This window comes from Caretta caretta, chromosome 8 (genome assembly GCF_965140235.1).
Source record: "Caretta caretta isolate rCarCar2 chromosome 8, rCarCar1.hap1, whole genome shotgun sequence".
Classification (NCBI taxonomy): Eukaryota; Metazoa; Chordata; order Testudines; family Cheloniidae; genus Caretta; species Caretta caretta.
The window spans coordinates 34,107,393-34,179,180 of record NC_134213.1 but is presented as its reverse complement, the minus strand read 5'-3'; the positions used below and the strand labels follow the sequence as shown (position 1 = coordinate 34,179,180).

The 71,788-nt window shown below is 45.2% G+C and overlaps 1 protein-coding gene, 1 long non-coding RNA gene and 1 other non-coding gene across 3 annotated transcripts; 2 read left to right on the top strand and 1 right to left on the bottom strand.

Moving 5' to 3' along the window:
• The first annotated feature begins 15,071 nt into the window (after positions 1 to 15,071).
• On the top strand, positions 15,072 to 49,627 carry HSPA9 (heat shock protein family A (Hsp70) member 9). Its single transcript, XM_048860479.2, has 17 exons — positions 15,072 to 15,446; positions 17,533 to 17,591; positions 21,235 to 21,322; positions 21,428 to 21,609; positions 23,908 to 24,032; positions 25,924 to 25,997; positions 26,083 to 26,189; positions 27,525 to 27,687; positions 28,488 to 28,580; positions 30,875 to 31,084; positions 34,174 to 34,401; positions 35,677 to 35,781; positions 36,900 to 37,017; positions 41,258 to 41,352; positions 46,206 to 46,298; positions 47,942 to 48,082; positions 48,916 to 49,627. The coding sequence occupies exons 1-17, from the start codon at positions 15,366 to 15,368 to the stop codon at positions 48,976 to 48,978; spliced, it is 2,025 nt and encodes a 674-aa protein (XP_048716436.1). The 5' UTR covers positions 15,072 to 15,365; the 3' UTR covers positions 48,979 to 49,627.
• LOC125642033 (small nucleolar RNA SNORD63) lies at positions 35,246 to 35,316 on the top strand. The gene has a single exon (XR_007358241.1). It is a non-coding gene; the product is annotated as a small nucleolar RNA SNORD63 (small nucleolar RNA).
• A 14,266-nt stretch (positions 49,628 to 63,893) lies between the features above and the next one.
• On the bottom strand, positions 63,894 to 69,824 carry LOC125641407 (uncharacterized). The gene is made up of 3 exons (XR_007358042.2): positions 68,569 to 69,824; positions 67,715 to 67,913; positions 63,894 to 64,380 (listed from the first exon to the last, which is right to left on the bottom strand). It is a non-coding gene; the product is annotated as an uncharacterized LOC125641407 (long non-coding RNA).
• Between the last annotated feature and the right edge of the window lie 1,964 nt (positions 69,825 to 71,788).

Below are 71,788 nucleotides of genomic sequence, written 5' to 3'. Positions count from 1 at the left end.
AGATGACCATCTGGTTGGTCATACTCCGTCTCAAACAGTATCCATGCAGTGCCCATGCATTGGGGGGGTGAGCGCTGCCTAATCAGAGTGCTATGACCTGCAACTAGAGATGACTTGGCCACATTTGGTTGGTCACACTCCACCTTGGGCAGTGTCCATGCATTGGGTATGTGAGTGCTGCCTAATTAGAGTCGTAGACACCTTGTCTACCTGGGAGCTCTTCTGATCTTCCAGCTGTTCAACCAGCCCATTCATCCCACAAGCATTCCAGGAGGGAGGGAGAGGGGGAAAGCCTCTTCACAGGTATTCAAAGAGGGAGAGGAGACAAAAGGAGAGGTGGGGGAAAGTGTAACAGACCTTTTGAGCATACAGATTTTACATAGCATAGTCATAGAGAGCATGCAGATCACTGCTGCTCCTACAACATTGGAGAAGACCATCCTAACTGGTTCTAAGATGGAGCCTAATACGTTTATGACTGGGCTGATATTATGGGGTTGCCTGTGCTAGCAGGGGGCTGGACAAGATGACCCACGAGGGCCCTTCCAATCCTATGTCCTATAAACACTATAAAGCTGATTCCCCATGGCATTTCCACCTGCATTTTGCAAATCCAGTAGATCCTGATAACCCCGAACAAGCATGTGGATGCTTATGCAAACCAAACGTTCAGCGCTATGTTCATTGTGCCCTACAGCTGCTTTACCTGTTTCTCTGAACACAGCAGTTGCAGTCCAAGCAGAGATCAAAAGCCTGTGGGGATCAGTACACCTTTAATTAATGTCAATTTCATGGAAAATACAGTGTAACAAAAAAAACCCTGCTAAGAGTTGAGGATCTCTTCTTTTAATCACATGCATCAAGATTTATTGAGACATCCGAGTTGAATTACTGGAGCACTGAGAGACTATCACACATCTACAGATTTTTATGTATTGGGTAATGTATTTCTGATGGAATTTTGAGACTAAAAAGAACAATGTCATTAGCCATGGATTCTTCAGAACACAACTGCTTTCACCTAAAGAGGAAAAAATGGAGGTATATTTAAAAAATAATGAAAATAGATATTTGTATCAACAATCAACGAGGATCACGTTTGTGTGTTAAACAACCACCTTGAAATTGGCCTGCCTCAAAGGACTAAGCAATTGCAAGCTACCTTAGCATGAATGATTTATGACATTCATGAACTTGGCAACTACATCAGATTTCCTAAACCTGGCAGCAAACACTGCCTGCATATTAAGTGAAGATTTATGATTTATAAAACTCACCTCATTATGCGGAGGTACATGAATTGTCTTATGTGCACAGTCTATAACTCCCTGGACAGATGAAAAGGCAGCTATGTCACACAATTTATGCATTCTTGCTGCTGAAGTTTGGGAGGAAAAAAACAGACAAAAATCACCAGTTCTCAGAAGAATATCTTAAAACTACCTATTTCAACACAAAATGATTAAATGGCTAAAATTGAACAGTATCTCAGAGGAGGGGGGAAAACCACAGAGGTTAATGGCTAAGGTCACTTGAACCACTGTACTAAACTATGGCCACATGTTGAAAGGCACAGTAATAGACAGCATCCTAAATGACTCCCTGGAAATAACAAGAGCTTTGTCAGTCTAATTCTCTTTATTTTCTGCCCACTTTTGTGTGCCTTGTGCTATTTTTCATCAGCAAACTCAGCCGGATTCCAGACTTGGTGACATGATCTTCTAAGAAGACTGCATACAGGGAACCTTTCATGCCATTAATTCAAAGTGGCTATAAAAGAGAATATTGTACTTAAAGCAACATGTAATTAACCCATGGAACTCACTTCCACAGGTTGTTGTTGAAGCAAATAACTCCAGCTTGCTTTAAAAATGGATTTTGCTCATCTTGAGCAAGACTAGAGTAGTGACGTTAACGAGGTTGAAAATTCGAAGGGTTACCAAGGAAGCAGTAAGGGCCAGTGGGGAGAACCCTGGAGTAGAAGTCAGGACAATATATTTTATGCCACTGATTTGCTGGGAGACCCTTGATGAGTCAGAGTCTCGTGCCTTGGTTTCTCATCTGTAAAGATGGAGATAATGCTACTAACCCATTAGCAATGTGAGTGCTAAGAATTGCTATTTAAGAATTCTCTGGGTGTAAGTCGATTGCTGGCTGGGCTCAAAAATAAATCTATCAACCTCCTCCTAGCTGCACAAGTAGCCAAGTGTAGATGGATTTTCACCTCCCTCTGAAGCACCTGCTATAGGCCACTGCCCAAAGCAGAACAGCTGACTAGCTGAACAGTTGGGGTATTCAGGTCTGGCAACTCCCATGTTTGCCCCTAGGCTAGTGTCCATTGGTCTAAAGCAGGCCAAGGGGGTTACACAGACTGCAGCACCGCATGAGGTGAAGGAAAACTATTGGAAGGAGAAAAGTTCTGCTGCCTGCCCCAAGTTAGATGGCCACACAACCAGAGGCAGATGCACTTGAACAGCTGCCACCTCTGTCCACACTGTGCGTTTTCTGTACCTCAGACACAGCTGGTCTTGCCTACATTGGAGGTGACTATTCTGGATGCTTGAGGCATCTGACTCAGAAACAGCAGCAAGGTGTTAATGACAGGAGGAGCTGAGGGGAAGAATGTGAACTCCTTCCCCTCCCTTTTGTCCTTGCTGGAGCCATTCTCTTGATTTAAGCAATTCGATCTGAGACGCAGTTCAGTGCACAATCTTGGTGCAGGACTCCAATGCCGCTGAAGCCAGTAGTGAATGTTAACTACACCCAGGGATTTCAGTTACTCCGAACCTACCGAAAAGAGGTGAACTTGCACAGATACACCCACAGAGAACTGGGGGGGAGTTGGCGGTCTGAACAGGCTGAATCCTTAGCTCATCCTCAGCAGAACACGGAGACTCTGAGTTAGTGTCCCAACTTACCCACTCCGCAGGTGCTGGCTTTATTGGTAACTGAAAAGCAATCACACAACCTACACAGCAGCTTGGCAGCTCTTTGGGTTTCCCTCTAGTGCCTCCTCTGTCACCATCCTAAGAGCCATACTGAGACTTCTGCCTCCTGGGTGAGCTGTTTGGACCCCCACTGCCAGCATCACTCAGCCGTAGTTACCCTGAATCTCAGTGCAGGAGTTAGCATGAGCCTGGGGTGACTCTAGCACGGGGCCATGCTAGCCTGTTACAGGGAAGTTTTTCTATTTGTGTTTCGGTGAAGCAGCAGCCCCTGTGCATGCAGGGCTGTGGTGGGGAGTGAGGGCATGGCTGACTTTCTCCCTCTTCGCTACATGATGTCACAAATGGGGCTCATTAAACTCCACAAGCTGCCTGTTTGTGCCTTAGGCCCTGCCCAATGTTCCCTCTAATTTTTGATAGGCCAGGTGCACAAAAAATTTCTTCTCTGCAAATTGTTGTGATTCTATGCAAATTTTTGTGTGTGCGCGGGGTTTAGGATCTGTGTGCGCATGCACATGCACACAGCTTAGAGGGAACAGTGGGGCCCCTGCCCTCCCACGCTGGGAGATCCAGGCACTTCAGGGAGATCCAGAGACTTGCTGTGCTCCCTTGAGTTGTTGCAGCTATTTCCATCCCCTCTCAAGGGGTGCAGCACTCACTCCCCTCTGAGGGGCAGCTAGATTTCCTGGCACACACTGGCGAGGCAGGGCCAGGATTCCTGCTGCACTGAGATGGCCAGCACCACTCGCCTCCCTCAGCCATGGCACTTGGGTGAGACTATGCTTGTAATCAGCTCTGCGAAGCGATGCAAGACGTGGACATCATTTTGTTTGCTCCCCCTCATCCCGGGTACCCACATAGGCACAGGGCACCATATAGCCCATAGCAGGTGCCCATGGAGCATGATCAGTTGCAATTTTTCAAACCCTTTTAACTTCTTTAATAGCTTTCCTCCACCTAAAAAAAAAAAAAGTAGGGCCCTGTGAGGTGCTGAGTTGGAGGTGTTCAGCATGTCAGAGGATCAGGCTGTGAGTGTCCTCAGCTTCCCCTGAAATCGGTGGGAGTTGAGGGTTCTCACTGACTTGGCAGGACTGGCAGCACTGGCTCATATCTGTGATCTAGAATCATGCCACAAATTCCCGCCAGCCTCAGTGGGAGTTTTGCGTGAGTAAGGCGTGGAGAACACTGCTCTTAGCTGGGCATGACAGCTCCGCAGGTAGGAGGTGCCATGTAGCACGTCTGAATATTGTGGTGGTCTGGTGTTTATGAAAAAACACTTCACTATTGATTTTTCTGGGACACAAAATTCAATAGAAGAGGATCTGAAATTCTGATCTCTTTTTCTTCCCCACCCTCTCAGCACCAGAGTGGCTGAAAATGCGTGTTTGTTCTTTTTATGCCTACACCAGTTTTTTTCCCCCATTCTAAATTTAAACCTTCCCTTTCAATGTGCATGCATCTGTCACAAGGCTGAGCTCACTATAAACTGCCATAATCATCTGCATCAATTGCAAAAACAAGCAGTTCAATACCAGGACTAGGTGTGTCATTCGCAGGCTGACTCACTATGTCACTCAGTGTGTCCAGGCAGCAATCATCCTGGCTTGACACACTCAAGTGGATCATTCCAGCCAGTTTGAAGTATAAATTCAAATTGGCTGGGGTAAAACTGTTCAGATACCATGGTAATGGGCACAGTGTAAGAACCTGAACAGAATAATAAATAATAATAGCAATATAGCATTTTTCACCAGCAGATCTCAAAGTACTTTACAAAAGAGCTCAGAATCATTATTCCCCTTTTACATGCGGGGAAACTGGGGCATGGTGGCAAAGGGACTGGCCCACTAGTGCTGCCAGATGGACAGAAAACTGGACAAAGGTGCAAACAAAGAGTACTGATCAAGGGCACAGACTTGAGAGGGTGGGGGAAGTGCCCCATGGATTACTGCAGGGGTTGGTGTTCGGTCAGGATTCATTTGGAACAAAGAGTAAACAGCCCACTGTGTTCATGATGGGACACTGGGGCATGTTTCAAACACTGGTGAGAACAACAAAGCCAGACAGGTTAGAAGTATGGGCAGAAAATAAGAGAATGAGATGCAGCACAGAGAAATAAATGCAGGCTAGAAATAAATGCCTCACATCTGGAAGAGAACCATTCAAACCACATTTAATCCCAGGGCAAACTGTGGAGAGCAGCAAGGCCGAGTTAGAGCCAGGCATGATCCAGGACAGCAATTAGATCTGAGCTAGGAATGGCATATGGCAGTGGTTCTCAAACTTTTTTTTTCACGGACCACTTGAAAATTGCTGAGGGTCTCGGCAGACCACTTAATGATCTTTCCAAATGTTGTTTGTACCATTAGCTAACTGTTGTAAAGCGCTTTGGATAAAAGCGCTATATAAAAAAAACTTAATTAATAAACATTTTTTGTCCTACAAATAAAAGCACACAACTCATATTTTAATATCAGTAGTCTTACCTTTCTAAAGTAATGGATGTGCCCTCTCTCCCCTGCTGCAGCAGCCCCTGAGCTGGACCTGGGAAGAAGGGGGGTCACTCCCTCTCTCCTCCACCTCAGCAGCCCCCGAGCTTGGTTTGGGAAGGAGCGGGGTCTTTCCCCCACCACAGCAGCCACAGAGCTGAGGCTGGGAAGGAGGGCTGTCTCTCTCAGGCAGCTGCAGCCCTGGAGCTCGGAAAAGTCGCCTCTTTCTCTGGCTGCCGCAGCCCTGCACGTCCCAAATTCCCCCCACCCCCTCCCACCTACCCTCTATTCCCCCAAGGCCTCCACCTCCCCTTATATGTGCATCTTCTCCAGGGTCCAGGCACCTAATTAGTGGAGCCACGTCTGCATGGCTCCACTAATTAGGTGGGTGGCCCTTCATTTTCTCATGTGCGGCCGCCCACGCACGCACCTTAGAGGGAACTATCCGTGAACCACCTGAATGGAGCTCGCAGACCACTGGTGGTCCATGAACCACAGTTTGAGAACCTCTGGCATATGGCAATTGGAAACGCTAATGCGATTTTTGGGCATACACGGAAGCCTCAAGTTACAGAGCAGGGAGCTGATATTGCTGCTCCGTGAGGGCTCTGTCTGACAAGGTGCAGAGCCCTGTGCAGCCTTTGGTTTCCTGGCAGTAGATGAATTTTACAGGGTTTTTATGGGGCCTTAATATTGATTTATCAGCATCATCTTCCTTGGCTACTGTCAGCTTTTTACACGGCAGAACATGCCATGTACAGTAGCACAAACCTTCTGACAAACGTATATTCATTCTGAGCAGCACACACTGGAGGTGTCAGCGAGATGGCCATGTGGGCCTGTACTATAGCAATGCCAGCAGCAATACTTGTGCCAGTGGGGGAACATGGGCCCAATCCTAACCCCACTGAAGTCAGTGGCAGAACTCCTCTGGGTTCCAGTGCACTGGGGTTCAGAGCTGTTGTCTTACTCATCTGCTTCAAAACATGAGCTCGTGTTTCCATAACAGTGACAGTGCTCTCGGGGAGCCAGCCAAGTCCCAGGCTATTTAGGGCTTTATGGATGCTAACTGAATGGCATCCAGAAGCAGACTGAGCCAATGAAGAGCACCTGTGTTTTGTGCTCATGTACTCGTGCCAGCCTCCCCACCTTAAAAAGGCACATGGCTGAAGTTTCCACATATGCGCCAATCATAGGCCATTGCAGGAATCCAGCCGTGGATCTGGGGAATGCAGGAGCAACAATCTATCCACTTTGGGTATTTATCTGGCCCCCATTACTGTAAAAATTGTGAAGTGCTCAGAAACTAATGTACTTCTCTTCACACCACGCCATGAAACAGAGCAGTGCTGGTATCCCCATTGTACAGATGGGGAACTGAGGCACAGAGAGGCTAAGTGACTTGCCCGAGGTCACCCAGGAGGTTTGTGGCAGAGCAGATAACTGAACCCAGATTAATATACAGCAGAGTAGTGCTCCAACCTCTGCATCATCCCTCCGCTGATTTGTAAAGCCCCAAGACTACAAATCATTGACAAAGGGATTGATGTGCCTTCTCATTGGAGGGAGACCTCATAGGCTACATGGATTTCTGCAGTTACACTTGTAACAAAAACTATCCACTTACAGGATCTAGATGGGCTCGTACTTCTATTTTATTTCTACCTCCACTGTAGCTCATGTTCTATGCGTTAGTTTTAGTTGTAGTAGTTTATGACTCTCACAGGATATTGATTCTTTATTATGCCAGGTAAATATTTCCTGAATTAAATTAAATTCCTCATTCTCAGAATCCCTGATAATATTTGCTGAGCGTTTTGTAAGACCAATAATAATATTGGACCTCGCCACTGTGTAGGTATCAACTCACCCAAGTGCTCACTACTGGGTCAAGAAGGACATGTCTCCAGAAGAAGTCATCTTTGTTGCTTAAAAGAGGTAAAGCAATTCCATGGATGTACCCTTGCCTTGCCAGGGTCAGTTCCTTAGTGGAGAGCGGAGAACACTTCTAGTCCAGGCCTAGGTCTTTCCTTTCCTGGAGCTGTCTGGTTGGTTTCTCCCACTCCAAGAGGATCTGATTCCACTACCTTTATTCACTGAGCCGTGCCATACTTCTCAGGTGACCCCACTGATTTTGATAGAACCCCTTGCAGAGTACAGCGGTACACAGCAAGAGTAAAGGTAGCAGGGTTTTGGCTCAGAGCAGACAGATTGGTTTTGGGGGAAAATACAGACCTAAGTATAGTCTGTCTTTTGCATAGGGAGACCTAGTCAGGCTCTCCCACTCGGGAGGTTTGTTGATTGAGCCTTGTCCTCCCTCCTCAGGGAAATCACCCATCTCACAAGCACCTGTATTTCCTTGAAGGATGACCCACCCACCATCTCTGATGCCTGACTTCTCTTTTGTGTCCTATCCAGATATTAACTCCGGCTGGACTGTCCTCTTTCCACGCTTGACCCTTCAGGATGCCTTGCATGATGGATTTAGGTACTTGGGCCAGATCCTTAGTCATTGTAAATCGGTGTAATTCCCTTGAAGTCAAGGGAGCTATGCTGCTTTAGACCAGCTGAAGATTTGGTCTTCGTCTCCAGCACAGAGACACTAACCTCTTTGTGCCTTGGCTTTGCATGGGCTTTGAACCAGCCACAAATATTTACTTTCGATTAAATGTGCTGTTGCATGGACTTCATGTTCCACTTTAAATGTAAAACAAATTGTGGCTTAATTGTAAATCTTACCCATTCAGAGCTCTCACCTGTGGACTGATGGACTCAGGCTAGGTTGGCCCCATCCTTTACCTGTGTCTTCTTTAACCTGATCATGTAAACAGCTAGCCTTCTTTGAACATGGCTCTTTGTACAGAGACCAACCTTCAGAAAGCTAGGCTTTCTGGAACCTCCCTCTGTCAGTGGTTTTCTTTTTTTATCTGTGAAAAGCTTCAGATCAGGGAAACAATCGACAGAATGTATAATGGGGAGGCTCTCATTTGTAACATGCTAATTGCCTTCATTATTCTGATGCCTGGGGGTGCCTCACATACCTATCACAACAGCTGTGATTGTGCAAGGGTGAAATGCAGTTTGCTGCTTCCCACTGTGGCCTGCATCTTTAGCACCAGTGACAAGTCACTGACACTTAAACAGTAGGAAGGATTTTTCTGTGAGCTGCTAACAGACTCTAAAGCAGCTGTGGATTTTTGTCTACTTGTTCTGTTGTTTCCATATGACTTTCTAGTCTCCCTTTAGGCCATGATCAAGTAATAAAATTCACATCCACACACCCTGGTGATTGTCGATGAGGACCCAAGCTGCACCAGATTCTAGTATCAGTAGTGCTGGTATAAATGTGGAGAAACTCTTGAAGTCAATGGGGTTACCTAAGTGATGAGCATGGTACAATTGTCTCCCTTCTATGTGCTGAACACCTATCCCCAATCAATTTATACAGCCACTCCTGTTGTCCACCAAATAACTTCTGAAGACTCCCATCCCCTGTGATGCCCATGGTAAAGTGCCTAATGATAATGGCTAGGCAAGTGTTCTGTCAGTGATTCCTTAACCTTTCTTACTCCCTTAATAATGATTAACATACTACCTGTGAAACCCCCACTTATATGTCACCTGGATCTTCTCAACTCTTCTCCCTGCCACCTCTTGGTCGTTTTCTACACACACCTGTTGTGCCTTGTCTCTGTTCAGGCCCTGATCCAGCAAACTACTCAAGCACATTGCAGTGGGGTGTGACTCACCACTGCAGTGCCTCCTGCTGGACATCCTGGTAATTAGCTCTCATTTCACCAGAGCACTTTCATCTAGTGGTGTCTCACCCGTCATCACTCTTGCCTCTACCTCTAGGACCCACGTTGCTCCCCAGACCACAGTGTCCTCTTCTGGACTCAGCCCTCACCCCCCTTCCAGGGGACTCAACAGTCCTAGTCCAGCCACTTGCCTTGGTGGCTGTGACACTCTGTATCTCAGGGGAACATGCTGCACCCCCATGTTCATCCTTATAATATGATTGTATGGTATCCAATGCAAAGTTTGTCATGTCGGGTGTCTTTGGAAGGCTCATGATGCACTGAGCATTGATGTTATAGTAATGTTATAGGTTGTAATTTCATGTATTTAGTTATGAGGTTTAAAATGTGTCCTCGTGGCTTAAAACAAGCCCAGGCAAAACTCTCCAGGAACAGAGGGGCAGTTCACACCTCATCAGGTCATATATGGGACAAACCCAGCCCAGCCTCACAGGAACAAAGGACACTGGCCTTGGCAGCAACAAAGTGAGTCACCCCCCTTCCCTTGGTCAGTCAGGGACTACAATGAGGTAATGCCCACCTGACCCTGAAGGGTCGGGGGTGGACAAAGCCAAGAGAGAAGAAAGAACATGATAAAAGGGAGAGACATTTGCCATGCTCTTCCTCTCTCCTCCACCTCCATCTATAGACATCATCACCAAGCAACTGAAGCACTGATTAAAGGAGAGAGCCTGGCTGAAGGGCAACCAGCCAGCCTGTGGTGAGAAGCATGTAAGTTTGTAAAGGCAATCAAAGCTTAGAATGCCCATTGCTTTTATTTCATTTGACCAAATCCAACTTCTTGTGCTTTGACTTAAAATCTATCTTTGTAGTTAATAAATTTATTTATTTGTTCTACCTGGAGCACTGTGTTTGGTTTGAAGCATGTCAGAGACTCCCCTTGGGATAACAAGCCTGGTGCCTACCAATTTCTTTGTTAAATTGACAAACCCCTATAAGCTTGCAGTGTCCAGCAGGCAAAACTGGACACTGCAAGACAGAGATTCTGAGGGTTTTCTGGGACTGGAGATATTGGCTAGCGTCATTCAGTTGAACAATCCAAGCAGCTTACATGCCAGAGGCTATACATGAACAGCCCAGGAGTGGGGTTTCTCACAGCAGAGCAGGGTAAGGCTGGCTCCTAGAGTCAAGGATTGGATGACCTCGCGATCACCGGTCCAGATAACACCAGGGGAATGTCACAGTGGCAAACTGCAATCCATGTATTGGCTACTCACCTCCATGAGAAGGGGGGAGGGGGGGCAGAAAAAGCAGGGGGAGACTGAGGCCCATCTGCTACTCCAGGTCATGGCCCAGGGACCCTATAGCCAGCAGCCACATACAGCCCCTTCTCCTACTCCACTGCCTGTTTCCCTGGGCCACTTCCCCACAGCCCTAGCACTTTCTCCTCCCTTGTATCAGGACCTCAGGCTGGAGCTCCCTCTTGCTCCCCTGGCCCTGGCCACCACTGCTCTGTCCATGCTGCTAGCTCTCTCAATTCTCCTACAGGGCAGCTAGTCATCCTCATTCCCCCTTACCCTCCAGAAAGAGACTGCCTTTGATTGAGCTGCTCAGCAGCCCCTCTTATATGGGCCAGCCTGGCCCTGATTGGCCGCTCCACTAAGCGTTCTCCCTATTGGCTGGCTCAGTAAGCCCTCTTCCAATTGGTTGGGTTCTGCACAGCCTCCCCAAGGCTGTTTTAACCCTTCTTCTGCCTGTGTGGGGCAGTCACCCCACATAGGGTGACCAGATGTCCCGATTTTTGGGCCTTTTTCTTATATAGGCACCTATTACCCCTTACCCCTGTCCCAAGTTTTCACACTTGCTATCTGGTCACCCTAGCGCCACCACACATGCTTAACTTTAAGCACAAGAATATTCCCATTGACTTGAATATCTGTTGCTTATTATGGGCCTGTACACTGTAACAATAACACAGAGCAGAATTTGGCTCCTAATATTCTCCATTTGGGCCCTTGAATCCTAGATATAGCTTGGCTCCTTGTTATGTTTGATCAGGCAGTGCCTTTTCTGTTGGACCTCATTTCAGGGTGTAGGAAAGCAGTTGGGCTGCAGCTGACTCCAAAGGCTGCTCTTCAAGACCCTTTCGTAGTAGGACACATCAGCGGTGCATATACAACATACACCTAGGAGCCAGAGAGCAGCAACTGCCTTAGAGTCACTGCAGACAGGAACTAATTACTGTGGAGAAGCTAATGCACAGCTCCCTGCAGAACTTGTCACATTTGTCTACAGATTTAAGTTGCCTTGGCAATGACAGATGTTTTATAACATATTCATTTAACTGAAGATTGCATGTAACCTTCTTGCACGCTGCCAGTTACAGAGAAATCTGCTTAAGACAACTGTGGGTTGAACTAACAAGACGTTTTCCCAAACAAATTGAAACTGACTTAAACAGTATAAAAAATCAGTTAGGACCCAATGCTGTCCCCACTGAAGTCAATAAAAGTTTTGCTATTAACTTCCATAGGAGCAGGACACAACCCTGTGGCAGAATATTTTTGTAGAGTCTCTCCCTTCTTTGCACTAGCCGACTGGATCATTTCAAGGCTAGAACGCTGAGTGGCTCTGGAATAATTTGGTCCTGAAATGTTGTGAAGTGTCTTCACTAACCATGCCAACTAACATAAAATGGGTTAATTATATCTGCACACACTACTCCCTCTGACCATTTCAATTGCACTGCATTGCGGGTAACCATCCCACAGTTCCCTGCACAGCTCCTTTAAGAGGGGTTTGTGAGAGAACCTAATGTGGGTCCAGAAAGGTATTCTGGGAGACTGAGTCAATGTCACAGAATCCTCAGGGAGTCACATCAATGTATATGATGATGAAACGCACCCTACTGGCCCTCTTCTCTTCCTCATAGCCCCTCCTCACACCAGCACCCTTCCCTAGAAAGGCTCAGATCCAGGAAACTGCAAATATAGGACCCAATCCTGCAAGGCTCTGAGCATCCTCCATACCCTAAGAACTCAATGGGATTTGAGAGCACTGGGCATCTTTCAAGAGTTGCTCGGCATCTTGCAGGATGGGGTCAGAGTGACTGAGTGGTGAGGAGAATGCCACATTGTCTGTCAGGAAGTGACTGTTTCATCTATTTTGCTACCTTGTGGGGAGGACAAAAGTTAATAGGCGTCACAGCACAAGAGTGTTTTAAGGAGGTACTTGGTGAAGGAGAGATGGATAGGATCCATGGCAGACAAGGTCAGGGAAGGAATTGCATAGACAAAGATTCGGCAGGAGAATGGACCAGGTCTGAGAAGGAAGTGCATGGAAGGAGGGTTGGAAATAAGAACAGGGCAAGGAAAGAAAAGAGGCATTTAGAGGCGCATCAGTAGTGCAAAGGGGGGTGTAAAAAGACGGGGGAAAGAGGTGGGGAACCAAGTAAATTAATTCAGGGCATATTGAATTAACACAAAAGATCTTGCACTTAGTGTGGTGAAAGGTGGACGTGTGACATTTCAACAATGGTTCTTTAGATCATCCACTGGGCCTTGAGTCCAGCAGCATCTCAGGGCCCACGCAAGGCCACATCTGGAAATTGTAAATAGGGGCACTGACTTTTCAGGAGTATGCTCCCTGGCTAAAATCAACTAAAGATTCTGAAATATTAAACCACCAACATTCCAAGGGCACTGTACGCAGAGCTGCTGCAGGACACTTCAGTCTCTTACCCCTGCAGTGACATGGAGGAAATGTTTAGGCTCTGAGTTCAGCTACTCAAGAGAGCTGCTTTCTTCATTTGTTATTACAACATCCTTGTTGAGTACTGAATTGAACTGGCTGCTGCTTTGTTGATAGCAGCCTGTACAGTTAGTGCAACTGAGCCAAGAATTAGAGGCTCATTTTTGGCAGGATTGGATAGACAGTCTTTCTATCACTGACTCTGTAAATGAAAAGAAAACGAGGGATTGTTGCAGACAATGCTTCAGGACAGTTCCCACTGAGAACACTTTTGCTTTAACTGCAACCTTGCCAATACTTGCAAGTTCTTTGTCAATAATTTGAATTAAGTAGACTTTCTCATACTGCTCATCATTCACAAGAAGAGTCTGAAAGAGATGTTTCAGAGTAGCAGCTGTGTTAGTCTGTATCCGTAAAAAGAAAAGGAGTACTTGTGGCATCTTAGAGACTAACAAATTTATTAGAGTATAAGCTTTCATGAGCTACAGCTCCCTTCATCGGATGCATACAGTGGAAAATATAGTGGAGAGATTTTATATACACAGAGAACATGAAACAATGGGGGGTAACATACAGACTGTAACAAGAGTGATCAGGAAAGGTGAGCTATTACCAGCAGGAGAGCTGGGGGGGGGGGGACCTTTTGTAGTGATAATCAAGGTGGGCCATAAAGTGAGCTGTAGCTCACGAAAGCTTATGCTCTAATAAATGTGTTAGTCTCTAAGGTGCCACAAAACCTCCTTTTCTTTTTTCTGAAAGCAATGTAACTTTAGCATGGCAGTCTGCTGCCCCTGTCTGGTAATGTGAGAGAGCAGCACCAACAGACACACTTACATGGGTATATTGTTTGTACTCCCAGCTCATTTATCTATTTATCTGAACCCCTCCCCCTGATAGATTCAGATCCAACAGAATAGGGTTTCAATAGCTGAAAATTGTTCCCTGCCTTTCTGGCTGTGATGATCAGCTTCCAAACGTGACCGAAGATAGTGTTTGTTTCCTTAGAGAGACTAAAACAAAAGCTTTTAGCGTCGTGTGAACTGCACTTGTTCATATCTACTATGTGCTAATGGGAAAGCCTGTGCAAAAATACGGGGTAACAAAATTGGGGTAACAAAATGCACAAGTGGCAGAATTGGAAGTGGAAATAAACGGTTAAGAGCAGAACTGGGAGTCAGAACCTCTGGGTCCCATGGTGGGTTCCAACACTGACTCGCTACTTGACCCAGGGCAATCAGATGAGCCAAAATTTTGAAAAGTAGACAGTGATTTTGTGTCTCTCACTTTTGGGTGCCCAGCCTGAGACATCTTGGGCCCGATTTTCAGAACACTGAGCTACTAGAATCTCCATTGACTCAAGTTGGGCTCAGCAGCTCAGAAAAGCAGGCCCCAAGTGGCTGAGGTTGGGCAAGGGTCACTTTTGAAAACGCTGATGTGAAACACAGAGCGCGCTGCACCCGTGTGCAGCGGCAGGGCAGGTTAACAGGATAGCCATGCCATAACTGCTGCAGCACGAGGAGAGACCCCTCTTATGGGCAGTGTGGCCCAGGGAGCAGCCTTAGGGGCTCCATAGGCCATGCTGCCCATGGGCATGCCACGCTGGGCCAGGCAGGCCAGTGGCCCATAAGGCCAGTGTCCTGCATGGAGCAAAAGGGGTGGGGGGCAGGCAAGAGGAACCCACCCTGCTGTGGGGGCAGGCGTGACGTGTGTCACACCCCGGTACTGCCAGCAGCGAGTGGGGAGCCGAGCCGCCTATGCCTGCGCGGGAAGGCTGTGCCCGCGGAACTACATCTCCTCCCCCCGGGCTTTCCCCCGCAAGACCCTTGTCCCCCGGGGCTGGTTTCACACACCACTGGCAGCTCAAGTAGCAGAACCCCACCAGCCCCCGCTGGCAGCAGAGGACACGTGGTCCCTCGGCAGCCTTCCGACTGCGCATGCTCAGTAAGGTCGTCGGAAACAGCCACCTTCCGGCTCATCTGCGCATGGGCTGTACCGACCTCCCTGAGCAGACAGCGCATGCGCTCTTGAAGCGTAGTGTGCAGTCGCCCTGACGCAAGGCCGCTGCAATTTCCCAGTGTTTCATCTCGTCCGACCTTGAGTACGCCGTGCCTGTCAGGACCCCAGCTGTCCGGCACAGTGCCTGTGTGGAACTCCCCCAGGGTGCCAGCGCTTCACAGGAGGCTTGTCGGCCGCAGCGCGGGATCGGGTAGCGCGCGCGGGAAGGTGCCGCGCGGGGTTGCCGCGTAGTCTCCACTGCGGCGCGTGGCGCTAAGGCGTTGGTGCGGGGTCAGGCCTTTGTAGTCGCCAGCCCCGTCCGGGTGAGCTGACCCCGGCCCACGTGGGTGGAGGTTTCCAGAAGAGCCGCTGCGCAGGCCGCACTCTCCTCTCCGCGTGAGAGTCTCCGGCCCCACCGCACCCGGACCATGCTGAGCGCCAGCCGCACCGCCGCCCGCCTCCACCTGCTGCCCCGCCGGGGCACCGCTCCTAGCCCCGGCCTCGCTCAGGTGCGGGGCCGGGCCCCGTGGGGGGGCTGGTGCGCGGGGGCCCCGCGCGTTACCTGGGGGAAGTGGGAAGCGAGGGGGGCGGCGCCCTCCTCGTGGTGCGGGGTGCCCGAGGGTGGGGGCGGGGTGTAAGGCTCCCTCCGGGGGCCATGGCTGGGCTCTGCCGGCGACTTGCGCGGTGGGGCCCCGAGACAGAGGGAGGGGATGCCTAGGCTGGTGGAGGCCCTGGTGCTGGTAGCCCCGTGCTGAGCTCCGGGGCGAGTCCAGGGCCCGTATCCTGCGGGGTTGTGTAACTCTCCAGCTTGGATCGCTGCCTGTCCCGAGGCCACCTGGAGCAAGTCCTGTAATCTCGGCCTCGTTCCCTGTCCGTCCTGGCGGCCTTGTACTGCTGGGGGATGAGTTCATGGGTCCCTTAGGTGCTGAGATGCTCGTGATGAGGGAGCACCGGAGGAGTGGGGCGGCTGGAGATGGGAAGGGCTCTTCTGGAATCTGGGCGTTTAAAATGGATTTAACTGTAAGAGCAGGAGAGTTCTGATTTTAACACCCAGACTGATGAATGGGAGTACCTAATAAAGGTGGTTCAGCACAGAGTCATTGGCGTTTAGGGGGCGGGGGCTCTTCCTTTGACCTTCATTGTCGGCATGTGTTGACAGAGTTTAGTGCCAGAGTTCAGCTCTACTACTGTGTAGTTTTCAGCTAATCTCTTACTAAGCACATGTTTTAGGAACTGTTTTTAAAAGTAAAAAGCTTTGTATCTTTTTTGTCCCTCAAAAATTAAAAAAAAGTAGAGAATCTTTAGTTAAGGAGCATTTGTCAGTTGATATTGCTGACAGGCAAGAGATTTTCAAGGTAACTCGGTGGATTTGAAACTGAAAGACCCCCTTTGGTTTTAGTGGGAGTTGTATCTGGCCCTATAATGAGAATCTTAAATGGCTAAGAATTTCTACTTTTTTCTGGTAAATAAATATTATGCCCATTTTACAGACGAGGCAACTGAAGGGCAAATGGTTAAGCAGTTCAAGGATAATGGGGATCATATTGAGGTGGATATTCAAGGATAATGGGGATCAATGCTGAACAGCAGCCTAGTTTCTGAGCTCCTTGATCTGTGTACAGAGAGATACTCTGTCAAGATCTCAGGATGATTTACAGTGGCACAGCTATGGTGCAGCAGCTGTACTGCAGTAGCACCATAGTGTAGATACTTGCCTCATTGATGAAAGTGGTTTTTCTGCCAATATAGTTAATTCCCCTCTCCAAGAGGTGATCGGTAGGCCAACAGAAGTTGACCTAGCCATGTCTACATCAGGTATTAGGTCACTCTAACAGCAGTGCTCAGGGTGTGACATTAGTTACATAATGTAGCTGGATTCAGCCTCCGGCCTCTCCTCTTTTTGCTTCCTGCCTCTCCTCTTCTCACTCATCCCCAGGTCAAAGTGTATGCTAAGCAGGAGGGGCTTGTATTCTCTGAAGTATTAACAAAGCAGTATTCTCTTCTTATGATGGGGTTCTGTTTGTACTAAGATGTTACATGAGGTTACACACACACAAACACTGAAGTTTTTGTTCAGCATCTCTTAAACCTACTCGAAAGAATGAAACTCTGAAGCAATGTGGTCTAGTCTACCCTTTGAGGAAATTTCAAGAAACTTGGTTAATGTTTGTTTGCTGCTGGTTGCTAAAGAGGCTAAAAAATTCAGTTTTACTTGTTGCAGCGTTTGCAACAAGTTTAACTTGTGCATGTTCATAACAAGAATCTTCTATACCAGCAACTTGCTCAGCTTGGATAATATGGGTCTTAGTGTTCACATTTCATATAAACAACAAATAATAAAACTTAAGGTAAATGTTCTGTGGCTGTATAATATAACGAAATATTTTCTTGAGTCCTTGGTTAGTTTTCAGTTAAGTAAAAGGAATTTTGAAGATTAAACACACAGCTAATGTGGTGGTAGAGGTGTATCACATTTTATTATTTTTAAGGTAGCACAGCTACAGATCCTTTTAAATACTGGATGTGAGGTAATCTTACCCAAAATAAGATGCAAGAAACCTCTGATTGCTGTAATATCCTGACTTTATTTTATAGGCAGTCTGGAATACTCTCAGTCAAGATGTTCTCAGAACAGTATCAAGTAGGAAGTATGCGTAAGTATGTCTCCTCTTCCCTCCTCCCCGCCCCCCTTTTTTTGAGAGCGAGGAAAAGATTGAACTGTAAGAAAAACAAATAACTGTGTAATAGTCTTGATACTTAAATTGACTCCAGCTTCATAATCTGAAATCCTTGGTCAGATGTGTGTATGGTTAATTAAGGAGAAACAAAAAGTCCTCTACTGGCGCAGCATTTCATAGATAATCAGATACTAAGTATGGTAACAAATTTCCTGCTACACACACAGTTTTTAGACCTAATAAAATTCCAAACAAACCTATTTATTGGAATGCAAAGAAGATACTTAATAAAACCTTTTTAACATCATCTAATCCATCAATTAGTTCCATAGATCCCAATTAAACTTCTTTTGAAGCAAAAACATTTGTTTTGTGGGCATAATCAATACACACACCACTTCTCTCCCATCCAATATAAAGTAATAGAGGAAAATTGTGTATTAAAATTTGCAAAACTTGGTGCTTTCTCAAGACTGACTCTGTCTCCTTATTTGTTTCCCTCGCTTTTTCAGGAAACAGTTAGAACTCTGTATCCCTGAAAAGTTTATTCTATTTAGGAATCCCCCTTACTTATGAAATCAGAACATTACATGGGTGTGACAGATTACTATCTGCTAATCCTGATGTATCATCAGCATTATCTTCTGTTATTGTGTTGGAGAGGGTTCCACAGCTCTGCAAATCAGTTTACTTTCATTTTTTTTCTTTGAAGTGGTTTGTGCTCCCTCACAATATATTCTGCAGATTTTCTTAATTTATTAATCCAAGGTAAAAAATAAACCCAAAGATTCTGGTCTGTTATCTTTTTTTCATCAAGTTATATAGTTGATGTAACTCCTTTAGTACTGGAACCAAAAAGTTATGGAAGTGAGGTACCTCGGGTGGGAGGGGTTTGAGGTGAAACCCTAGAGGAAAAGCTCACACCTGGGGCTATCTCCTATCTTTGCTCACTGCATGTCTAATAAATTGGTGTAATTGCAACTGAAGGCAAGTTTTCTCAAGTAAACTAAGGAAAAAGGATATTCAACCTCTCCCAAAAGCAGAGCCTCCCTGTAAATCATTTCAGTCAGAAATATCACCCATCATGTTACCCCACAGTCAAGGCTTAAAAATGTTAGCATGTCTTTTTTCAGAAAGAAAGTTAGCTGTAGCTCTAAATACCCCAGGATCAGAGGACCTCAACAGGGCCTTAGTTCATCCTCTTTATCTATAGATTTTCACTTTTCCATTCTGAAAATTGCCTTTTAAACTAATCTGAGCACTTTTTATAGTCTCTCTCCTCCAGGCAGCTGCTTTCAAGCAGGTGTGACTATTAATGTCTGAATTATTAGATACAAATGAGAGGCTCTGACTACAAAAATCCTGGATTTCTGTATTAACTCTTCATAAATGTACTATAGCTTTTATGCTTGCTATATGAATGAATAAATCTGTTACAGATTTTCCAGGTTAGCATGCAGGGAATAGGCTTTTCATGGGAATTTGTAATCAAAACTGTGTGTAGGGGAACTATTGCAAGTGTCAGATAAAAAGCTACTGCCGGTAATTCTGATCAGTTTAACTTTTTTTTTTAGGGTTGTCGATTAATCGCAGTTAACTCATACTATTAACTCAAAAATTAATCACGATTAATCACAGTTTTAATTGCACTGTTTAATAAATTTCAATTGATATGCTGTTTAATATTTTGGATGTTTTTCTACATTTTCATATATATTCTGTGTTGTAATTGAAGTCAATGTGTATATTATATTTAATTACAAATATTTGCACTGTAAAAATGATAAACAAAAGAAATAGTATTTCAGACTGCACTACAAAATGGTATGAGGTGAACTTTCTCCTGAATGTAGATGTAGATTTTTGTTTTTTTGTTACATGACTGCATTCAAAAATAAAACAATATAAAACTTCAGAGCCTACAAGTCTACTCAGTCCTACTTCTTGTTCAGCCAATCTCGAAAATAAGCAAGTTTGTTTACATTTAAGGGAGATAACGCTGCCCACTTCTTATTTACAATGTCACCTGAAAGTGAGAACAGCCGTTTGCATGGCACTTTTGTAGCCGGCATCGCAAGGTATTTACGTGCCAGATGTGCTTCGGCCACCCTTCCAGAGGATGTGCTTCCATGCTGATGATGCTTGTTAAAAAAATAAGCGTTAATTAAATTTCTGACTGAACTCCTTGGGGCAGAATTGTATGTCCCCTGCTCTGTTTTACTTGCATTCTGCCATATATTTCCTGTTATAGCATTCTTGGATAATGACCCAGCACATGTTCTTCATTTTAAGAACACGTTCACTGCAGATTTGACAAAACACAAAGAAGGTACGAATGTGAGATTTCTAAAGATAGCTACAGCAGTTGACTCAAGGTTTAAGAATCAGAAATGCATTCCAAAATCTAAGAGACGAGGTGTGGAGCTTGCTTTCAGAAGTCTTAAAAGAGCAACAGTCCGATATGGAAACTACAGAACCTGAACCACCAAAAAAGAAAATCAACTTTCTGCTGGTGACACCTGACTCAGATAATAATGAACATGCACTGCGTTGGATTGTTATCGAGCAGAACCCGTCATCAGCATGGACGCATTTTCTTTTGGAATGGTGGTTGAAGCATGAAGGGATGACGTATGAATCTTTAGTGCATCTGGCACGTAAATATCTTGGGATGCCAGCTACAACAGTGCCATGAGAACGCCTGTTGTTACTTTCAGGTAACATAAACAAGAAGCTGGCAGCATTATCTCCTGCAAATGTAAACAAATGTATGTCTGAGCGACTGGCTGAATGGGCTTGCGGGCTTTAAAATTTTACATTGTTTTATTTTTGAATGCAGGTTTTTTGTACGTAATTCTACATTTGTAAATTCAACTTTCATGATAAAGAGATTGCATTACAGTACTTAGGTGAATTGAAAAATGCTATTTTGTTTATAGTGCAAATACTGGTAATAAAAATAAAGTGAGCACTGTACACTTCGTATTCTGTGTTGTAATTGAAGTTAATATATTTGAAAATGTAGAAAACATCCAAAAATATTTAAATATTCAATATATTCAGCAATATTCTATTGTTTAACAGTGTGATGAATCACGATGAATTTTTTTTAATTGCTTGACAGCCTTGCTTATTTTAGATTTACTCCCTCTCCCCAAGTGGAATTAGGCCTTTCATATGAAAGACTTGATGTTTAGGGATGTTAGAACTGATTTGACATCAGTATTTGAAGGACCACATTCACAAATAGCATACAGACTCTTAAGTATTTAAAGCGTGATGCTAGCCAATAAAAAGTCCAGGGGATTTCACAGTGGAACATCGAAAACGAGTAAGAATTTAGACACAACATATGCCTGGAATGACCAAATCTAATACAGAACCACAATTTGCTGATACTAAGTTGATTTCCAACATAGGCTCGGTTGTTCTCCAATTTCCTCTATTACTCTAGAGTGGAAAATGGATTTGCTTCCCCAACTGCAGGTAGAATCTGGTTGAAAGGTAATTCCTCCGCTCCCCACATCATCTTGCCGGGAGAGAAAGCTTTTTGGTTGTTTCACTGGTTGCATCCTCCTTTAGCGGTAACCCTAACATTTGTTTTAAATATATTTTGCAGCTCAGAAGCAGTCAAAGGTGCTGTTATTGGTATTGATTTGGGCACAACTAACTCCTGTGTGGCAGTTATGGAAGGAAAACAAGCAAAGGTGAGTAACTACTAGTGTATAACAATTTATCTAAGGGAGGGAATCAGTGCTGCCGCTTTTGCAGGTGGTTTTCCTGCGTTATAGACTCTCACCATTTTTACGTAGGTGCTGGAAAATGCCGAAGGTGCCAGAACTACCCCATCTGTTGTAGCATTTACAGCTGATGGTGAACGATTGGTTGGGATGCCAGCTAAACGACAGGCTGTAACTAACCCACAGAATACATTCTATGCTACCAAACGTCTCATTGGACGGCGCTATGATGATTCTGAAGTACAGAAAGATATGTGAGTAAAACTAATTAACGTTATTCCCCAGTTCTGGAAAGAGAATTTGCAGAGTGCAGCATGCCCATGCATGGCCTAAAACAAAGTGCTGTTTCTACATGGTGGGACATGGTACTCGGTGCATAGTATCCCATGTTTGCTCATATTCCTCAAAAGTTTAGCCTGTGTTTCACTGCATTTATTAATGATGCTTTTTAAGCTTTTTAGGGGCGGACTTGTAATTGGTTCTTGACAATGCAGTATAGCTGGTGCTGTCTGCATTGGCAAGAGGAATGGATCAAATGACAAAGTGCTGACTGTACTTTGTACTGTACAGAACCCTGAGAGCCCCTGCCCTGAGGGTTTCCTGCATCTTACTTCTGATTGAGTCCGCGTTGTATAGAACACTGCACACGTAATATTCACTGAATTACAAGGAAGGTTATAGTTTCTACATAATGTCTGTCATATAAAAGTTCTGAGCAGATGCCTTGTGATTGGAATACTGAATAGCTGTTACCTTTCATGAGAGGGAGAAGAACAGTAATTTAATGGCCACTTCTCTCTGGATTGCAATTCAGTTCTAGTGGCTTGTCCTACTTGAAAGCTATTTTCCTCACTTTAGTAAACTCTCATAATACAAAAACATTTAATGAAAAGGAAAGCAGCATGCCTGCAATTTATTAAGGAAATACTTTCTATCTAGTGCATAAAGTAACCTGTGGAATTTATTGTCACAGGATATTGGAGGCCAAGAGTTATGGGATTCAAAATATGGTTAGATATTGAAGTGGATGAGAAATATAAGCCAACCACTAGCTAATGGGGGGGGGGTGGGCTTAACCTACACCTCTGGAAAAGATTTCTATTATCTCTTAATTTTCCACCATTGGGTTTCTTGCATCTACCTCTGAATCAGCTGATGATGGCCACTGTCAGAGGATGGCTTCTGGACTAGGTGGACCACTTGTTTGATCTTGTTTAACATCAATTAAAGTTTGCATAATTGCATTCATGGCACAGTTTACACTGGGATTCTTAAATGAAACTGTTCAGGTTCAGTGCTCATTGCTTTTATTGTGTGCCCAGAAATTCTTATGTGTTTATAACTTAATGTAGATCCTTAATCTCAGCACTTTCTGCAAAATACTGCAGAAAGTTGGGTGTACCTGAGTCTATAAACTGAATCTTCTGCAGGTGTTTTATGCAAAATTACTCTGTCCAACACAGATTAGTGTGAAAGTTTTTAAACATTCTGGTTTTTTGAAGGTATAGGCCTTACGTTATTTTGGACTTAAGCAAGTGAGAGGTTCTGATAGTTATTTTTACAGCACTCCGAAAACACTGTCTTTGCCCCAGAGAGCTTACAAGTCTACTGTGTAACAAAAAAACCAAACAAACGAGTTGACATGCATATAAGAAAAAACAAAGGAGCTGGGGGATGTGAAAGGACAGGTTACAGTGAGACTGTGTTGCTGGATTAGAGTAATGTGCACACAGATTGGGTTCTAATCATGACTTCTGTAGCAACGGCACATTTTAGGTCTTGTGTAAGTGATAAAAACTGAGTGTTCTGGTAGGTACTCAGAGAAGAGCAATGGCGGAAGAGTGGCTGAAAGGAAAAGTGGGGAGGACAGCAGTAAGGAACTTAATGGGCAGCGAGATTGGGCTGCGTAGCTGAACGGTTGCAATGCTAGAAGGGTAGAGTGAAAGGGCCACCAACTGCAGTGCAGCAAATGAGGGCTCCAGAGTCCATATTTCAGAGTTGAGTGAAGAGTGGTGTCAGGAGGCTGACAGCCTGTATAGGGCCCTTCGGGAGGGAGCAAATTGGACGACCCTGAGCTTACTCAGGGTTCTTGCCTGTAACTGATGCCAGGATACATCAGAGCTGAATCAAACTCATTGGTATTGACCTTTTCCAAGAAATGCAAAGATCCTGGATGGAAACCATTGCAAATAGTATTGTCAGATGCCTCCCTTACATCTGAGGCTGTTAGGGGAAGGTTTACTGTAGGATCTCTCCCTTTAAAACCAAGGTGTCACTATGTTTTGCCAATTTCAGATTAACCAGCAATACCAGCTGTGTATTCACCGTAGGGCTTAGACTCATGGTCCCTTCTGGCCTTTTAGTCTATCATGATCATCTAGTCTGACCTTCTGTATGTTGCAGGCCACAGACCATCGGCCACCCACTCCCTGTAATAGACCCCAGCCTCTGGCTGAGTTACTGAAGTCTTCAAATCATGATTTAAAGTCTTGTTTGATGCATTCAGTGTTATCTAGACAAACTTTACACAATGTGAAATTCTTGTGTTTCAGTAAAAATGTTCCTTTTAAAATTGTCCGTGCCTCTAATGGTGATGCCTGGGTAGAAGCGCATGGGAAGCTGTATTCTCCAAGCCAAATTGGTGCCTTTGTATTAATGAAGATGAAGGAGACTGCAGGTTGGTACAGCAAGGTGTTTACCTTGTTTAACTTGTTTGAGCACAAGTTTAACCATGGTATTGGTACTAGGTGTCTGATAAATATATTGAGCATACTACAGCCCTAATAAAAACTTCCTTCTAGAACCCTTCTAAACCATGGCCTGAGTTACATCAGATTTTGTAGGGATAAGGTAGTAGGCTATGTTTTACCCTCAGGGAGAGTGAAGGACCCTTAATTTTGTTCTGACCAAGTCAGGGTATTTGACAGAGTTACAGCTTCAGGCAAAGCTTTATCTTGATTGCTCTTATTCGAAGTCTCAATTTGCAGAGTCTTGAAATACGTGTTTCAAACAAAATGTCAGTCATGTCTGCAGGCTGTGAAGTAGTGCACACTCCTTCCTCCTCCCAGGATCCTGTACATGCTTATTCATCTCTTCCAGATAACCGTGCATATTGTGAAATTTGCCATTTACAAACTCCTAATACTTGCCTCCTTTGGCATAGCGGCTGCTGTCACAAATACCTACTAGCCTTTGGTCTATACAGCAACTATTTGACTTCCTATTCAGACAGGGTTCGGTCCTCTGCCTAGCTAGCTGTAACATGTCAGCTTCCTAAATCTGCTGCTTTTCTACACGTGGAGTTAAGCTCTGCCCAGTTGCATTATGTGGCTAGTAGACTGATGGGAATGATGATGGGTGGGTTGGTTCTTACATGGCTAGTTGATATCAGTCATCAAGAGAAGAAATGTTAAAGGGACCTCATGTTGTGAAGTACTTCTCCCTAGCTAGTGGTGGCTGTGGAGCTCTGCCAGGCCGATGGCCCACAGAGCTGGAGATTCTTTCCCCTTCCATGCCTACTGTGACCTCAAGGAAATCCCCCAACTACAATAGGGTGGGGTAGTTTGACATTTAGTTTTGGAGCTCTCACTGCTCCTCACCTGCTGTCTGGGTTGGAGAGTACTTGTGCACCCCAATATCAAGTGATGACAAGTAAGACTGCACGTGGGTGTTGACTATACATAGATTATTCAGCCTTGCAGTAGCTACCAAGGCCTAGCAGGGATGGAAGGACAGGCCTAGAAGACTGAGTTGCAGTGTACAGCAGGGTAGAGACTGCCTACAGATTCTGGAAATGGCAGTCTTTAGTGTTGTGCAGCAGGCCAACCGATATCCCAGATAGGCCAGTCACCGCAAAAGCTGTAAACTAGATTGGCTAGAAATGCTGTAAGGATATTAAAGCAAATAAAGTACTGTGACGTCTCTGGGATGGGTAGTGTGCATCCAAATATTTGAACAGGTTTGTTGTGTTTAGTGATGACTTTCTACTTCCAATACTAATTGAAAGAGAACAGCAAGTTGTGATATTGAATAGGGATGTGCCAGAAAACTAGGAGCTTTTCTGATTAACCATAAATTACATTTTTATTTGCCAACGTTAATCTGCAGTATATCCTTCTGCTGTGGAAAATACTTATACTGGACAAACAAATCATACAAATGATAGCCAATGGGTAAGCAGTCTGTTGACCAAATATAAGACATTCCAAAGTAAAGGAATAGCCTCAGGATTGTTTTTTACTCCCTATAAAAGCAAAGTCTGCAAATGTTATATGTGAATTCACACTAACCAGTTTTGTCTGATCACTAGTGGAAAGCATAGAAATGTCTTGAGGTGACTGCTATTCTAAGAGGTCACGAGCTCTTCTATACTGTGACCCCCATGTTAAAAATGGAAAAAAGCTTTGGGACCCTCTCCCATCTCTCCATAAAAGGAGGGAAGTCACAAAGCCCAGATTGAGGACCCCTATTCTGTTTATAGCTAAGGGAGTATAAACAATGTACCAACGATTTAGAGTGGGTCTGAAGTTGTTGTTAACTACAATAACTTGCTGTTTTTTCTTTTCCAGAAAACTACCTGGGACACTCAGCAAAGAACGCTGTCATCACTGTCCCTGCTTACTTCAATGATTCTCAGAGGCAGGTAGGGTCACAAGCTCCTGTGTTTCCTGTGTGTGTAAGCAGAGATTTTAACTTCTCTCACTGGTCAACTTTCTTCTCTTTTCCAGGCTACTAAAGATGCTGGGCAGATTTCTGGACTCAACGTCCTGAGGGTGATTAATGAACCAACTGCTGCTGCCCTGGCTTATGGTCTAGACAAGTCTGAAGACAAAGTGTAAATGTCTGCTAGTAATCCCCATCCCTCTTAGCCAGAGCACTTTAGGGTTCTGTTTTGTAAATAATTTAAGACTTTGTGTTTCTTAAAATCCTAGTTCAGACTTAATTGCTCAACTAATCACACAGTAATCTGTTTTATGCAGTTGCTCTCAGAGCTTTATTCCATTCTTAGCAGTTTTAAAAAAAAAAAACCCCGAATCTTAGATGTTCGTTCCAAAACTGCATCTTAAATTAGTTAGCAGTAGTTCCACAGCAGCACAACTGCACACCTCTAAATTAAGCACACTGAACCGTGGTTAGTAATAACAGTTTCTTAGTGTGGTTCTTCAAGATGATTGAGTTGAGAGGTTTGTTATATTTAAGCTTAAATGTGGCATAAAAATCTCTATCCAGGTTCTGGTTTACTGTCATGTAGGCGACAAGATCTCTTCCCTGGAAAGCATTTGTTTCCTGATGTACCTGTTAAGAAATTTATTTTTATTATCCTCTGCATGTCAGTATTACCATAACAATTTTGCTGTGATAGATCTTACAAACTGTAAATTCATGTTGAAGAGAATTTTTCTTAGTTTATAGTGCTGTGTAAGCATTCTCTGCTTCCCCCAGCCTTTCCCAAAAGCTGTCTGATAACTCTGAAATGCTGGGGCTTTAGCGCCATACCTTAATTTGCCTTATGACTTTATGGGAGGCAAACCACAAATGTTCTCTCTTTTTAATACAAATGTTAAGGCTGGTTGAACTGCAATATCCAGTTCCAAACTTTCTAGTTTGGTCAGTGGTAGGCACAGAGTATTGGTAAATAAGAAGTTCCCCTGGAGAAGCCTTCCCTAGTAAGGCAGGTAGTAGAAATGACCAAGGTTACATAATGGCAAAATCATATAGTCCATGTGCACCCAGAACTCTCATTTGAAGTCAGAAATTCCAGATGTGCATGGAATGGGCTGATTATGTCAGCTTGGTGACTCCCTCTTTAGAGAAGGCTTCTTTAGGGGAAACTTACTATTCATCAGTACTCCAGGAGATGAAATAATTGAATAGTACAGTAAACCAGGTGCTGAAATTACATAGTGGGCATGATCCTGCATTCCTTGTGCACCACAAGCTCTCAGTTTAAATAGGAGCCAGATGTCTTCAAATGGGGACTTTTGGTGTGTAAGGAATGCAGGATCAGGCCCACTATCAGCCTTCATCTTTGTAGACAATAGCCTATGCATGCAATGTAAAGGTTCACATGACTGTCCGCACCTCCGTCTCATGAGTTTGAAAGTGTTCAAGCCAAAAGACTTTGTCTTTAAAGGGTATTGACATATAGTCTCTCTGTTTTCTGTCTTAGTATTGCAGTGTATGACTTGGGTGGTGGCACTTTCGATATTTCTATTTTGGAAATTCAGAAGGGAGTCTTTGAGGTGAAATCTACCAATGGTGACACTTTCTTGGGTGGTGAAGATTTTGACCAGGCCTTGCTGCAGCATATTGTCAAGGAATTCAAGAGAGAGGTAAATGAGATCTGTTTGCACAGATAACATGCCATGTGTAATTTTGATTGTGTTACTAAGAATGCTTTGAAAACCAATTCTCAAAGCTAGGGAATCTCAAATTACTTCAGAAGGATGAGGATCCTCTTCTGTATTGGTATGTTTTGAGTTTTAGTTGACTATTAACCTAAATGCTAAAAGAGTAGGGTATTAAAATTACTTGGATTGCTCTTTAGTATTCTGCCTCATATTTGTCAAAAAATAAATACGAATTAAAGAGTGGACATCTCACAGGAGTCTAGGTCAAACAGAATAGCAAGACTTCTGCTCTTCTGTTCCTTTGACACTGTCTCTATGGGGTTGTCCTACAGATAATTCACCCCCCTTTCATATTACAAGGGAATTGGCCACATAAATCCATCAGTGCTGCATGATGCTACTGCCTAATAGATGGAGCACAAGGGTGGCAGCTGGAAAATTTGTGCAGTTTAATTATAACTCAGTCATTGATCCAGTGTTACCTTCAGCAAGGTACGGTGTCTGCTCCAATACTTCTAATCGTTAATGGATATATCACTACAAAACTACTTCACTTGGTGGTTAGGGCTAATGTATGTAAAATGTGAAATACACGTATTTATCATTATGGTTACAAGTGTGGGGGATAAGCAGACAAAGCACTAGGACTCAAATTCTAATTTTTGCAGATGTCTTTCTAGTACAGTGGGGCAGGGGTGACCTACAGCAAATATCAGCTGCAGGCTTCTGGGTTTTTGGAGACTGACAGGTTTTTTTGTTAACACACATTTCTTATTGGTTAGACGGGCATTGACCTGACTAAAGACAACATGGCTCTTCAGAGAGTGAGAGAAGCGTCAGAAAAAGCCAAATGTGAGCTCTCTTCATCTGTGCAGGTGAGATGACTGTACAATAAAGTGCATTAGTTGGCCACTTTGATATGTCACTTCGCACATTTTATTTAACAGGTAAAAGACCAGCCAAATGCGAAGGCAGTAATAAAACAAACTTGAGTATGTGCAAAGGACATCATGAGGGAAATGCTTTGATAAGCTAGTATTGGTATTAACAATCTGAGAGAAAACTGAACATCTGTTAGGTGATGCAAGGTAATTGCTTGAGGCTTAGGACAACAGCGGCAGTTTCTGCCTCCGGGATAGGAATATTAATCCTGTAAGCTTTGACCCCAAAATATGTCCTCTCTCTCCTGTAGGAATATCTGACCTTGTTCTCATGTCTGCATGCTACTTATTCCAGAACTCTGGAGGGCATCAAGGAATTGAATTGCTGATAATCCTGCTTCTGATACATTCTGGCTTTACTTCTAGCTATTCAAAATCTTACAGTTTTAAATGTAACCACTGACTGAACCATTTATTTGCATAATGAAGAAAATCTGTTTTTTAAAAAAACTACTCTTTTAAAAGCTGCACACAAGGGAGTTAGTCATGAGACTGAGAGCAGATTCCAAGGATCGCTTCCCCCACGCTCTGCTTCACCTATCAGATGCTTCCAGACCCCTCTCTTTATCCGTTGCTAATGATTAATTATTTTTCATTGAAGGGAGCAGTCTCATTTAAATGTTGTTGAAGTCAACTAGACAGTGTCTGAGTTCGAGTCTTTGTTTCCAATTTCCAGGATTTGAATAGTGTTAAGAACTGTTATTTCTGAGTGGGAGTTTTCTTTGGCAAAGTGGGGAGATCACAGGAAGCATGGTCCTTAGGTCAGTCACAATGGATACATAGTTCTGACAAGGGCATAACAGATTCTGGTTTGCCAGCTCACCGGAGAAAGAAAATACACTACATTAGAAAATACACTCCATTCTGCCAGAAAATGCTTCTGTACTGCACCAGTAAGAGTTAAATAAGGAAGAGCCTTCAGGAAAGTCTTCTGATATGACTTTATTGACTTTGCTATTTAAGAGGAGAGAGCTTGGCTTTAGTCTATAACAAGGGACCCGTTCTGATTTTGCAAACTTTCTCCATCAAGTTCGTGTGTGTGTGTGTGTTGAGGCATTAATGTTTTGCAGTGATTTGTAGTGTCAGCATGACTCAGCACTTTTGCTGCTGTTTTGCTGTGCCTCACTTCAAATTAGTGCAATGGACTTATAAGCAGGGACACTGGATTTTAAACCTCTTGCATAAATAGTCAGAGAAAATGAGCATTTTAAATTGTAATGCCTGGTGCTTAACTTTAAATGGAAATCATTGTTTTAAAATGTTCAATTGGCTTTGTTCTCAAGCATAAATGTTATAAAATAGAGATTGTTTGGTTTGTGAGGAAACAGTTTGTTGTTGCTGAATGTTTAACCCCAGTGGAGTAGGCTGTCTTGTATTTAAAAAAAAAAACACATTAGAAATGGTATTTGGTGAATTTTTCTATACTCTCTTAACAGAAAATATGCATGTGCTCTATCTTGCAGGGTTTTGTCACTTTCTTCTACTTCGATTTTTTTTAACCTCTGTGATGTGAAATGTGAAGCTCTTGATAAAAAACATTGCATGTAATAAGGTGCTAGTGGGTTTTTGTTTCTAGACTCCCATTCCTGTGTGTTTACACATGTTGGTTACAGCAAACAATTCACAGCTCTGCAAAGTTACTGTGAACAGGGCCTGACTCAGCTTTATAAAATTTAAAAAGGTAAATGTACAGTAAAGTTCCACCACTGAAGAAACTGGGTAGAATACATGAGATTTGTCTTAACCATAGAGATTCTGTGGTTGCACTTAATGTTAAGTTTCTGTTTAGATGTAGTTTATAATAAGTTAACTGATTACCCATTTATTAAAATGTCAATCGTTAGATTTTTAAAGTCTAATGGGTCAATGGATTGCTTATAGCCATGGTTATAAACATCTAACATAAGCAGATCATGTCTGTAACCTGCTTATAATATTAATAATTTATCCTTTATAAGCCATTTGTAACTGGAACCTTAATATAAAAGGTGACCAGCCTCCTTAAACTGAGGCAATAGGGGATGGGGTAAAGATATACAGAAATCTTAAAATATGTGTAAAAACTCAGTATGTTTTTCAAAAGAGTCCTAAAGGTATTCTTACAGAAACCTGTTGGCTTCATCTGTAAGTGATCAGTTATCTGTTGAACTGTGACAACACTGAAAGCCACATATAGTTGCTTGTCTTGATTCCCTGCTTCTAATAACCAGTGAATTCTTGTTTTGCAGACGGACATTAACTTGCCCTACCTTACTATGGATGCTTCTGGACCAAAGCACTTGAACATGAAGCTGAGTCGTTCCCAGTTTGAGGGGATTGTAGCAGATCTGATCAGGAGGACAGTAGCACCTTGCCAAAAAGCCATGCAGGATGCTGAAGTCAGCAAGAGCGACATTGGTGAAGTCATTCTGGTTGGTGGCATGAGCAGAATGCCTAAGGTATGGCATGTTCCTGTGTGACACAAACCACTTAACACCTTTGTCCAAGGATTGAGTCACTTTTATTTGTGTTGCACAAAAGCATTTTAAAGGGAACCTAAGTCCTAATTCCAGAAACTTTGGCGATGCTGTAGGTGAAGGGCTGTCTATATAGTCAGCAGGATGAGTGGGTAGGGGGGACATGATCAGGCATGCCGCTCATGTGACTAGAATTTCTACTCCCTCCTTGGGTTGGTGTTTGATCCATGGGTCTGTCTGGAAGATACTGCTGATGGAGTTAACCTTCCCAAGACCAGTGAGAGTTGGCAGGAGTTACAAATTTCTGTTCCTGGCTCCTGCTGCCTGATGTGGACTGAACACAAGCAGTGCTGTTGAGATTTAAGAATTTAAGGCTTTCTCTCTAGCCTGCGAGAACAGCTGTGTGGTCAGTATGCTGCTGCCAGACTTGTGACTTTTGTGGAATTCACCCCCTCTTGTCAACTTAGCTTTGCCATCTAGAGATCTTGTAGGTTCACTGTTCTGGCTGTCAGCAAAGTCATTCTGTCACCTGCTGTTAATGCATAATTGGGTATGTGTTTGCTCCCTGGCATAAGCGATGACATGTTTCACTGGCCTTGTGCTCTTAGCACTGGCTACCTAGATATACTTGACTCTTGTATACTGTGGTGATAAGCACCAGCAGGTGACTTAGACTTGCTTTGCTGACATGCAAAGTCTTGAACATTTAGGACCCACCTGCTGTTAATTTAGTGTTCTCAGATTCCAAGCTCCAAAAAGAACTGTTCAGTTCCCCTGAAGTCAGTGGGGAACATGCTTGTGCAAGGGTGTCCTCAAGAATGTGGACTATGCAGCTGCTGGAGGTCTCTTAGGGTGCATCTACACAGCCAAAAAAAAAAAAGACCCATGGCAGTGAGTCTCAGAGCCCGGATCAACTGACATGGGCTTGTGCTGCAGGGCTAAAAATAGCAGTGTAGAGACGCAGTGTGGAGCCCAGGCCCCGAAATCCAGTGGGTGGCGGGGAGATCTCAGAGACCAGGCTCCAACCCAAGGCCAAATGTCTATACTGCGATTTTTAGCCTTGCAGCACCAGCCCAAGTCAGTTTACCTTCGCTCTGAGACTCACTGCCATGGGTTTGTTTGTTGTGTAGATGTACCGTCAGTTATTCACTCCCAGTCTGTGGAGAACAGTAAAGACTGCTTTACTCTGTAGGTGCTGTGGTACTCTTCAGATGTTATCACCATCTTACTGTGACTGACAGCCATCCAGGATTCAGAGTAATTTGGTGGGAAGAGTCTGCCTGGGAGTGATTACTTCAAAGCGCTGGCTACACAGCTGCTTTCAGAGCACTAGCAGGAGCCCCACTAACCCAAGTCTGTTGATGAGGGCTGGGAGGCTGCTCCTGCAGGTGCTCAAATGCTGTGTAGACATACTCTGAGGTTTCAATGACTGTAAGGTTTGCAGGACAGAAGTCACTAAAAGCTACTGTCCTGGCCAAAGTCCAGTGATTGCATCCTCCCTTATTAAGGTCCCTGCAGTTTAAACTGGGCATAATATTTTCCTAGCCTTCTGTCTGAGTCTCTTATGTAGTGTTATACACTGTGGCTTTATTTCCATGGTGGGGGAAGCCCTTCCTGAAATACTGAGAATCCTTTGGGAGTGGAAGACACTACTTAAATGTCAGTATCCTATTTATACCTTTCTAGCACCATGTGGCCTTGCAAGGTTACATAACGCTTCCCTGACTACTCTCACTCAAAGCTTTAACTGCAGGCTGAGTTGAGCACAGCCATACCGAAATCTGCACCTGTGTATTGCACACAGTAATGTAGCTTTCTCCCTCTTGTACTGCATCTTGCCCAGTTCACACCACTGCTGGGTGGTTCACACCATCCCATTCACACCACTGCTGGGGTGGAATTTGACATTACTTGAAACTGCTCTCACACAGCCAGTGCTCCAGGAAACGTCAGGTCTGTGATCAGAAGTAATACTTCCCCTTGTACTGTAAAACATGCCCCCTAGGGGGAAGATTTTCAGTTAATTATATGGTCTTCCTGTGTGTTTCACTGTATCAAGGGAGTGTTCATGGGCAGATGAGCTGGAGCAGTGCTCACAGCTCCCCAGGAGCTCAGTGCTCGCTTGTCCAGAAAATGGCTGCTCCACAAACGCAGCTTGGGATGCAGAGGAGCTGTGAGCATCAGCTAAAATCTCAGTGGTGAAGGTGGGCCCCTTGGAGTGGAATTGAGAGCCGTGTAGGGTGTTTCAAACACCCAGCTGAGTTTCTGTCCTGATACTTCAGCCATGGATCTGATAAATTCATCAGCATATTGTTCTGAAAAGGTGGAGCGCAAAGTATCTTCTGAAACACCACATTAAGTAAGGGGCTGGAGACATTGTTGCCCTTCATATGGCTTCATTTATTCTTTAATACACTAAACAAGATTAGGTGTGTCCTCTCCTTTCTGTGGATTTTCTAGCCTGCCCCATGGTTCTGTGCTTGCTATTGCATTTCAGTCCCCGGAGCTGGTCCCGGCACTGGGGAGAATAAGCCTGGAATATGCTGACTTGTGCCCAGCTGGGATAAGTGATCCCTGTTTTGCTCGAGCAGAATGTTGCTGCGTTATTGCTGTATGGTGAGCTAGGGGTCAGTGTAGGTGGGAGTATTGAACTCGCAGGGGGCTAGTGTTCTCCATTCCCCTCCTTGGGTCACTCACTGCTGGCTATCTGGGTTGGAAACAGTATTCCAGGGGAGGGGGCTGTCTGTCTTTTGGCCTCCTAGGTGATGTAGGTGTAGGGCAAATATGGGTGCACCTGAATCCACTCAGCTGGGTGCTAGGAGGAGCAAATTGAGGGCTGGGGGGAGTAGGAGCCAGTCATGGGCCTGAAGCTTAGTCTCATACGTCACTGGATGGCAGAAGTAGTAGGGGTAGGGGGAAGGGAACGGCAAAAGTGTCAGCTGGTTGGAGGGCAGATAATGAGGGGTTCCTTCCTCAAATACATTTTTTATTATGCCATGGGGTGGGCTGTGGCAGCAAGGCTGTGATAACAGGAGTTCCCTACACGTCGGCTGTGTTCTGTACTCATTCAGGTGCAGCAGACTGTGCAGGATCTGTTTGGCCGTTCTCCTAGCAAAGCAGTTAATCCCGATGAAGCTGTTGCTATTGGTGCCGCTATTCAAGGTGGCGTGTTAGCTGGTGATGTCACCGATGTGCTGCTGCTGGATGTGACTCCTTTGTCCTTGGGAATTGAGACGCTGGGAGGTGTCTTCACTAAGCTCATCAACAGGAACACGACAATTCCAACCAAGAAGAGCCAGGTGAGGTTAAACATCGTGGCAACTGTCTGCTTCTAATGGAGTTCCTGGGCTGTTGTCTTAGGGACAGCACAATAGCAGGCATTGGGTGCCCATGTTCTATTTCTGCCCCTTCCCTGTATTTAAGTCCCATGGGGACACTGTGATCAGTGTGCTTTTTCTCCCTATCCATGTTTCCCAGGAGGGTCAAAGTCATGCCACTCAGTGCTTTCCTCATAGCCCAGCTGACGAAACTGAACAGCTTAACAGTTTCACTCTGCTGCCTGTGATAGCATGACTGGAGGAGCACTATGTGCAGAGGTAGCAGCATGGGCATGATCCTACAGTTGGGGAGGGAGAAGGTGGGACACCCAATATGGGGAATAGGTAAAGGGCGTTTGGAATTGAACACACCTTGAAGGTCCAGCTGGCTTAATAGTGGTAGCATTTCTGGGCTCAGGGCTAAGATGAGTTCTCACTACAGCAAGGCTGGGAGCCCTGTTAAGGCAGCCCTCTGCCCCAGAGAGAGAGGATATGCCTTGTGTTGCTCTCTGACAACCATCTGAGGCTGAAGGCTTCTTCAGCTAGCTAATGAGGGTCACTGCAATATGCAGCTATTGGGGAAGAGAGCAGGGAATCCCAGACGAGTCTCTTCTCCTTTCCACACCCAAAAACCTAGACAGAATTCAAGTGGAAGGAGAGGCTGAAATCCAACACAAAATGAGGCCAATTAGTGAGTAACTCTTCTTTGTCGGGGTGGAAGTAGCTTTCAACCCAGTAAACTCAACTTCCCTCCCCCCTCTTTAGAAGCATGAGGTGAGAAATCTCTTGAGCTTTTTGTCTTGGGACAGAACCAGGCCATTTGTCTGTGCTATGATGTTACTGTCAGCACATCATTCTGAAGAGAACTAGTGCAGAGAATTAATATAACTGAGCACAATGCATGGCCAAAACTGCCCTTGCTGGTCTGGACTCATAGAGAATGCTCTCCCCATCTTGCAGGGATACTGAAAAGATTGGGCTCCAGTGCTCATTTTCTTGTTTCTCTCTGACTCCCAGACAAACACTTTGACTGCCTTTGTTGAAATCTCGCCTGCTAATCGTTATCTTTTTGCCTTAGAATCTTTACTGTATTAAAAAGCTTGTGAGGCAAAATACACATTTAAAGTATTTCTTTATCCCTCCAGCCTAACTTCCAAGTTTTCATGCTGTTCCCTGTCCTTTAGTCCTTGTATAGTAAGTAGTTCAATTCAGGGGTTGTAAGCTGTCAAATATTCTGTTTCTCTCACCCTTCTACAGGTGTTTTCTACAGCAGCTGATGGGCAAACTCAAGTGGAGATTAAAGTATGCCAGGGTGAGAGAGAGATGGCTTCTGACAACAAGCTTCTTGGCCAGTTCACTTTGGTATGTTTGCACAAAATGTTCATAACCTTTAAACTACCTTTATGCAGTAAGTTCCAAGCCTCCCATTTTGTTTGGAACCTCCCCCCTTCCCTCCCCGCTTCTCTTGAAAGTGGGAACTTTAACAGAAGCCATTTGATTTTTACCTGCCCCACAAATGTAAAGCACAAAGTGATCCAGGCTCGTAAATCAGTAGGCCTTACTGACCGCCTGCCTTCAGTAGCCATACCCTCTTAGAGGCATTGATTTTTTTTTTTTTTTGGTACCCATGGAACTAGGATGTTAGATCCTGTTGCCAAATATAACTCAGTACTTAGATCCCATGTTGCTTCACAGTTGTCCCTGAGGCAGCCGGTAGCTGGCCCATCACCCACTCCCTTCAAGTCCCTTTGGAGCAGTCTAGATTGTGTTAGACAGCAGTTACCGTGCTTCAAGGGGTGATTGTGTATAGGACATAGCTGCTGCAGTTCAGTGTGGCTGAGTAGTTCACTCTCTTCATACATAATCAGCCTGTACAGGTATTTGTCCTCCTGATCCGTATGGATGCTTCTGATTTAATTTCAAGAGTGGTCATGTTGAATAGGGCTGTACTGTATCAGGACCGCCTGAAGCTAATACAGGTTCTTAAGAGGCTTCTTCTTGCTTGACATCTCTAATATTAAATCCAGTTGCCGGAAGGAGCCTTCCGGTAAGGCAAGGGTTTGTATCTCCTGAAGCATGGTGAATCTCTCACCATTTAAACATGGTAGCCTCAAGCAGGGCCTGGCTCTCCCCAGAATAGACCCAAGTAATTAACTAAAGAAAATTGAACTTGTTACCGTGCATGGGACGGGGAAAGTGACTTACTGGCATTAAGTTGTAAAACAGCATTTGCTCTTCTTATGACATTTATGGCAGCTTCCGGGTAGAAGTCTGCAGCTGCATTAAATTAGGTCTGTCCCATTAAGTCTATCAGATACCACTAAATTGTCACGACTTCTGACAAGCATATCCTGGGATCTGCTTTGAGGTTGTTTTAGTTGAATTGGCAGTTCACCAAGATAATATGCACAACACTGAAGGCTTCAATACCAAGCCCACATCTGTTGGGGAACTAATGGCTAAGCACTTCTGGTTTCCAGGTTGGAATTCCTCCAGCTCCACGGGGAGTGCCCCAGATTGAGGTCACGTTCGACATTGATGCTAATGGCATTGTTCACGTTTCAGCAAAGGATAAAGGGACGGGACGCGAACAGCAAAGTAAGTGCAGCTATCATTGTTGTGCATTCCCTTATAGTGAAGGGAAGGAAATTTATGGAATTATGCTTGGCTACTCGGTATGAACCTCTGAGTGTATGACCCCCAATAGTGTGCTAGATGTCTCAAATAGATGGGATCCCTGCCCCCCAAAAGCTTACAATCAGAATCATACACAGCACAGCAGGTAAGGGTGATAAGTAGGCAAATACGGGGAAGGGAGAAGTAGGACAATTTATATTTGTTACCAGTTATCCAGGAGGTATGGTATCCGCTCCAGTGTGTTAAACCTTGAGCACCAGGGATGGGCTGCTGGTGGCCACATCCAACCCACCAGATCATTTTATTTGGCCTGCCAGTAGGCAGCAGAGATGTAGCCACAAGTGAGCTGCGGTGCACCCAGCTGGCACCCAGCCCACTCAGATCTGAGCACCAGGCACTGTGCTTAAAGTGAGGGGAATCATGGGATACAGGGCAAACGGAGCCCAGGACTGGGAGCAGGAGCCCACACACCAGATTGCAGTGCCACCTAATGGCCCAATCATCTCTCCATCACGGAAGCAGGGGCCGGGCTCTACCCTTCACCACCAGTCTCTGGTTGCTTCCTTAACATCGGCTCCCACCTCCGATAGCCAATCTAATTGTGGCCAGGCCCTGAGTTGGGATGAACTCATTCCAATGGGGAGGCATATCTAGAGCTGGGATTGTAATGGCAGAGCCCCTTCCTTGCGGCTGTGAGGGGCATTGGGACCTGGACTGGATCTCCCCCCAGTCTCTGCCTCCCCCATGGGCACAGACTCCAGCCATGTGCCAGGCTCCCCATCAGCTCTGGTCTCCAGCTCTGTCCCAGGCCACCCAGCTCTGGTTGCATTCTCCCTACTGGCAGAGTGTGTGCCCTGCCCCTGGTGCTCTTGTCTCTCAGCTCTCAAACAGCCAGCTAGTGGGAGGTGGTAATGAACTGGGTGGCGTGGGGCACAGTCGGAGCCTGTGGTGATGCAGGAGTGGAGTGGTATGAGTCAGTGGCAGTGACTTCAGTAAAAAACTGCACCCTTCAATAACCTGGCTCATTCATTAACATTTATTTCGGCATGGACCGCCAAAGGGCTTTAGTGGCTGTTGTGACCCTCATCTACTACCTTAAAGCTGCCCAACTTCCATTTAAAATGAGCCCTGTACACGAGCAGTCCCTGTTGAGACTTTTCACTGGTGGGAAATAGGCTAGCTTTTAAGTCTTCTCTTCAGCAGATGAAATTGCATTGAAAGCAGCCTGACTCTTTCACTTCGTGAAATGCAGTGATGTAGGCAGAAGAGAAGTCCCCTGACAGTGACAGATGAGCAGCTGTAGGTCATGCTCCCTTGCACCTCCAAGAAGCTACCTACCCACAGAGGCACTTGAGGCAAAGACTTCTATTTCTTGGTTTTTTTTGGTTGGGGAGAAAGGAAGGGGCTGAGCAGGGAGGTAAGTGACTGGGAACCCTGGACCAGGTAGGAGCTTGTTTCCACTGGTCTGCTGTGCTATGCACCTTGGCACACTGTCCATCTGTGAAACTAGTGTCATATGTTAATAGTCCTAGCAGCTTATTGTCTAGTCATGGGACAGCATCAGTGTGCCAAGCTGTGTTAGGGGGAGGAGGTTAATTAGCAAGACACCTGGCCAATGGCAAGCACCCATAGCATGAAGAGTGCATCTGATCAAACAAGCACAGTACTAAGAATGTACTAACCACTCTGCCACAAGAATTTTAAAACCCAGGTGCTTAAGGCATATTCCCCTGATAACCAGCTGATTCTGGTAGCCTAGAAACAACATCTTTAAACTGCAGGGAGTTTGGGGAGCTGAAGCGGTCACTGTGTTTATTTAATAACACAATCAAATATTAGAAGCAATATTGCCTCCACAATTACTGTTGTAACCATCAAGCACTGGTTTAGACCTCTATAACTTTGGCTTGGAGAACTTCTTTAGCCTGGATTGCTGGATTTCTACAAAGCTTGAAGAAAAATTGTCGTCATTTGGCACTTACTTCCCTATGATGATTTGTTGACTTCCAGTGTGTTCTACTTCATTCAAAAATGGCGTATTGCCTCTTCATTCCAGAGGTATGGAATTCCTTGAGGAATTTGCGGGTTATAGCTGAAGAAAACATAATTAGAAACTTGCTTTAATCATCTTGGTGAATATTTTTGGGCTCAGTCCTGCTGCTATTGACAACAAAAAAACACCTCATTGACACCAAATTCATTTGGAGCAGGAGCATGCACTGTTTGTCGCCTTGTATTAGCTGGTTGCAGGTGCCCAACAGGATATGGAGGACCAGGGTTCTTATACCAGCCTTTAGCTATCTGTAGCATATAACAAAGGTTGCAACCATGATCCCATTGTAAATCTCTGACTCATTTGAAATAGACTAGTATTGTTAGGCTTTTAGGGTTTAGGCTCACTGTCACCTAGAATACTCTGTGAAAAATTTTAAGTGCTTACTGAGGTGAAGACCTAAAATTGGTTCCCTTCCTGAAGTGTTGTAAAATGTCCAATGACGCCTGTCCCTTGCTTTCCGATGAAATTGCATTACGCCACCCCACTTGAAATGTAGTTTGTAATGTTGCTCAAACAAGGCAGCTTTCACAGGGCAGCAGTAGGAAAAAATTAAGTTGCCTTTATTTGAAAGCTAGCTACAGTTCTGTCACTGAAGGAAATAGAGGGAGAGTGTGGCTGGAAACAGGCTTGTAGCCTGCTTCTGAATTGCTCTGGGCTGCTCTCCAAAAGTGAAAGGAAACTCCATGGCCTGATAAAGACTCCTCCTGCATTCCGAGCCAGAATGCCCCCTTGGCCTGAGGGCCATATACACAGGCTCACTTTCCACATGGAGTAACTGAAGAACAGTGTGAAGTGGCTTGCAGATGGTTACAAAGAGGGTATCTAGCACAGCTGGGAACAGAATCTTTATCTGAGTTGCCAGGCTATTGTCTTGTCCATTATACCAAACGTCTCCAAGTGCTGTTCTGTCCTTGTACTTTCTAGTAGGCCTCCGTAGATAGGCACACTAACTAGAATAATGCAGACTACTAGCAACCTTGTGAGAAACTGCAGCCATTCAGCATTCTGTTGCTTTCAAGGTGCACAAGGATTGCTCTCTGAGCCCAAGAGCTGAATGCTCTCATGAGAGCAGAGAAATGGTAAATGTGGCACTAGGAAGGAAAGTCATTGGGGATCTGCACTTTTCTCTCATCAGATCTCTTAGTTTATGTTTATACTAAGCATTCTCAAGGCAATGCTTTTCAAACCATGGGTCATGACCCAGTACTGGGTCTTGGAATGTAAGGCACCGGGTCGCGGCAGCTCTGGTCAGTACTGCTGACCAGGCTGTTAAAAATCCCGTCAGCCATGCTGCCCGGCTAAGGCAGGCTGTTCCAACTGCGCTGCGCCCTGGAGGCGGCCAGCAGCATGTCCGGCGCTGTGGCAGGGGGGCCACGGGGCTCCATGTGCTGCCCCCGCCCTGAGTACCGGCTCCAAAGTCCCATTGGCCAGTTCCCGGCCAATGGAAGCTGTGGGGGCGGGCAGTGCCTGTAGGTGAGAGCTGGTTGCACGGCTTCGCCTAGGAGCCAGACCTGCTGCTGACCACTTCCGGGGGCACAGTGGTCCACAGTGCCAGGACAGCACCCCGGCTGTGCCGCTGACCAGGAGCCTCCCAAGGTAAACCCGTGCCCACATCCCCTGCCCCAGCCCTGAGCTGCCCCAAATCCAGAGCCCTTTCCTGCACCCTAAACCCCTCATCCCTGGCCCCACCCCAGAGCCTACACCCCAGCCCGGAGCCTCATCCCCTGCCACAGCCCGGAGCCCCCCAAACTCAGAGCCCCCTCCTTCACCCAGAGCCCCGACCCCCTCCTGCACCCCAACCCCCTGCCACAGCCCAGAGCCCCCTCCACACCCCAAACCGCTCATCCCCACTCCCCATTGGGTCACGGGCATCAATAATTTTCTTCAACTGGGTCACCAGAAAAAAAGTTTGAAAATCCATTGCTCTAAGGAGTCACTATTGCACTGGCTCAAATACATGCCTTGTGCTAGCAGCTCATTAGTACAAGGAAACGATCCCTAGCAACATAACTTAGCTGGTGTGTCTGGAGCATTAATGTAGGAGCTCTCTTCAAAAGAACATGAGTATTTGGATCTTCACTGTAGGAGAAGAGATTAAAATACAAAGCAGCATTTTTTAATACTGTACTTTATTTTCTAACGCAGTCGTGATCCAGTCTTCTGGTGGCCTCAGCAAAGATGACATTGAGAACATGGTGAAGAATGCAGAGAAATATGCAGAGGAAGATAGGCGAAGAAAGGTAACTTGGTGGTGGTCGTTGTGGTCTCTTCTAATGGGTAGTTTACCAGCCAGTCAAAAATCTCCATTCCATATTATGAAACTGCACTCTACTCCGAGGACTTCTGGCTTGACATATAAAGGCCAGATTAAGAGATTGTAATCATTGTACTCGTGCCTATGTTTGCATGTGCAATGAGTGCAATTGCCTATGCAAATGGATTTTTAGATGCCTAGATTACCACTTGTCCCCCTATTACCAAATTTCTACATGCAGTTGGCTTTAACTACAAGAAAATATAGGCATATAAATACCCAGCTTATTGGCCTCTGTTCAATAGATTCATAGATTCATAGATATTTAGGCCAGAAGGGACCATTATGATCATCTAGTCTGACCTCCTGCACAATGCAGGCCACAGAATTTCACCCACCACTCCTAAAAAAGACCTCACATCTATATCTGTGCTATTGAAGTCCCCAAATTGTAGTTTGAAGACCTCAAGGAGCAGAGAATCCTCCAGCAAGTGACCCGTGCCCCATGCTACAGAGGAAGGCGAAAAACCTCCAGGGCCTTCCAATCTGCCCTGGAGGAAAATTCCTTCCCGACCCCAAATATGGCGATCAGCTAAACCCTGAGCATATGGGCAAGATTCATCAGCCAGATACTACAGAAAATTCCTTCCCGGGTAACTTGGATCTTACCCCATCTAAAAACCCATCACAGGCCATTGGGCCTATTTACCATGAATATTTAATTACCAAAACCATGTTATCCCATCATACCATCTCCTCCATAAACTTATCGAGTTTAATCTTAAAGCAAGATAGATCTTTTGTCCCCACTACTTCCCTCGGAAGGCTATTCCAAAACTTCACTCCTCTGATGGTTAGAAACCTTCGTCTAATTTCTAATCTAAATTTCCTAGTGGCCAGTTTATATCCATTTGTTCTTGTGTCCACATTGGTACTGAGTTTAAATAATTCCTCTCCCTCTCTGGTATTTATCCCTCTGATATATTTATAGAGAGCAATCATATCTCCCCTCAACCTTCTTTTAGTTAGGCTAAACAAGCCAAGCTCCCTGAGTCTCCTTTCATAAGACAAGTTTTCCATTCCTCGGATCATCCTAGTAGCCCTTCTCTGTACCTGTTCCAGTTTGAATTCATCCTTCTTAAACATGGGAGACCAGAACTGCACACAGTATTCCAGGTGAGGTCTCACCAGTGCCTTATATAATGGTACTAAAACCTCCTTATCCCTACTGGAAATACCTCTCCTGATGCATCCCAAGATGACATTAGCTTTTTTCACAGCCATATCACATTGGCAGCTCATAGTCATCCTATGATCAACCAATACTCCAAGGTCCTTTTCCTCCTCCGTTACTTCTAGTTGATGCGTCCCTAGCTTATAACTAAAATTCTTGTTATTAATCCCTAAATGCATGACCTTACACTTCTCACTATTAAATTTCATCCTATTCCTATTACTCCAGTTTACAAGGTCATCCAGATCCTCCTGTAGGGTATCCCTGTCCTTCTCTAAATTAGCAATACCTCCCAGCTTTGTATCATCTGCAAACTTTATTAGCACATTCCCACTTTTTGTGCCCAGGTCAGTAATAAAAAGATTAAATAAGATTGGTCCCAAAACCGATCCTTGAGGAACTCCACTGGTAACCTCCCTCCAACTTGACAGTTCACCTTTCAGTAGGACCCGTTGTAGTCTCCCCTTTAACCAATTCCCTATCCACCTTTCAATTTTCCTATTGATGCCCATCTTATCCAATTTAACTAATAATTCCCCATGTGGCACAGTATCAAACGCCTTACTAAAATCTAAGTAAATTAGATCCACTGCGTTTCCTTTATCTAAAAAATCTGTTACTCTCTCAAAGGAGGAGATCAGGTTGGTTTGGCACGATCTACCTTTTGTAAAACCATGTTGTAATTTGTCCCATTTACCATTGACTTCAATGTCCTTAACTACCTTCTCCTTCAAAATTTTTTCCAAGACCTTGCATACTACAGATGTCAAACTAACAGGCCTATAATTACTTGGATCACTTTTTTTCCCTTTCTTAAAAATAGGAACTATGTTAGCAATTCTCCAATCATACGGTACAACCCCTGAGTTTACAGATTCATTAAAAATTCTTGCTAATGGGCTTGCAATTTCTTGTGCCAATTCTTTTAATATTCTTGGATGAAGATTATCTGGGCCCCCCGATTTAGTCCCATTAAGCTGTTTGAGTTTCGCTTCTACCTCAGATATGGTGATGTCTACCTCCATATCCTCATTCCCATTTATCATGCTACCATTATCCCTAAGATCCTCTTTAGTCTTATTAAAGACTGAGGCAAAGTATTTGTTTAGATATTGGGCCATGCCTAGATTATCCTTGACCTCCACTCCATCCTCAGTTTTTAGCGGTCCCACTTCTTCTTTCTTTGTTTTCTTCCTATTTATATGACTATAGAACCTTTTACTATTAGTTTTAATTCCCTTTGCAAGGTCCAACTCTACTTGACTTTTAGCCTGTCTCACTTTATCCCTACATATTCTGACCTCAATAAGGTAGCTTTCCTTACTGATCCCTCCCTTCTTCCACTCCCTATATGCTTTCTGCTTTTTCTTAATTACCTCTCTAAGATGCTTGCTCATCCAGCTTGGTCTACAACTCCTGCCTATGAATTTTTTCCCCTTTCTTGGGATGCAGGCTTCCGATAGCTTCTGCAGCTTTAATTTAAAATAATCCCAGGCCTCCTCTACCTTTAAACCCATAAATTCTTCAGTCCAATCCACTTCCCTAACTAATTTCCTTAATTTTTGAAAGTCAGCCCTTTTGAAATCAAAAACCCTAGTTGCAGATTTATTTTTGTTAATCCTTCCATTCAGTTTGAACTGAATTAGCTCATGATCACTTGAGCCAAGATTATCCCCTACAACCATTTCCTCTATGAGGTCCTCATTACTCACCAAGACCAAATCTAAAATGGCATCCCCTCTAGTCGGTTCAGCAACTACTTGCTGAAGGAATCCATCAGCTATCGCATCTAGGAAAATCTGAGCCCTATTATTATTACTAGCACTCGTCCTCCAGTCTATATCTGGGAAGTTAAAGTCTCCCATGATCACAATAGCTGTCCTTATATTTACAAACCAAGTATTTTAAAATTCTTTTCTAAAGAATTAAAGGGACATGGTTGTGCTATAAATAGACAAATTCCCCTACCTGTTACTAATATGTGAACTGAAATTTTAAAATCTGGTTGAATCTACTTTTCACCACGGATGCTGTTGAATGTTTACATTTAATTCATCTTGGATAGTGAAGCTAGCCCTATCACTTTCACTTCCAGTTTCTCCTGGAGCAATGTAATGCTACATCTTTAGTTGCAAACACAGCAGGGAGCTGTTTTCACTGAACTCATTGAAATAAGTTTTGTTGTGTGTGTTTTTTTTCTAAATTTTACAAAACCAAAATGTTGGTCCGAACCCCCATGACACGCACACCCTTCAATGGGCAGTTGCAGTGCACGTGTTAAAAGCCTGGTCTCCAGCATCTTGAGTGCCAGATCTCATCTGAGTCTTGGTATTTATGCCTTCCGTGCACATGAGATCACCATTCCCTCAAGGAATATCTGGTCACAGTCCACATCTCCTTAGTCAAAAAGGAGTGATGCTTTCTGCACTCAAGTGATCAATCTATAATATTCATAAGGTTAATGGTTAGGACTAATTGATTTAATGAGGGTAAACTATAATGAATTGCTCTACTAAATATAGAACATTGATTTAAGCAGCTGATACTGTAGGATATGGCACTAGCATATGCTTACAGACTGCGGAAATTCACACTGTAGATGCTTTACACTGTTCTCGTCTCTACAGAACTAGTGATCTTGTTTTGGCAACACTTTTAAATCTCTGATCCTCAGAAGGGTGAGGTTCTGGCATAGACCAAAGGATAGAATATTCGAGTAGCTTTCTGTGAAAGGAGCTGAATTTTCTTAGGAGGAGTTGTAGCTTTTTCTTCTCTGCTTCAGACCTCTGTTGAAACCCTAAGATTCTTGATCCCTTGGCATTTGGGAGTTACATGTGCAAAATACACTATTGAGAGGTGCCAGCTCCTTGCATAACTGTTTTCATGTATTGTCTGTCGGGTAGACTTTGTGGATACATAGGGCTTGTGTAGAGTGCTCTGAACATTCCCACCCCATCTCCTTGTCTTGTCACTGTTTATGTTCCTAACCCACTGAACTAGTGTAGGTGGTTTCAGGTGCCCAGATGACAGCTATGAAATGCTGGAGACACACCCCTCCACAGATTGGGTGCACCACAGACAGCAGTACAAGCTTTCTTGTGCTGCCTGCTAACATGCTTAAACCGTGATCTGGAGTGACCTACTCCTGGATGAGGGAAGTTCACTCTCCAGTTCCCATTTTTAACTCTTGGCCTCTGCAGGGTGTACCAGCTCAGGTGCTTTGGGTGGTGGTGGTTTCAGATTAGGTGCTGTGAACTTTGAACCACTGACGAGGACCAATAGAAAATAAAGGAGGTGGGTTTTGTTTTTTGTTTTTGCTAACAACTCCATTGCACCTTGCAACATTATTCTTGTGGGGCGTTTTCCTAAACGGGTGGAACATCCAGCCCTGCTCTGTCTGAGACTGCCAGCAGTGCAGTAGTTCATGCCGCCACGTGGATTAACGCACTTGAGCAATGGACCACATGGTTCATCTACCTGTAGTAAAGCAGCACTGCAGCAGGTCCCATGCTGGTTATCTTTGTAACCAGGAAAGCTAGTAGGTATTGCATTTCTTGACCAGAAAACCTGGTGTGCAAAAATAACCCACTTGTCAATTTGCCCAGGAACGTGTCGAAGCTGTCAACATGGCAGAAGGGATCATCCATGATACAGAATCCAAGATGGAGGAGTTTAAGGATCAGCTGCCAGCAGATGAGGTGGGTATTTTCTGATGCCTTTGTTAAAGGGGCCAGAGTTCCCTACAGTATCTGCCCTCTCAGGTGAAGAATGGGTTAGCATGTAACCTCTCAAGGATTCTTAACTGTTTAAAATAGCATGTGGCTGAAACTTGCTAGAGAAGTTGACTTTCAGAATACATGAAGGATTCTTAACAGTGGAAGGTAAGCACAGTCCTTGGCTGCTTTTTGTCCCACTTGTACAGTGGAGGTGATTGTCTGATTTCAGAGGGAATTTTTTCTTCAGACACTGAATGTACGAAACAAGTTTTCTTTGTAAGTTAATCAGCATTAAGTGAAGGCTTCCATTCTGTCCTGAGAGTCTCAGAGCAGTGGGTGAACTTGCAAGTACAGAACCCAGGAATTTGGGAGCAGCTTAAATGGTTTTAAACTTCGTTTCCTTCCTTTACCTGTAGTGAGTCAGATGCTTAGTGTCAGAGGGGTTTTAATACTGTTCAGTGACTGCTTCATCTCTGCATTATTCTTCGTTTCAAAAGCTATGTTTAAAACTGAGTTCACAAGCTGCAAAAGTATTAAAGCATCCACTTCAAACACAAAGAGTAATTTGGGGTTTTAGGAGGGGCTGAGGCTGGAGATTCTTGGCAAGTACCCTTGGATAAAGATTCAGTGGCTCTACCCAGATCACTGCTGGGCTTCTCTTTAAAACATGGGTGTGGAAATGCCAGGTGCTCATGTAGCCCAGTGAGAGCATAGAACTTGTTTTCTAGCCTAGCAGGGGCTGGGAAGGCAAGAGACTACATACTTAGCCTCTGAAGGGAAGTTGCGTGGGAAACATGTTTAACCCCATCATCAGCTTTGTGGGAGACTGGAGGGGCAGTGATAATGGGCACTGTAAGGAGCGTGGCCTGCTTGGAGCAGGGAAATCTGTTATACAAGGCTTCAAGAACATAGTATTCCTTCCAGCCTGTGGGCCTAAAAGTAAAGGACTGACAGTGGCTGCCCACATTCTGCCTCTAGACATGGCTGAGTGAGTGTCCCACGCCCTCACAGCTCTGTCAGTGCAGCTGTCCCACAGTAACCTCACATCGCCAATCCTGCCCTCTTGAGCGCACTCCCAGTCTGACAGAGAAGTGCCAGATTGTGTGGAAGGTTTGACAGATGGCAGTAGGGATGGGATGGGACTATATTGCTTTTGTTTGCATCCCCACTCCTCCCACACACAACAAAGGGAGGAAACTCTTAGGGGCTTTGTGCATTGAACACTCTGCTTTGTGGCTCTTTCTGGTGGAGTTTTAAAGATGGGTAGATGAAGAGCAGCTTTTTCTGCTCCCCTTGATTCTGTGGTGGCAGTAGGTCACCCGAGGTATCAATGAGGCAAGCTTTCAGCCAAAGGGGGCAGTTCTGTCTCTGGGGCTTCTTCAATCCTTGGCTTCTCTGCTGAGACTGCAAACAAGGTGACCAGTTAGTGCAGCTGTAGTGTGTTCAGTGATGTGGATACATGCCTGCCGGGAACTGGACAAGCTACTAGGCACTGCAGACTTTTAATTTGAGACTTAAGTCCACTCCTTTTGGCAAGAGCTGGGAGGGGGTTGTGGAAGTGAAGGGAAGGGCTCAGTTTTAATGAACTAAGTGCAATGTAACTATTGTTTGTAACTTGTTTACAGTGCAACAAACTGAGGGAGGAGATTGCTAAAATGAGAGAGCTGCTGGCTCGTAAAGATGCTGAAACAGGAGAAAACATCAGACAGGCTGCGTCCAGCCTGCAACAGGCGTCCCTTAAACTCTTTGAAATGGCATACAAAAAGGTGGGTGTGCAGGGCTTGTGGATCACACTGGTGCTTGTACAGGGAGAGGGAGCTGATCCAAATGAAGCCTTAGAGGATGGTCCGTGCCTGGGTAGCTCGAAGCCACAGGTCAGCTCCCCTAAATGGCAGCTGTTGCACTAATGACATCTCCTCTGGCACAACGTCATGAGCTGTCCAGCCAATCACAGAAGTTCTGAAGTCTGACCTTCAATATTATGTAGCATTTTGTTTGTGCTGCTGATCTGTGCCACCGATTACGTATAACTTTTTAATGTAAAACTACCTTGTCGAAACAGTCATTACAAAGCTCTTGATTGGTGACAAGCAATACTTGAAACTCTTTTTATACATCAAGATAAATGGGCATCAGGCAAACCTCCTAGCAGAAGTATGAATGTAGATCTTTCAGTGAGCGTAGAAAGGATACTATGTCCAGATGTTCAAATGCAGTTATTAAAAACCACTAAAATGATGGCAAACATTATTTAAACTTCTGTGCATAGTCATTGGATGCTAGAGACTCATCATGGGCTTCCTGACTGCTCTGTCTAAAATGGTCAGCTAGGGCCAGATTGTTAACAGTATTTAGGCCCTAATGAGATTTCAGAAGCACTGAGGTGCCTAACTCCCTTTGGTTTCAGTGGGTATTAGTGGCTTTTGAAATTCCCACTTGGTGCCTAAATACCTTCAATATTCTGGTCTTTAGACTTTGTCTTTCAATGTGAGAAGAATATTGTGATCAGTCTAGAAGAAATCTGGGCAGCTGCTTCCAAGCTATCGGGATATCTCTGTGGGAGTAGCATTCTGTAACTAACAGATAGTGTCTTTCACAGATGGCATCAGAGAGAGAGGCTTCTGGTGGAAGTTCTGGGGACCAGAAGGAAGAGAAACAGTAGAATGTCACTCTTGCGCACAGACTGCAGCAGGAAGAGGGTGAAAATTCTGAAGCTTGGGAGCGAAGGGACCTTCCTGAGCAGGAATGGGCAGAATTCAGTCTTACTGTGTTTTTGCAGTATTCTATATATAATTTCTTTAATGTATAAATTTAGTGATGTGTCCACTAGATGAATCATCATTTCATGAAAGTTAATTCATGCTAGACAAAGTTCTAAATATTGAGCCCTGTGGTATTTTCAACTGAGCGGTTGGGGGGATTCACTCACATTTACTCCTAACATTTGACGAAGTGGTATACTTAATTTGTTTAAAGGTTTGAAACCATGTCACAAATTCTGGGGTGGGGATGGGAGTCCTTATGTATCCTCTTCGTGGAGCCAAGTGCTTGTGAACTGATTTGTAACAGGTCCTGGGTTCAGCAGTGGCAGGGCCAGCTACGTTGCTAGAGAACGTTAAATCTGCAGCTAGCTTAGTATCCTTGTACTGAAGGAGAATGGGTTACTTTAATTTGGCTGTAACTTAATTCCTTTTAAATAAGGCCACATTGAAGTTACATGCGTTGCTTGTCTAAGCTTTCTGCTCCATACCATGTCTGTTCTCTGCGTATAGTAAAACAACTTCCCTGATAATAAAATTGTTCTTACTGGATCTGTTCTGGATTTTTTAAAATAAAAATGGAAAAGCGTCTAATTTCTCTTGAGGTTTTTGGCTAGTTGCATCCGGGTGAAGTGGCATTTGTTGGTAGACCCCCTGCTGGCACAAAGAATGTGAGCAAACTGGAAACCCGAACACCATACGTGTTTTTGAAACTAGCTTCATTGATGCTTTAGTCCTGGTTACATTCAGAAAAGTTCTTCCTGCTTTTCTCTTACTTAGTGCTTGCATGCTCTTCTTGGAATGTAGGAATTGTCCTGCTGGCTCAGACCAGTGCTTTATCTATTCAATATCCTGCTTGGAGCCAGGCATCACTGGCTCCAGAAGAAATTATGCATCATGGGGCTTTTTGCACTTATAGAAGTTTCTTCCAGGCCGTCAGTTGGCTATTGCTATGAAGAATGAGGGTTTATACCCTCATTACTACACTTACACAACAAACTTAAGTGAATGTGACTGGTTGTTCATATAAATGTCTCCTGCACCTAGCCCAGACAAGGAGTTCTTGGAATTGTACAAACAATGGAGGACACTTCATACCTAGTGCAAAGTGAGGCGATGGAGAAGCCTTTATCTACTGAAACTTGGTCAAAAGTCCAGTTTCTATGAACAGGCAAGACAATGTATCAACTGGCTCCTGACTAACAATCTGCAAATTAATACTTTAACTCCCCCAAAGTATGGATTACCCATCCCAACCTGTCCATTCCCAAACTTCTTCCTTCCCACGTGCCCAGCAGTGATTTCACTTTCATGGTAAATCTAATCCCTACTCTCATCCCAATTGCAAAACCCTCCCATTCCCTGCCTCCTCCAACATCTGTCGATACTGACCCCAACAAGCATCTCATCCTGACGGTCTTCCCCCCCCAAAATTTCCCTGTGCTCACTCCTTAGACTTCTCGCTCTCTCAGCTATAGATTTTGGATTAAAGTGTTCTCCATCCCTTGCTGCTGGCCTCCCTTCTGCCCCACAAACCAAGATCGTTTTCCCTCTACTAACAGCAAAGCCTGCTCACTCGGCTACTCCACTTCAGAGCTGCTGCTCCTACCTCCCACCCCTGCGTGTTGCCAGTTTCCAGCAGGGAGCTTTGGCACTATTGGGTTAGTCAATGTGAGCAGTCAGGTCAGCCGCTTACTTTCATCTCCAAGTGAGCTCACGTAAAATCCTATACAGATTTTAGAAGATTCCTCTTGAGAGGAATTGAGAACATGCCTACTTTGTTAAATCTATTCAAAGGGGGGCTTTGTAAAATGCAGTGGGTCATCTGTGTGGAAAGGAAGTCATAAATAGCCCCACCCAATAAATCTGATCTACAGGTTCTACCTCTTGCCTGAAATAGTTCAATGATGATACCTATGTGTGAGCTGAACACCTTGGGCTGGGACACATTAAAGGCCCATTCTAATTAGTGAGAAGGAAATGGATTTGAGTAAAGCGCTTGCTGGGCTGTTTCAAAAGTCTTCTTGGAAAATAAAGGGCTTGACTAGGAGCTCTTGGCAGAAAGCCGGTACAGAGGCTAACATGATGTTGTATCAAGGTATACAGTGGTGCCCCCATAATTGGAGGTTGATCTGGTGTTGAACAGCTTCATCAGTGATCCAAAAGAGGTGGGGTGTTGGGCTAAACAGGGCTCTAGTGGTATCAAAGGGGATGCAAATTCCACAGAGGACAGAGAGGCCTAGAGGGGAAAAAGATGGGCATCAAAGGATTAAATGAGTTTGAACTTAGAAAAATGAAAGCTCAGAGCCCTGGAAGACACATAGTGGGGAGAGAGGCCAGACATGCATCACTGCAGGAAGAGAGAGGCACCGTAGTTGGGATCACAGCTTTGAGCCAGGAGTTTCCAGAGCAGACTCAGGATTGTCATGGGGCAGGGAAGTGATTGATGTGAGGAGGAACGTAGCTTATAGTGATGCAAAAGGGGTGTCTTTCTTGCAAGCTGGCTGGTCTTCGATCTGAATTAATTTTGTGGTAGTGAAAGTTGCTGCTGTGATATTCCTTGTGTCTGATTTTCTGGTGGCTTCAGTGGGTATCTGTTTCTGTCCTTGGATGAAGGTCATCCATCTACTGGAGACTAAGGGCCTTTCTGTTCACAGCTGTCACAGGGACTGTAACTTGCAAGTTTTAGCTCTACCTTGGCATAGCAGCCCACAGGGATGGGGAGGTTTGGTCTCTGTGGCCCATTCAGACCTTGGCAACACCCAAGGTCCTAACAGCAATAGAAATTTCAGTAATGTGGACACTTCTATGCTTAAGAACTAAACTGAGACCCCAACTCGCGTCATGGGTGAGATTCAGATTTTATAAACCCAGAGGCTATAAGCTTTTTGACACAATCTGCCTTGACTGAGGGCTATTGTGCTGCAACTTTTCCAGGTTTCGTTCTAGAATCAGTAATTATCTGGTGTGAAAAGGACTGTTGGTAAGAAAGGGTTGGACTTCCTCAGAAGCTAAGCACACAGCTCCATGGGCAAATGTCTGGCTGTGGAAACGTGCACAAAATTATCTACTCTGGAGTGGCACTTGGTGTAATTGCATATGCAATTTAGACATGCAGGTGTGCATGCATTTTGCACATCCAGCTGTATGCTTAACCTTTCCACAATATGGAACTAGACCATGGTCCTGTATGCAATATCTGTTTATGGCAGGCACTGCTTAGTACTGTATCTCCTGATGAGAACAGTCTCCTTTACAAACCTAGGTTGCAGACCAATGTGACCATCTAGTTGGTTTCTTCACAATCTGTTGGCATCATCAAAAGGGATTCTCCAACAAAAGTTGCTGATTGTCTGGAAAAGAGCAGGGAGAGACTTTCCTTGGCTCAGGGGTGTTTTGGGTGGTTCCTAAAAATGGTTAAATAGAATCTGTGATGGTTTTGGCTACTTCCTGCCTTAGCCCACAGGCAAGCAGCATGCACAGTATTAAACACTGTCTCAGTGCCAGAGCCAGGAACAGAAGCCTGGAGTCCTAAATGCCAATCTCTTGCTTTTGAATCTAGTCTGCAGTTGTAGGACCATCAGGACAAAAGCATTGTCTGAAGAAGACTCTGCTCCTAAATAGCCTCCAGGGATTTTAATTATTGGTCATGGCTGACCTTTACTTATTGAATGAATCTTTTCTTTTACTGCTCGAGCTCCCAGCTGCTTATGTCTGTTGCATGGAAAGATGCTGTTTTTAATGCTTATCACTAGCTCTGCCTTTTCTTTGGAAAACTAAATTATTAAAAGAGTCAAAAAGGGGTGGAATCGGGATTTTTCTTTCATGGTGAGAACAGCTCCCTGCTGCAAAAAACTGCTGAGCTGGCAAGAGATGCAGCATTGCCGCTAGACACATGGCTATTATCGCTCATAAAAGGAGTGGTTCCTGTCCCAGAGAGTACCTGCTTTAGCAACATGCTCCTCTGAAGACACCTGTCAGTAGAGAGGGGGTATTTTAGATTCATTGAGTTTGGTCATTCTGAATATAAGCTGATATTCATCTTGGGAAGCTGTGTCCTGTGCAATGCTAAGGTTTTTGAATAATATGTGCTAATCCCTGCATAATAATTCAGCACCTTTTGCACAGCTGCAGTGGGGGGTGGGGGTTTTACTGGCCAACGTCTGTGCCATGTGCGTTCATTTGGGTGCATGAAAGAATCCCTCACCCAGAGCTTAGGGCTGGGTGATGCATATGATGTAAAGTCTAGGGACTCAAAACATGAAGTTCAATTGAACACGTCACTAGCAGCTCACGGCTCTGTGCGGGGACCTTGGAAAATCAGGTTGTTTTAAGTAATAGTGCTATTAAAACACTTGCTTCCAGGCTTAAACCAATCTCTAATGATTAGATTTTAGAAAGAGACCTACTGTGAGGGGCAGATTAGCCCTCATCTGCCTGCTGTGAGGTTCTTGCACCTTCCTCTGGAGAATAGGCGCTGGTGTAGACAGGACACTGCACCAGACTGACCAGGGGGCTGATGGAGTCTGGCAATTCCTACGTTTTCAGATCATATAAACTTGAGGAATGTGCCGTTTAAACCAAAGGAGGGAAAATGCAAAAAAAGCTACCAAGCATCTATAGGTTTGCACTGAAAGGAAGAGTTTCATTCAGTAAGATGCTCTGGATACCGATCAACTTTGTTCATTAAACATTAGAGACAGGCGTGAGCCAATACCCCAGATCCACATAACCCTCAGCCACTGGAAGACTCAGAATCCCAATCTGAGCCAGTTCTGCAGCTGGCCCTTCTCTGGCTAAAGGGGTGAGCCAAACCTCAGCTCCAAAAGTGCTTGTAGTTTGTGAGCTTCAAAATCTGGAGCTAAATCTCTGTGTCTTGGGCTCATTTCTAGCAATTGTTTCATTTGCCTTGGTCAGTGCAAGCATGTTGACCCCTTCAAGGCTGATTCATGTGTGCACAACTGCTGTAACTATCCTTGGCTGAAATGCAGTTTTGTAATGTTCTGTAGCAATATTTTATAGCTATAGCTGAGAGGAATGGGACTCTTTCTCCACTTTCTCCAGAGGTGCAAGCACACCATGTTACATGGCTGTGTCCTTTTGTAAAGTGCATTTCTACGCTGAAATATGACCTCGTGTGAAAGGATGCTTTCTTAATTTAGTAGCTCTTTTTCCTGAGGACTAGGGTGACCAGATAGCAAGTGTAAAAAATTGGGACGGGGGTGGGTGGTAATAGGTGCCTATATAAGAAAAAGCCCCCAAAATCAGGACTGTCCCTATAAAATCGAGACATCTGGTCACCCTACTGAGGGCTGTGTCCCAACATAACTCTCAGAAAGTGAGATGGATTGTAATCCTGCTCTTGCGTCATCAGCGAGTTGTTAATTTGGCTCTGATTGCAGTGGTCTTACTTATGGTTGTGATGCATAAATTAAGAAAAAGCCCAGCTTGACTCTCAGATCCCAGGGTGAGTTTTTTATGGCTAGAAGTTAGAAACAAACTATCTACCTTCATATTGTAAACTGAGCTGTGCAGATCTGATCTGGAGTGATGGAAAGATGAACATGGAAACCCATGATGATATTTTTGCACAGTGACTCTTCAGAGTAGAACCATTCCTTGAAGTACTAATCTAAAATGGAGGGATGTGACTGAACTACCAGAGAAAATTGAAGGTGTCCAGTTATCTATCTATCCCCACTAGGGCTGTCGATTAATCGCAGTTAACTCATGCCATTAACTAAAAAAAATGAATCACGATTAATCGCAATTTTAATCACACTGTTAAACAATAGAAAACCAATTGAAATTTATTAAACATTTTGGATGTTTTTCTATGTTTTCATATGTATTGTATTCTGTGTTATAACTGAAATCAAAGTGTATATTATTTTTTATTACAAATATTTTCACTGTAAAAATTATAAAAGAAATAATATTTTTCAGTTCCTCTCATACAAGTATTGTAGTGCAATCTCTTTGGTGTGAAAGTGCAACTTAAAAATGTAGATTTTTTTTTTGTTACATAACTGCACTCAAAAACAAAACAATGTAAAACTTCACCACCTACAAGTCCACTCAGTCCTACTTCTTCTTCAGCGAGTCGCTAAGACAAACAAGTTTGTTTACATTTACAGGAGATAATTCTGCCCTCTTCTTATTTACAATGTCATCAGACAGTGAGAACAGGCATTTGCATGGCACTTTTGTAGTCGACATTGCAAGATATTTACGTGCCAGATATGCAAAACATTCATATGCCCCTTCATGCTTTGACGACCGTTCCAGAGGACATGCTTCCATGCTGATGACGCTCATTAAAAAAATAATGCATTAATTAAATTTGTGACTGAACTCCCTGCGGGAGAATTGTATGTCCTCTCCTCTGTTTTACCCGCATTCTGACGTATATTTCATGTTATAGCAGTCTTGGATGATGACATAGCACATGTTGTTCATTTTAAGAACACTTTCACTGCAGATCTGGCAAAATGCAAAGGTAACAATGTGAGATTTTTAAAGATAGCTACAGCACTCAACCCAAGGTTTAAGAATCTGAAGTGCCATCCAAAATCTGAGAGGGACGAGGTGTGGAACATACTTGCAGAAGTCTAAAAAGAGCACACGTTCATGTGGAAACTACAGAACCCAAACCACCAAAAAAGAAAATCTACCTTCTGCTAGTAGCACCTGGCTCAGACAATGAAAATGAACATGCATTGGTCCGCACCGGTTTGGATCGTTACTGAGCCGAGCCCATCATCAGCATGGACACATGTCCCCTGGAAGACAGTTGAAGCACGAAGAGACATATGAATCTGTTAAAAACAACAAGGAGTCCGGTGGCACCTTAAAGACTAACAGATTTATTTGGGCATAAGCTTTTGTTAGTCTTTAAGGTGCCACCGGACTCCTTGTTGTTTCTGTGGATACAGACTAACACGGCTACCCCCGATACTTGACACTATGAATCGTTTAAAAAGAAAAGGAGTACTTGTGGCACCTTAGAGACTAACAAATTTATTTGAGCATAAGCTTTCGTGGGCTACAGCCCACTTCATCGGATGCATGAATCTTTAGTGCATCTGGCACGTAAATGTCTTGGGACGCTGGCTACAACAATGCCATGAGAATGCCTGTTCTCACTTTCAGGTGACATTGTAAACAAGAAGTGGGCAGCATTATCTCCTGCAGATGTGAATAAACTTGTTTGTCTGAGTGGTTGGCTGAACAAGAAGTAGCACTGAGTGGACTTGCAGGATCTAAAATTTTACATTGTTTTATTTTTAATGCACGTTTTTTGTACATAATTATATATTTATAAGTTCAACTTTCATAGCACAGAGATTGCACTACTGTACTTGTATTAGGTGAATTGAAAAATACTATTTCTTTTGTTTTTTTACAGTGCGAATACTTGTAATAAAAAATAAATGTAAAGTGAGCACTGTATACTTTATATTCTGTGTTGTAATTGAAATAAATATATTTGAAAATGTAGAAAACATCCAAAAATATTTAAATAAATGGTATTCTATGATTGTTGAACAGTGCGATTAATCATGATTAATTTTTTAAATTGTGCGATTAATCGCGATTAATTTTTTTAATCGCTTGACAGCCCAAATCCCCGTACATTCTATCTATCTAATCCCTAAGATTCCCCATACATCTCATCTATCTATCTCCTTGCACTCATCTCCATGATATCTCATGCATAAACTGACTTCTCATTGGACGATTTCTGTAAAGCTGTGTGTAATCCACCTTCCTACTGTTTGGAGGGGGGACTATGACAGGCCATATGTGACCACAGGCTGATTTTTTATTGGGGGCGGGAGGACGGGACGGGACGGAAATCAAAATGCTCAGAAGGCTGAAAATTTTTACTCCCTCTTCTCCAAGGCCGAAGCAGCACTTTAGCAATAGCCAGGTGCTTGAGTGAAGCCGCACTACTCAACCAACTCAGACTGACATCTCCCTTGGCATTGCACTATTAGTACACAAGCAGAAGACTCCTGTTCCACACTCAGAAATGATCCACACACAGAGGGACAGAATCTCAGCTGGCGCCAACTGACATAGCTCCATTAGCTTTGGGGAAGCTACGTGGATTCACACTGGCTGAGGCGCTGAGCCCGTGAGGTTTGCTCATGTTGATGGTAGGCTTGTGTGCGCATCAGAGAAGTAAGGAATTGCATCATGTCTCATCTCTTGTAGTTATAGTGGGCAACTCTACTGAGCTGCACCTCGCCGTCATCATCTGGAGCAGGAACTGGTGGATCGGAGCTGACACTGAATAATGTAGCCTTCTACCCATAAGTCACCATTTCAAATCCAGCCCACCTTGCCAGTGACCAGTGGTTACTATGGTCTGAGTTCTGTTCAGGTGACCACATTGCTCAGGTGCTCAGACTCTGTGGTGGTGGGGGCTGTATAAGTGATCAATAGATAGATGATAGATACACCAAATCACGTGAAATGACTGTGACACTTCATGTCTCCTTGAATCAAGGTGTCTACACCACAAAAACTGCCATTGCGTCTTGTTAGTCTCCGTAGAGCTGCCAAGAACTGAATGGGTCATCGTGACTCAACTCCACTCTCAGCTCTTGCAATGGTCCCGCTAATTCGGGGGGGCGGCCTACGGGAGGCAGCTGACAATGCAGCTGTACTTATTCACTGGCCAGAGAGCGCATTCCAGGCTCCCCGCCTGTCCGTCAGGCAAACTTCACCAGCACTGGCCTCACCAAAATACCATGCATGGGCTCCAGCTGTCACGCAAAGGCACACTGTGCCAGCTCTCTTCAGCCCAGTCTCTGATAATGCACGCTGTGACTGGCATGCTACAGGGGATGGGCTTGCCTAAGCCAGGATTCTACCTACTTGACCTCATTGACGTTGTCACTTCAGCCTGCTTCTCATCTGAAGACACACTGCCCACAACGGCCTGGCAGACCCAGCTCACTCAGCTGGTGTGAGTTGGACATCGCCAGAGCTATGATGACCTATACCAGCCGAGGAGCTGAGCTTACACGGCATTCCAGGCTTAACAGACAGCAACGTGTTGCCATTAGCTTCAACTACACAAAGGATAGCTCAGTGAGGGGGAATTGTTGGACCAGAACCTCCTTCATCGTTCCAGATGCCACGCCAGTGGCTGCCCTTAGTTACACTCAAGTAAATGGGGAGTAAGTCCAGTGGAATCTGACTGGATTTACACTGCTGTAACTGAGAGCAGACCCTTGGCCTCCTGTTCATACTTGATTTACAGCATTTAATTAACGAGACGAAAACTGCCCACAGCTAGCGCTTTCCCCTTGTGAATTGCACATAAATCCTCACGTATGCTGCTCAGAGAGGGTTGCCACTCAAGAGAAAACTCCACCACTGTGTGGCTTAGGGTGTAGGTAAGAAACTGGACGGAACTAGCAGTGGGGAGCCAAAGAATCCTGGCTGTCCAAGCCCTAGAGCATGCGGGCATTGGGGAGACACAGGCAGCAACCTCTGGAAGGCAGGCTTCAATCTAGCAGCCTGCACTTGTGTGGCAGACAGCCAGCATTTTCAGTGACCTTGGCATCGCGACTAGAGAAAGTCGCACTCTTTTCCTGCAGCACCTTGTGCATGAAGGTACTTTGCCTCCAGCACACGGCATGTCCTCCTTCTAGCACACACTTGCCTCTGCTTTGTTTTGCATGTGCCACACATTTATTGTCATGCCTTTGGCCTTCCATTCTCTGGCCCCTTCCCAGCCCCCAGGTACTGTGTGAATGAGAATATCTTACATTGCTGTGCCACCTTCCATCCCAGAGGGCCTAACAAGCTACGTGCCAGTGTTCAGCCCACCCTAAGGCCCCTTGCCCTGCCCCTGTAGCACAATGGGCTGAGGATTTCCAGGCACAGAAGAAGCGCTGCGAGGTGTAGAGATCACACAGCCAACTCTATGATGCTCCTCAGTCCCACCCTGCCATGGGCTGTGCTGGGAGGAGAGGGGGGTGGCCAGAGTGCTGCTGTGCTCTGGTAAGCCCCAGCTGGCATAATGGCCCTTTGGGGGCTGTGACCAGCTAGCATCTGTGAGGGGAGCCCCAAATAGTATACAGCCACCTTTGCCCTCCTCCACAACCCTTCAGGTCCTGCACAGAGTATAGCCCAGGGCCTAAATTTATACAGGAAAAAACTGCCACTGAACGGCTGCCACCTCTGGGATGGAACATAGCAGCTGTTTAATGGCACACAATATGGTCAATGGATTTGCCCCGGTGATGAATTTACCCCCCTCACAGAGGACATTCCAAAACATAAACACTCCCTCCAAACAGTGTTTCATAGCTTGTTTGCCCACTGGAGTCTCTTAGGGCTTGAGCCTGCAAAACCCTACTCACATGAGTAAGCACATTTGGGATCAGGCTCTTATTCACATCGCCATCACTGTGGGGGTCAGGATGGAATTTCCCACAATGCACAGCACGGCACCACTGACCCAGTTTTCCTCACCAAGATGCCTCTGAGGGATGGCCACAGCCCCCAGGCAGGCTATCAGATGTGATGGAGCGATGGTCTGAGGCGGGCTCATGGGATTCAGAAGAGAGCCTCACCATGCTTTGTGTTCTGTGGCACTCCACACACACACACAGTGCTGGGTTGTGTTTCCTAAGTCTAAACGCTGATACACAAAAACAAAAGAAGCCGAAAGAGTCCCTCTTTGCCCCAGCAGGCCAGTGTGACACTGCCAGCTCCTAAAGCTACCTTGGCAGCTTTGCTACCCCCTGAACTGAGAACATGCCGCATTTGCTGGCTCCCATGTCAGATTCCCTCAGCGCTACTGTTACAAGTCGGGGTTAGGTGCCAATTAACAAATCCTTGAGATACAGCATCACTGAAGCACCATCCCAGAGGGAGAGGAGCTGGGCAGGACTAGAGCTTGCCAGTATCTACCCCTGCAAGGGCAGGGCACCCACTGCACAGTTCCTCCTCTCCACCTCACATCTTTCCCTCCCCTTCCTCCTGGAGGGCTCACTGCCTGCTGACAGTCTACAGGGTAGAACTGGAGTTCCGCATCTTTCTCTTGTGCCCTTCCTCTTCCCCATCCCCCATCATCAATATCATTCACGTGACTCCTGTCACTTTGGCTAACCACCTGGCATTCAGTCACTGACCTCCAGTGCTAAAAGTGTGAGCTGCTTCAGCTTGGGCTAAAAAGTCAGGCTCTCCAGCTGGGGCTGGCTTGTGACCTTTTTGGATCAGGCTCAGAGGGAGACCTATAACACACACTGACGAGTGCATTACACGCATTCATGGTCTCAGGCACAGAGCTGATGCTGCAAACTCCTTCTCTCCCATACTGAAGCTTCTTGTTGGTGCATGTCTCTGAAATCTGCCCTTCCCTCTTCCTCGCCCCAGCAGAATTGCCCAGGACTTGCTCTGTAAAAATAAAAACATTTTTTTAAATTTCTTGCAAAGAGTAATTAGTATTTTGGACACAATCTAATTGGCTGTGCTCAGTAATACCAACACAGCTCCAGAAGGAGGGAAGTGCCCCTATCCCTGAAGAGAAATTCCTCCTGAACATGGTGATCATCTTAACACTGGGCATGTGAGAGAAAATTCCCCTGCTTACACTGTTAATCGGGTCCGTACCACAAGATATTGCAGGTGTCCGCGTTAGTTTCCATTTCATTCCTCAGTCCTGCTGATGTGGATTCAGCTGCTAGATCTGGGAGCAGAGAATGCCTACCCCCCGAGCACTCGCTGTGAAAAACAAGCCCCTCTGCAAATGTATTGTGATGACAAGGATGATACATTTATACTGTGGTAAATGTACCATAATCTATATACATACACTGCATATATAATCTGGAGAGCCAGTCCTAGCCCAAAAGACAGTTCTACCCATAACTGGCAAAGAGAACAACAACAAAAACCTGATGCTGACAGGCTAGAACTAGCTACCCAGCAGCTAGACTGAGAGGAAACCAGGGCAGGAGGCAGAGAAACTGCAGTGTCTCGTTCTGCAGCTGCTTGGGGCAGCAGCATAATAATCATTTCATTAAAAAGAAAAGGAGTACTTGTGGCACCTTAGAGACTAACCAATTTATTTGAGCATGAGCTTTCGTGAGCCACAGCTCACTTCATCAGATGTGTACCGTACACATCTGATGAAGTGAGCTGTGGCTCACGAAAGCTCATGCTCAAATAAATTGGTTAGTCTCTAAGGTGCCACAAGTACTCCTTTTCTTTTTGCGAATACAGACTAACACGGCTGTTCCTCTGAAACCAAGCATTTCATTAACATACAGAGAGACTGCTTCACTCCTGTTTTAAAATAGTATTAAGTCACTGCAGGAGCTGGGATTAACACTGATGATGAACCAGCCTGGGAAATGATGGTCAAATAGCTGAATTCAGTGGTCCACACCCATCAGACAGGGGGAGACAAACTCTTATCTGTAGCAATATAGTCAGGCCTATATCCCAACCACAGCGCTAGATGCCATGGATGTCTGAGTTCTACTCCTTCTTCTGCAATTGTGTTGCTTTGGGCAACAGCTCCATGTACTAGTTTCTGAAGGACTCTTGAGAAGCAGAGTGGACAGGAATAATGCTTCCTAATGAATGAGAAGGAATTGGTTAACGGCTGCACAGTACGTGGAAAATGTAAAGCAGGATGGAAGCGCTATGCAGCGCTGGATGAACACTGTGGAAAAATTGTCTGTGAGCAGTTGTTCAAATGAGCCTTGGCTGGGTTCATGGCTTTTTTCTTGTTCATGATTCATGGCTGCTCAAATGTGAGTGAGTTACTAGCAGGCCTGAGTGTGGAAACAAACCAGTTTCAATGATTAATAAAGAATGTTCGCAGGGAGCACATTTTACATTTTGCATTGTACAGAAAGCTGCAAGTGTAGGCTTTCTTTCCAGACCAGAAAATTACTATAGGGGATTTTGAAATGCTCATCGTGATCCTGGGAGACCCGGCAGACCCCTTACTCCCATGGCTCATGAAGCCTTACACGGGAAACCTGGACAGCAGTAAGGAGTGGTTCCACAACAGGCTGAGTAGGTGCAGGATGACTGTGGAACGTGCATTTGTCAGATTAAAGGTGCACTGGCAATGCCTTTATGGCAGGCTAGACCTCAATGAGGATAATATTCCCATGGTCATAGCCGCGTGTTGCACGTGGCACAATATTTGTGAAGGGAAGGGTGAAAAGTTTCCTCAGGGGTGGACTGCTGAGGAAGAACACTTGGCAGCTGATTTTGAGCAGCCAGACACCAGGGCTATTAGAGAGGCACAATGGGAGGCTATTTGAATCAGGGAGTCTTTGAGGCAAAGTGCTAATAAGTGATGGTCACATAAACACCACCCTATACCGGAAACCTACTGACCGCTACACTTACCTACATGCCTCCAGCTTTCATCCAGACCACACCACACGATCCATTGTCTCCAACCGAGCTCTAAGACACAACCACATTTGCTCCAATCCCTCAGACAGAGACAAACACCTACAAGATCTCTATCAAGCATTCTTACAACTACAATATCCACCTGCTGAAGTGAAGAAACAGATTGACAGAGCCAGAAGAGTACCCAGAAGTCACCTACTACAGGACGGGCCCAAAAACGAAAGTGACAGAACGCCGTCACCTTCAGCCCCCAACTAAAACATTTCCAGTGCATCATCAAGGATCTACAACCTATCCTGAAAGACGATCCCTCACTCTCACAGATCTTGGGAGACAGGCCAGTCCTCGCTTACAGACAGTCCCCCAACCTGAAGCAAATACTCACCAGCAACCACACACCACACAACGAAAACACTAACCCAGGAACCTATCCTTGCAACAAAGCCCGTTCCCAACTCTGTCCACATATCTATTCAAGGGAACCATAATAGGACCTAATCACATCAGTCACACCATCAGGTGCTCGTTCACCTGTACATCTACCAATGTGCTATATGACATCATGTGCCAGCAATGCACATCTGCCGTGTACATTGGTCAAACCGGACAGTCTCTACGCAAAAGAATAAATGGACACAAATCAGATGTCAAGAATTATAACATTCAAAAACCAGTCGGAGACCACTTCAACCTCCCTGGACACTCAATTACAGACCTAAAAGTCACCATTATTCAACAAAAAAACATCAAAAACATACTCCAACAAAAAACTGCAGAACTGGAATTAATTTGCAAACTGGATACCATTAAATTAGGCTTGAATAAAGACTGGGAGTGGATGAATCATTACACAAAGTAAGAACTATTTCCCCATGCTAATTTTCCCCCTACTGTTACTCTCAACTTCTTGTCAACTGTTTGAAATGGACCATCCTCATTATCACTACAAAAGTTGTTTTTTTCTCCTGCTGATAATAGCCCACCTTAATCGATTAGTCTCGTTAGAGTTGGTATGGCAACCCCCATGTATATATATTCTCTCTGTATGTTCTCTGTATATATATATATCTTCCTATTGTATTTTCCACTGCATGCATCTGATGAAGTGGGCTTTAGCCCATGAAAGCTTATGCTCAAATATATTTGTTAGTCTCTAAGGTGCCACAAGTACTCCTCATTCTTTTTACTTTGAAGATGAGAACCAGTAATGTATATTGCTATGCTCTGGACTACAATGCTTAATGAAATCAAGTTTTGTAAGGAAGCACTTGTGATTTTTGTGGCCTCGGATTCAATGTAAGCAAATGACTTAACTGCTTGTTTATTAGTTGCTGCCATCGGCTATCACAATTTGCGGGAGACAAATAAAGACTTTGTATCATTCTAAACATTTTGCTTTTATTGCACAAAACCACTGCAGCACCAAACACACACACAGAAATTCTTGTGGGGAGAGGAGGTATCAGGGGAGGGCCAACTTTCAGAACCATGCGTAAGTCCAGCTATCATTTGTGGAGGTGGAGTGAATGGGATAGCGAGAAGCCCCAGACAGTGGAAAGGAACTTGTGAGTGGAGTTTGGGAAGGACATGGGAAAGAGTTCTGAATGTGCTGAAGGGGAGAGCAGGCATGCATCTGCTCAGTCTGGAGTGTTATGGGGCACTGTAGCATCTCAGTTTGCTTCTCCATAACTTTAATCATCCTCTCTGTTGGGTCCCTAGCGTAGGCTTCATTTTCTCATCTGTCCTGCCTTTCGATTTCCCTCCAGGGTCCATGTTCCCTGTTTTTGGAATCCGAGCATTGCATCACCTCCTGGAACATGTCATCCTTGCTCCATCTTGGGCACTTTCTTATCCAGTGGAGGTGCTCGGCTGGTGTGTAGGAGTACCTTTCAAGGTTACATCTGCAGAAGCACAAGGAACAATATACAGAAGCATGATTCTTAAGCACACACACAGCATTGAAACAGTACAGTAAAATACACCTCTAGAAATATACTGTCACAGAGTCCCCGGGCGATGCTCTGGAACTGCTCCCTATGAAGCCAGTCAGGACTCTGGGGGAGTCTCCTTTCTGTGAGCAGACTGTCTTCAGGACACACAGCTCACACAACTTCCACCTTCCTGGGTCTGACCTCAGAGCATTCAGCATCCTCTGCCCCTCTGTGCACTTCCCACAGCGAGTCCGCCCAGGCGGGGTCCTGGGGAAGCCAGAGGTCCTGCACCCCAACTTCGCAGTCAGACGTGACTCTCAGCCAGCCAGTAAAACAGAAGGTTTATGAGACGACAGGAACATGGTCTAAAACAGAGCTTGTAGGTACAGAGAACAGGACCCCTCAGCCGGGTTCATTTTGGGGGGCAGTGAGCCAGACAACCCCGTCTGCATTTCACCCCATGTCCCCAGCCAGTCCCAAACTGAAACTCTCTCCAGCCCCTCCTCCTCTGGGCTTTGTCCCTTTCCCAGGCCAGGAGATCACCTGATTCCTTTGTTCTCCAACCCTTTAGCTCTCACCTTGCAAGGGGGAAGGGCCCAGGCCATCAGTTGCCAGGAAACAGGATGTTGGCCATTCTCTGTGTCCAGACCCCTGCACACACCTGCCCTCTAGGGCTCTGCAACGATCATACATATCCTTTATCCCACCACCTAGATACTAAAGAACTGCATAGGAGAAACTGAGGCACCTCCACAATATTCAGAGGAAACATTAAGAACAGTCCCGCTTCGTCACATCTCTCCCCCCTTCGAGACCGAACTGAGTGGGCTCACTTTAGCCGGTGACCTGGAGAAGTTTGAACCCACCAACGTTCCCATGGATGCCCCAGCATCTCTCCCATTCCTTGGTGGGAGTTACACCAGGCCATTCCAGTTTTACGCCCTTCCAGTTTCATGCCCTCCCTTAGGTTGGGGGTGGTCGATAGCACTTGCATGCCACATGTGGGAAGGTTTATGCGGCCCGTGTCCTTTTGCCACCCCAAAACCCCCAGGGGTCAAACTGGGATCGGGTCTTCTCCCAGAGCTCCAGTCTGGAGGGCTACAATTCGGGCTCTCTTGGTTAAGAGCCCCCATCTTGACCTGGGCCACATACTGTTCACTTACAGAACTAGCATGGAGACATTCCTTTCTCAACAACCTTGTCTCCCCAACAAGCTGGCCAAACAGAGCCACTTGGTTATAGGACTGTTTAACTTTCTTAACAGCTTTCACGCCATCTGAGACCTTCTCAAGGCTATCCACACTGGATCTTTCAACAGGAAAGTCAGTGGCTTCATTCACAACAGAAAACTTCTGGCTGTTAGGAACTGAAACTTTCTTGATTAAATCACTTTCACACCCTTCTGTTGCAGTAAACTGCTTGCAAAGACTACCATGAGGATTCCTTTCCCCAGGGGCTTTTCTATGCAACAATTCACCCTTCACAGAAATTCTGCCCTTACCCTCTTTACCTAGGGCTTGCTGTAGAGGAACACTTTCCTGAGCAACAACAGACTCTTTCTGGGTCTCACTTACATCCAGAATCACCTCTGGCCCATCAGGTGGATTCCTACACAATCCCCTTTCAGGCAAACTTACAGACTTCCTAGATAAAAGGTTAGAAGCATTCTCCTTCCCTTTGCCACACAAAGTTCAGGAATCTTTTCCTTCTTCCTACAGGTTTCCACACCCTCAATGGGTAACACAATCAAATCACCTTTATGCTCTCCTTGTGCCCTGGCTAGGATCTCACCCTGATCAGACAGAGTTGCTACACCCTTTCCCAGCCACACACTAGCAACAGGCAAAATACAAGCACCAGAATTGTCTGGTCTCTGGAATTTTACATAGACACTAACTGGATGCGACCTAGTTACAGGGCCATTCTCCCTAGCAAACACAGACTTAGGACCATTCCCTTCCTGGGCTTTAGCTGAATCCAGAACCAACTCTGAGACAACTGCACTATTCTCAACCATCACAGGCTGAAAGACCCCTTCTGTCTGCTCCACAGACAAAGAAGAGTCGGACACATTTTCTTCTTTACCAGACACACAGCTTGGGATCTCCTTCCCCTTGTCCCAGCACACAAGGCTGTTCACAGACAACTGCTTGGAGACCAGGGTAGCTCCCTCCATAGGCAAGTCAATACCCCTGATAGACACAGGCACATTCCCTTCACTGTCACAATTCTCCACCCAGGTAACAGGTAAGGTACAGGGACACTCATCTTCCACTATCCTCGCCTTCCCACACTGCTGACTAGACAAAGCCATCAGCTCACAAGGCTGCCTAGGCTCATCCAAACTTTCCTTACCAAGCACCTTGCCACTCCCAACAGATAACCTGCCCTGCCTGTGTCTCCCCGCACTCAGCTGGGGTCTCAGCTCCCACTGTGCTCAGCGCTGCCCTTCCTGTCCCAGTGGGGGTAGGCAGCGAGCTTGCTGCTTTCCTCACTGCATCAGAGCTAGTGTGAGCCCCCTGAGCCCCCTCTCCAGTGTGCAAGGGGACAGGGAGCATCTCTCTGTCCCACCCAGCCCCAGGGGTCTGGTTACAGGCAGGCAGGTAGCCCAAGCCTAGCAGCTCCTCTCCGCTGCCAGCCAGGTCATCTGCATTTTCATTGACCATTTCCCTCTCAGCCGATTCCCTGGATTCAAATTCAAACCCTCGGCCGTTACAGGAGCAGGGCTTGGATCCTGTCCCAAAGAGACACAGTCACTCCCCAACAGGGTCTCCCAGCTGATATCCTGGAGAACCCCAATGACCAGCCAGCCCCACCCCTCCTGGGTCTGCACAGAGATCTGGGCCATAGGCAGGGTGAGGGGCTTCATCCCTGGGACCCTCACCCAGCTCACACAGCCCCTCAGCATCTGAGGCTGCACCACCAGGGGCATTACAACAGTTCTCTCTGTCCCGGGATCTCACCACTCCAGGAATGTCTCCCCATTGACCATCACCTTCCGCTCCCACCGGAGGTCCGAGGGGCTTGACCCCAGGAAACTCCACACAGATATATAGGTTGGGACCAGGAGTGGGAGCCTGTCCACCTCCCCCCCCCCAATCTGGCTGACGGAGTCTATGGCCTTGGGACCCAGCAAGGGAGCTAGACACCGGGGCTTTTCCGCAGGATCCCCCTGGTTCAAATCGCCAGCCTGCTCAAAGGCAGTGAGGTGGGCATCCACATCCCCTCCCTCCTTAATGAGGGGCAGCAATTTAGTATCGAGGTTCCCTGTGGAACTGGCACCCCGGGGTCTATCCCCACTCACCCCTGGGAGGTCCCCTATGCCTCTCCGCTCCACCATCGCCAGTTCATGCTGCTGCTGCTTCTCCTGCAGCTCTTTCTCTGGCTCTTGCTGTCTCTCACAGTCCTCTTGCTCTCTTGGACTCAGCTCCAATCCCTTCCGTCTCCGATCCCCGGATGGGGAACCTGATCGTGAAGACCCTCGTCTGGTCGGGGACAGGAGTCTGTATAGGGGAAATTGAGGTACCCCCACAATATTCAGAGGAAACATTAAGAACAGTCCCGCTTCGTCACATATACCAATCACTTTCTCACTGACCCTTGACAAGCACACATGCCGGTAAACACCCCAAGCATGGTGAGTTTACCCTGGGGTGGGGAGCATTGTACATGGGGAGATAATCAATATGAAAGAGTTGTGGTGCAGTTGACTAGGAACAATATTCTAAATTTTCCTACCCTTTTCCACAGGCAGGGGTCATTATGGCAGATATCTCATTCCTGAGGGTAAGACGGAAGAAAGAGTGCATCTACTACATACTTGCAGCTTCCACCCCAGTCCCTATGCTGCTTGCCTATGTACTGCTTTGGTCCCTGCGCAAGTGATTGCAGAATGGTTCAGGAAAATTTCCTTCAATGGGGGAAGGAACAAGTAGCTCTGCCAAGGAACCTCTGGCAGAGGATTGGCAAGTGCATCCAGGAAAGTTTCCTAGAGATCTCTCTGGAGGATTCCAGTGAAATCTCAGTGTGCATCAACACCTTATTCTGCCATAGTGTTTAGCTTCATGGGGAAATGTCCAGCACACAGAAACACAGCCAGCCTTGTATATGTCTATGGCCTCAACCCACCTCCGCACTTCACAAAGCAAAACCACTTACCTGTGGTCTCCTCTCCTGCTTCTTGCTTGCCGAATTGCAACTGCCAAGACTGGCTAGACACCCCTGGGGTGGAGAACAGCTCCTGACTGGACGAACCACTGGGCAATCCTGCATGGTCTCTACATCCTCCTCCACCTCTTCATCAATTACTTGGTCCTCAGAGCTAGGTCCACTTTCTGCCGGCTCCAGCCCCGCCGAAGTATCTATGGGGCTCTTGGCTGTGGAGGTGGGGTCGTAGCCGAGGATAGCATCCAACTCCTTATAAAAATGATAGGCCTTCCTTGCCTTCTGTTACACCTGCCTCATCTCCTTGATCTTTGCTATGCACTGCAGTGTGTCCCACTCATCGTCCTTTTTGCGCACACTTCGAGAAATCTGCACATAAGTATCGAAATTCCTATGGCTGGAGTGCTGGGACTGCACAGCCTCCTCTCCACAAATACTGAGCAGATCCGTCAGGTCCCCATTAGTCCAAGCGGGAGAGCGTTTGCTGCATGGAGCCACCATGGTCAGCTGGGAAGATGAGCAAACAGGAAGTGGAATTTCAAAAACTCCCGGGGCTTTAAAGGAAGAGGGACGGACAGTTGCTTATCTGGCTTCAGGGCAGCAGAGTTGGAATTGCTGACCACAGCAGTCATGATGGGCATTGTGGGACACCTTCTGGACGCCAATTACAGCGAAAAAAATCAAGCATATTGTCTACACTGGCACTTTGGTGACAAAACTTGTGCGTAAAAAGCCTTATGACTCTTGTTGAGGTGGTTTTATTTTGTCACCGAAACTGAGGAGTTTTGTCACCAAAGGTGGCATTGCAGTGTATACACGTCCACTGTTTTGTCGCCAAAAGCTGCCTTTTGGCAAAAAACCTTGGCAGTCTAGACAAGGCCTTAGATATATGCAAGGTCTCAGCTCTCCCGGCTCCTGCTCTGGTTTCTCTTACCTTAGAAAATAACATGGACACTCATTAATAAAAGCCTTCATCAGTCGATAGTTAAGATTGGGATTTAAACTCAAAAAGCCAGGAAATTCAGCAATCAACAGTGAATTCCTTTTTCTTTTTCTTTGGTGGCATCTCCATCACAGGAGGTTGCCAGTCATGGTGGCTCATTCTGTATGGTCCTCTGCTAATCTCTTTGTGGAGGAATGGTCCTTTTGATCCACCCAGGTTTCCACCTCATCCATTCAAGATCTTCTTTTTCTGTGATCCCTGTAATTGCCAATTTCACAAGTCTGGTTCAAACTGAGGGTGTGATGCTCTGTACTTCGGGGGGGGGGGGGACGGACGGAGACGGACACACACCCTACACCCTAATGTTCATATTTATAAAATGATTCTGTTGTATCCAATGCAAACTTTATCATGTTGGGTGTCTTTGGAAGGCTCATGATGCACTGACCATGGTTGTTATAGTAATTGTTACAGTAATGTTATAGTAAGGTTATAGGTTATAATTTCATGTATATGGTTATGAGGCTGAAAATGTATCCTCATGGCGTAAAGAAAGCCCATGCAAAAACTCTCCAAGAACAGAGAGGCAGACAAACCCAGCCCAGCCTCACAGGAACAATGGACACTGGCTTTGGCAGTAACAAAAGAATCTGTTAGACCTCTTCGGCCAGAAATGTAAAGAACGTGCTCGCAACAAAATGGAATGGTGTGGCGTCGACTTGCGTTCATGGTGGGATGGACGAGGACAAGCTGGAAAAAGGTGACAAAGGTGACAGAGATTGGTCTGTCTCCCGTGGAACTTTACAGCCTGACAGCACAGATACTGAAAACAGTACTGTACTCTGACAACTAAAAAAACAACAACAATGAGGAGTACTTGTGCCACCTTATAGTCTAACAAATTTATTTGGGCATAAGCTTTTGTGGGCTAAAACCCACTTCATCAGATGCATGGAGTGGAAAATACAGTAGGAAGATATATATAGCAGTACCTGAAAAGATGGGAGTTGCCTTACCAAATGCTGGGTCGAGACAATTCAATTAAAGTGGGCTATTATCAACAGGATGAAAAAATAATTTTTGTAGTGGTAATCAGGGTGGCTCATTTCAAACAGTTAACAAGAAGATGCACTGGAGAGGTTTTAATTGGGGGCTGAAAGTGACGGCTAGTGGCATTCTGTTACTTTCTTTGTTGGGCCTGTCCTGTAGTAGGTGACTTCTGGGAACTCTTCTGGCTCTGTCAATCTGTTTCTTCACTTCACCAGGTGGGTATTGTAGTTTTAAGAACGCTTGATAGAGATCCTGTAGGTGTTTGTCTCTGTCTGAGGGATTGGAGCAATTGTGGTTGTATCTTAGTGCTTGGCTGTAGATAATGGCTTGTGTGATGTGGTCTGGATGAAAGCTGGAGGCATGTAGGTAAGTGTAGCGGTCTGTAAGTTTTCAGTATAGGGTGGTGTTTATGTGACCATTGCTTATTTGCACTGTAGTGTCCAGGAAGTGGATCTCTTGTGTGGACTGGTCCAGGCTGAGGTTGATGGTGGGGTGGAGATTGTTGAAATCCTGGTGGAATTCCTCAAGGGCCTCTTTCCCACGGGTCCAAATGATGATGTCATCAATGTAGCGCAAGTAGAGTAGGGGTATTAGGGGACGAGAGCTGAGGAAGCGTTGTTCTAAGTCAGCCATAAAAATGTTGGCATACTGTGGGGCCATGTGGGTACCCATAGCAGTGCCGCTGACTTGAAGGTATACATTGTCCCCAAATGTGAAATAGTTGTGGGTGAGGACAAAGTCACAAAGTTCAGCCACCAGATTTGCCATGACATTATCAGGGATACTGTTCCTGACGGTGTGTAGTCCATCTTTGTGTGGAATGTTGGTGTAGAGTGCTTCTACATCCATAGTGGCTACGATGGTGTTTTCTGGAAGATCACTGATGGATTGTAGTTTCCTCAGGAAGTCAGTGGTGTTTCAAATAGCTGGGAGTGTTGGTAGCGTAGGGCCTGAGGAGAGAGTCTACATAGCCAGACAATCCTGCTGTCAGGGTGCCAAACCTGAGATGATGGGGCATCCAGGATTTCCAGGTTTATGGATCTTGGGTAGCAGATCGAATACCCCTGGTCGGGGTTCTAGGGGGGTGTCTGTGTAGATTTGTTCTTGTGTTTTTTCAGGGAGTTTCCTGAGCAGATGGTGTAGTTTCTTTTGGTAACCCTCAGTGGGATCAGAGGGTAATGGCCTGTAGAATGTGGTGTCAGAGAGTTGCCTAGCAGCCTC

Bases quoted from the DNA above. Each gene is read 5' to 3' on its own strand.
- HSPA9 (XM_048860479.2), top strand. From the start codon at position 15,366: ATGCTGAGCGCCAGCCGCACCGCCGCCCGCCTCCACCTGCTGCCCCGC. The intron at 34,402-35,676 runs GTGAGGTTAAAC...ACCCTTCTACAG, and splicing joins TTCCAACCAAGAAGAGCCAG to GTGTTTTCTACAGCAGCTGA. The intron at 46,299-47,941 runs GTGGGTATTTTC...ACTTGTTTACAG, and splicing joins ATCAGCTGCCAGCAGATGAG to TGCAACAAACTGAGGGAGGA.